The sequence below is a fragment of the Lissotriton helveticus genome, chromosome 8 (assembly GCF_964261635.1).
Source record: "Lissotriton helveticus chromosome 8, aLisHel1.1, whole genome shotgun sequence".
Classification (NCBI taxonomy): Eukaryota; Metazoa; Chordata; class Amphibia; order Caudata; family Salamandridae; genus Lissotriton; species Lissotriton helveticus.
Genome location: NC_136069.1, coordinates 1,686,705,719 through 1,686,777,807, shown reverse-complemented (window position 1 = coordinate 1,686,777,807; position 72,089 = coordinate 1,686,705,719).

Below are 72,089 nucleotides of genomic sequence, written 5' to 3'. Positions count from 1 at the left end.
TAGAGAACCCGGCCAACATAGCAGAAATCGGGGAGGCAATTAAAGAATACCTCGCTTTCAATGACAACGGAGAGATAGACAAAGGCACACTATGGGAAGCGCTGAAAGCGACAATAAGAGGCAAAATACTAAATATCAAATCCAGAATGAAAAAAACAGGAACGAAACAATAACAGTGCTAGAAAATCAGATCGGAGACCTGGAAAGGGGCCACTGCGCAAACCTTTCAGACAAAAATACTCTCACCGAGCTAACCAAAAAGAAGTACGAGCTCAATAGAATTCTGAGTGAACGAGCAGGCACATGGATCAACAAATTTAAATCCATAAACCTGTGCTCAGCAAACAAAGCAGGGAAGGCTCTAGCGGGATACCTAAAAGCAATGCAGAGACAACACCACATAGCAGCACTAACAGACAAGACAGGCAAGACACACACATCCAACAAACAGATCCTAGAGATATTCAAAGAGTTCTACAAGGAGCTATACACAGTAGACAAGGGCCTTGCAATAGACGGAGGCGTGAGTCTACTAGACAAACTCAAACTCCCCAGGCTCACGGACCAGCAAAGAGAGTCATTAGAAGGAGAGATAACGAGGGCAGAGGTAGAAATGGCAATAACCTCCCTCAAACCAAATAAGGCGCCCGGCCCAGACGGGTACACGGCCGCTTTCTATAAACAATTCCTACACCAACTGAAGGACACCATGGTCGAGGTGTTCAAGCTCTGTACGGAGAAAGGTAGCATGACTGCTTCAATGGCCAAGGCTAACATCATCCTCATTCCCAAGGAGGGGAAGGACCCACAGTTCCCACAAAACTCCCGCCCGATATCTCTCATAAATGTTGACTGCAAAATATACGCCAAAATAATGGCAGCACGGCTAAACGCAAGACAATACCAGACTCCTATGCCATCTCATACACCACACAGCCAACAGCCAAGAAAAGGCAGTCATGATCGCACTAGACGCGGAAAAAGCTTTTGACAGGATTTCATGGCCCTTCTTAGACCTGTGCATGGACAAATTTGGACTAGGAGCCAAATACCGAAATATGGTGATGTCACTCTACAACAGCCCCAAAGCCCTAGTAGTAGTTAACGGGGGAACATCAGAAATTTTCACCCTAGAGAGAGGAACGAGGCAGGGCTGCCCCCTATCCCCCGGCCTATTCCTACTAGCTCTGGAACCACTCCTATTCACGATCAGGAACAACCCGCAGATAACGGGCCGTTCAAGTCAGGGACAACACTGTTAAATTAGCAGCCTATGCGGATGACATTCTGATCACAACCAACAACCCAGACACCTCAATAGTGGCGCTAATGCAAACAATAGAAGAATACGCCCTAGTTTCAGGCTACAAGCTAAACAGGGACAAGTCTGAGTGCAAGCCCATGAACTGCCACACAACAAGTACAGTCCTGGGCACATCGGGGCTAACGTGGCAAAAGAAACCCCTTAAATACCTCAGCCTTCTCTTTGGCAGAGACCTAAGGTCCACTCTCGAGCACAATGAGGAAGCGACCCTCAAAAAAACTAAAACTAAACTGGAGTCCTTGAGTCCAAAATTCATCAGCTGGTGGGGAAGAGTAGAGGCCATCAAGATGATGATCACTCCCATGCGGAATTACATGCTTAGCATGCTCCCACTAACACTGACCGATGATTTCCACAAAAAACTCGATAAAACGATCAACAAATTCTTGTGGAGCGGGAAAAAAGCCAGAATAAGCCTGCAAAAACTTAGACTACGGAAAGAACTGGGGGGGCTGAATATGACGAACTACAGGGCCTTACAAACAGCATGTCTGGCAAAACAAGGTTTACACTGGATTGTCCCCACTCCAGAATATACACCAGTCTGGCTCGATCTAGAGAGAGACATCCTGGGGGGGGCCAACCCAGTAGCGCTACTCACAGCAAACAAGCACCCAGAGGCTAATACCGCCGTGCTCAAAAACACTAGAATAGCACTCTTGAGAGTAGACAAAGAGAGAGGGATCACAACTCCTGCCCAATTGGAAAAGGAGGACACTCTGCTCACATTTGAGACGCTGAAACAGTCCCTCAACCTACCCAACATTGAATTCTACGAATTTCTTAAGATCAAAGCTGCCATCACTAAAGCAAACCTCTCCAAAGGGATTCCCTCCATCATAGAATATGAGCGAAACCTAAATAGGTTAGGTCACCAAACCGCCCATATATACAACCTCATATGCCCATGCACGTCAACGGTGGGAGAGGTGTGGCGCCGCGGCCAGGGCGACTGACGTTGGAATCTGGGGACCACGGTTCGATCCCCGGCTCCGGCGGCAGGTTAGCCCAGCACCATGTGACTCTGGGCAATAGCTCGCTTAATCTTCCCGACGGCCCCCAGCGCCTAGAGACCCTTACGGGTGATTGTGCGCTTTACAAATGTGGACTTTTAACACTAAACACCAAAACCATGGCGTTCTGGGAAACTAAACACAACAGAACATTTAGCGAGGAAGAGAAATGCAAGCTCTGGGTCTCAGCCTCCAAGAACAAAGTATCCCCACAACTAGCGCAAACAAAGTTCTGACTACTGCACAGAATGTTCTGGACGCCAGCCCGACTAGCAGCAGGTGGCGCCACATTATCCGACATTTGTTGGAACTGCCATAAAGAGAAAGGAGACCTGACCCACATCATCTACGAATGCCCTAAAGTCAAGAACTTTTGGAGCAAAGTGTATAACTTCATCAACACGAAAGTAGGGAGAAACATTCAACAAGGTCTAGAAGGAATCGCCACAGCTTTTTTAGCCTCCGACCTAGACTGCAGGGGCGACAGGGAACTAGTGGACCTTCTACTCACAGCGGCCGTTAAGACAATACTAGCGAACTGGAAGAACACTAGCAAAGAGGTGGTTTAACTGGGTAACCTTCCTGAAAGGCGCGGACAACATCACCCAGAAACACTCAGCGAACCATACGGCTAGAGGGGAAATGTGGGCAGCCCTAGACTCTTACCTAGGAGCATACAAACCCCCCTAGACCCACAAAGGGAAACCCCCTCAGACCAACAAATGCCAGTGCTCAACCCCCTCCTCCCCCTCCCCTCCTGCCTCTTTTCTTTCTTTTTTCTCTCTCAGCCAAGGGAATTTAGGGACATACGCAACGCCGGCCACAAAGTTCAACAACCATGACCAAATGTGACTACATAAAACAAGGCCCTGAGATCATATGTATATGCTCCCGCAACACTACTGTACTGTATTGTGTTATACTTGTAAAATCTTCTTTTTCAATAAAAACTTTTGAAATAAAAAAAAAAAAAATCCAGGCTGGGTGGTCCTGCCGTGGAGGTGCCACAACGGTGCGTATCTAAAGCACATAGATTTTCCTTAGACATGTGCCGCCAGTTGTGCATCTCTATCTGTGCAGGACATGGGGTGCAAATATACAGGGGGGCACAACATGTGCCCCCCTGCATGCACCCCCAACCACAGAGGCAAGTGGGAGCCCTGTTAGGGCCCCCTGAGTTTCCACACTATTCATGGCAGGCTGACTGCCATCCATCAAAGGGGGCAGTGAGGAAACTTGTAATATGCTTTGCGGTGCCGCTGCGGCACTGCCTGCATATTGCAGCCTCAGCAGGGGCGGCTCCTCCACTTGGGCGGAGGAGCGCCACCCCACTGCTTTCGCGCAGCACGAGAAAGCCAAAACATAAAATGCTAACAACTTTTTGTTATTACCATTTTATGTTTGCTTTGCGCACTGCGGGTGGGCGGGGCTGCTCTGCTCTTTGGGCAGGGCAAGTGAGGAGTGGTTTGTCTACTCCTGAGTGAAAAAAGACTATTTGGTTGGCCCTCTCAGGCTGCCCAAACCGGTCATGCGCACTCTGCCCATTGAGAGCATGCCCACTCCACTAGCCCCTGACTGGGTGCTGCCCCGACCAATCACAACACTGCCATTGTAGCATTGTGATTGGCTTATGGGAGGGAGCCTGGCTGCCTGCTTCCTGTTCCTTTCGGAGGCAGGAGAGCAGGCAGAGAAGATGCGCGACCCGGCGGAAAGTTAAGTTTAATTTTATTTATTTTACTTTTCGATTAGCCCACTATCCCCCCCGCAACCCCTCCCCTCGCAGCCGCCCAACTCCACCCGCGAGGAATGCCGGGCACTACTGAGCCTCAGACTGCTGCACCACAGCGGTGGGATGTAGGATCCTGGCGGTTGCAGCGGTCAAGTGCGGTCCAACCGTTACACTTGTAATACAGTGGATGGACTAGTCTGGTGGTCCACAGACTACAAAGATGACTACAGTGGTCCAATGGACCGCCGTAGTCGCAATTAGGCCCTTAGTTTGGCCTTAGTTTGGCCAGATGGTGTCATGGAACCTGGGCACCACTGTCCTTCTGTATGTACTTCCTTGCCTCACCTGCACTCTACCATGGCCCTCTCTCTTTCACACATTCACACTCTCTCCTCACCTGCATATTCATCTCCTTTGGTGCTCTCATGTCAACATCTGTGAATAACTCCTTCACACACTTTCACTTAAAATGATCATTAAAGCTGCTACATATGTGGCCAGCACCCTGTGTGCTCTGCTGAGAGTCCAAAGATTGGACGAGAATGTAGTCTGAACACATTTATAACCAACTGACAGGCTCTGCGAGAAACTTGCACTGCCTTCAACATCAACTTGGCAACTCTCCATGGCACCAACCAGGGACAACCACACACATCATGAACTCACTCAGACAACAGGAAGCGACTCAGTTTATAGTTTGCGTTACACAAGAGTCATGTGACGTCCGAGGAAACACCACAGAAGCACATCTGGAAAAAGCACTTCCCCTTAAGGAATGCAAGATGAAGTACAACGTCACACACAAACAGGTGGGGGGGGGGGTGACACTGACCACCTTAAAAGTAAGTAAGTAAAAAGCTTGTAAAGCGCACACATGTCGGCGTCTTGGTGCTAGCGTCCATACAGAGCCCTTCAAAAAGGCGGAAATTAATTTAACGGAAGAAGAAAAAAGCCACATTCTCAGCTGCTTCCTGAATTTTGACAGATCTGGCTCTCAGATGGCCAGGCAGTGAGTTCCACCATTTACAAGTGAAAGTAAGAAAAGCGTCTACCTCCACAACGAGCCCTTTTCATTCTGAGGATCACCACCATTTTTGCTGAACTAGAATGAAGATTGCGATTAGGTAAGGGCCACTGAACACGTTTCCAAAAGTAGCCGGGGCCAACCTTATGAAGAGGTTTATGGACACAGGATAGCGCCTTAAACTTGATCCGCTCGCCCACTGGCGGCCAGTGGGCTTTGCTGGCCAACCACATACAGAGCATTACAATTGTCTAACCTTGAGGTGACTAGTGCCATAATAACTGTTTTCTGGAGCTAGGCGGGGATAAAAGGAAAGATCTTTTTCCAAATTCTCATTATGAAAAAACTGGAGAAAGTAACTGATTGATATATTCAGCAAAGCACAGCTTTCCGTCAAATAGGACTCCTTAATGTTTGCCTTTTGGCTCTGGTAGAGGAAGAGCGCCAAGATTTGGGGGTCACCAGGCTTTATTCCAAAAGGATATGACCTTACCAAACAGGGGTGCCTCTGTCTTATTGGAATTTCATTTAAGCCCATTATTCTTCATCCAACTGACAGTATTAATCATGCTGTTGTTAAACTGTTTGGCCTCCTTTTCGATGGTAGATGAAACACACTATTATCTGGAATTCATCGGCATAAGAAATGACAGAGAAACCGCAGGTGCGGATCAAGTTGACCAAAAGGGTGACAGATGTTAAAAAGAGTGGGGCTTAACAATGGTCCTTGAGGGACCCCACAAGGAAGAGAGAAAGGGTCTGAGATAAAATCTCCAAGTGCAACTACTTGCTCTCTATCCGACAGAAGGGAATGTATCAGGGAGGGTGCCAGGCCCTTAATGCCGATGCTTTCGAGCCAGTTGATGAGTAATGAATGGTCAACCGTATCAAACGCGGCCGAAAGGTCGAGCAAAATTAAAGCAGCCTATCCACCGTTGTCAACAATAGATCTAATTACCTGACCGCCACAAGGGCTTTCTTGGTTCAGTGCCTGGGCCTGAACCCATGTTGAGAAGGATCTAAGAGAAAGATTTCATCAGGGAAGGCTGTGATATCCGGATTCAATGCCTTCTCTAATACTTTATCCTGCAGAGGAAGGCGAGAGATGGGCCAATAGTTCTTCAGGATGTGGGGGTCTGGGGTGGGCTTTTCAAGTAAAGGGGTATCGGGCCATTTTACACACTATTGGAAAATGTCCCAAAATCAGAAATTTGTTCAAAAGATAGACTGATACAGTGTCTGAGACTCTGTGAAGAATGTGGAGGGAGGGGGCAAGGATATTTGGGGGCCCCAGATTTGGTAGATTCTGTGAGCTTGTCAACCTTCTCCTCAGTGAGGGGGTAAATGCGATGAGAGCGTTTGGGACAGAATCAGGCTTAGGAGTAGTTGTGTTTCCAACCATCTCCATGTATATAGAGTCTTCCAAAGGTATAGTGTTTGGATTAGAGGTGAATTCATTACAAATAGCATTTACCTTTGATTGAAAAAAAATTGCTAGATTGTTACTGAGAGATTGGCCAGGACGGCCAGTGTTTAATTATTACAGTTAGATAGTGTTTTGACTCTAAAGAATTTAACAGGCTTTAAATCGATCAAAGTTGACATCTGTAAGGCTAAGGATATGGGCTCAATAACCAGTTTGTCTCGGATTGAGTGATCATTATAAGTTATCACGGGTCTCTGCCCCAAGTCGCCCATATGCGTTATTAATGTAACCTTACCTAGCTGAGTATAAACTCGCACTTGTTTAATGACGTCTTGTTCACTGGTTCGCTTGGCATCCTAATGTCTACATGTCAACCTATGAGGACTCTGAGCTCCACATCAATACACTAACCACACTTTTTACAAAATATATTTAAAAGATAACAATAAATGACTAAAGGGCCCAGGAAGCACCCATTTCACAGTTGTTCATGAGTGCGGGGTCTGAGCCCTGGCCGGCCCGGCCACGTGTCTGTCCACGAGATACAGAAGGTGGACAAAGGGTGGACATTGTAGGCTTTCAAAAGAGTTACTGACGCAGTCCAACAACTTGGGGATCATGAAGTCATATAAACCTTGCTGCATTTTTGGCCAGAGAGATGACTTCACAATTTGCCATGACCAAGAGAAGCCACTCTGGCGTTTTTATTTTAGAATATTGTACATAAGGCTGTTGGAATCTGGATCTTGCTGTCTAAGATGGGGAGAGATTCCAAGCCTTGAACCCCCATCATTGCTTCGAGACGGATGTCAGAACTTGATCGACTTCATTTGTGAACATTTAATGTCTGTGGTGTTCAGAGTCTTGCCAGAGCCTTGGGTCGGACCGGCTTCACCAGTGACTGACATGCACAACAAATAAGCATTGGCAAAACCGATAGGTCTGATAATGACGCCAGTCGTTTGGCAATGCTTGTGTTTAGTTGATCATGGGTTCTGAAAAATCTTCTTGCTGGAAAGCTTCTCAGCCCTCTTTATCTTAAAAAAAACCTTGGCTAAAAGAACAAATATTTTATTAATCTGAAAAAGCACACATTGTCCCTGTAGTCTCTGACACTTCAAGGAACTACTTTGTGAGTGGATGTTCTCCTCGTGAAACGGTAGAGTGTCATCAGTTACAGTGACGTTGGCCAATGGCTGAAGAGCACTGAACCATGACCTCAAGCGGTAGGCTGTAGGGGCAGAAGAACAATGTGACTGCCACAAAACATACCAATCTATGAAGAGGGCTGGCTTTAGGCCCATATATGTAAGTATATTGTACATATAATTTTAGTAAAAGCAAAAGGTCTCGGCTAACACCAGATCTAGGGGGTGGGATCAAACCTATGGTGTAAAAGAACAAAATATTCTCAAATTTTTTTTTCACCTTCAGTGAACAGCATATAAAATAGTACACACATTTTGAAGCAAAAACATGCAAGTTAAACTAATCAGTTGGAAAATTCATGAATTTATGTTATAAACCTCCATTGGTCAACAGGATCACTTGTCTCTGTGGATGAGCAGAGCATCAAAGAACTGAATCCTGGTCGCCGTAGTTAAGAATAGTGACGTGTGTATTTATAGTCCTACAAGGTCCTGGCCTGTGGCAGAAAGCACTATGAATATGTAAATCTAAATTTTAGAATTCCATTATACTGTATAAGATAAGTGTAAGCACTGGGACCACCAGTTCTCCGGGGGGTAGCTTGGCTCAAGCAGGAAGGCAGCTAGGGGCTTACGTGTAAAGCAGCTACTCAACACACGCATCCACTGAGACATAAAGTGGGTGCAATATTGGAGACCACACCAGTAGTTGTGGTTGAAAATCAAGATCTTTTATGTAGACTTTAGATCAAGGCAAATAATGCATTAGCAAATCATTAGCATTTCATTAAAGTACCTCATCAAAACATTTCATGAACACCTTTCAAAATGCATTTCCTGTAAAATGGTGAAACATTTCATTAAGTACTTTCAGTACAGCAGAAAACTCCAAATAACAGAGCCTGTCGCGTTATACTATTCAGCAGGCTAGAAGGTAGTTTCATAAACCATGGATTAACCTGTAGGAAGCAATCATAAGCATTTCCTCTTGTAAATATCAACAGTCTTGCAACCAAAATCAGACCATCAAAATAATACTGGAATGAATCAATAAGGGTCAGAGTTCGGCCCCATCAGGAACTGTAGAAGCCCGCCCCTGCAAGAAATTCAGTACGGTGAAAAAGATCACCATTCCATTAGCAGGCATGAACAATGCAGGCATGAACAATGCAGGCCTACTAAGACGGCCACTAAACACCAACCGCCACTGCAGTGGATTATCTGATTACCAAGTATACCCACAGGTCAATTAACAGGCTTCAGGCCTAAAACTGGCAGTACGGCAGTGCGATGAAGTATGGACAAAGTCTGTCCCCAGGCCTCCCAGACACTCGAGGCACATTAGGGGGGGGGGGAAACGGGGCCCAGTCTCAGTTCTCCCCAGGGAAAGGGGCGACCTCGGGGCCTCACCCGGCCTTCCGCCCTCCTCCCCGGGGGTTACCTTGTGTCTTTGGCCCGATCAGGTCCCTTGCGGAGATACCGGTGAAGGAGAGGGGTTCCAACCCTCCCGGGGCCTCACTCGACCCGGCGCGGTGCAGGCACCACTACAGAGCACCAGAGCCGGGGTAAGGCAGGGCCAGCCTTCGGGACACGTCGGAGGGGGCTTCCTGGTTCCCCGGCCCCCTCCGCGACGAGTCTGGACGGTCACCGGGCCTCCGGTCACAGATTCGGCCTGCGGACCAATCGGAGCAGGGGCCGGGGCTGTCTCTGCCAATCGCGTGGTTCACCTCGAGGGCGCGCCGGCCAGAACCAATGGCAGCGCGGCGCTTGGGGGCGAGGAGGAGGAGCTCCGCTGTCACTTGGGATGCGTGCTGACTTCGGGCCTACCGCGTCCGGGCTCACTTGATGCGGCGGCCCTCTCCTAGCATACGGGGGCCGCCGAGGGGGGGTGAACACGGCGCTTCACATAGCACGGAGGCAGGCGGCCACAGGACAGGCCGGGGGCGCCTCAGAGGTGTCGCGTGGGCGGCGCCGATGCCGCGAGGGTGACGAGGTCTCCTCAGGCGCCTCGAGGGCTGGGCACATCGCTTGACGCCGAGGTAGGTGAGCGGGTTGAGGGACAATGTGGCACTCTCCTGAGGGGTCTAGCGCCAGGGGGAGCGCTTCACAGCGCTAGGCGCCAGCAGGGCAGGGAGGCAGTTTCGAGGCTCCCTGACAGGACAGACAGTCGCAGTACAGCACTGGGCAGGGGGAACAGGATACAGCGCTATACACACAGCTCAGCAGGGACTGCAGGCAGTTCAGTCAAGGGGGGAGACAGGTGGGGCAAGATGGGCCCACTGCAGGCAGGGGGTGCGCAGGGCAGCACAGTCCAGTACCTGGTCGATCCCCCAGCAGTCTCTGGTCAAAGGAAAGTAGACTTCTTGATGCTTGGCTGGTTCTGCGCCCTTAGATGTTGGTTTCTTGAAGTTGAAGAGGGGGGGGGTTGAGTTGGAGGCTGAATGAGTTTTCCTCAGTCACTGCAGATGGACCCTGGGGTTCCCTACCACTGGGCCAGATCAGGGGGCTAGTCTAGGACACCTCACCCAGCTTAAGAGGCAGCACCTAAATCCTGTCACTCCCAGTAGCATAGGTTCCTAACTAGGCCCTCCCGCCTAAAATTCCTGCGTGGGTTCCCCAGGTCAGTGATGCCCCAACTGACTATAAAAAGTTCCCTCCCTTGCTTAAGTATGCCCAGGTCAGGTGACCACTCTCTAAGGCGGCATAAATCAGCTCCGCCTTTCTTCTGGAAGGTTCCAGGAGCTTCCCCACTCTACCTATGGACAGGGGATGGGAGGCTGGTATTGTAACATTGTATGGGGATCCAGCCTGCTCCTGGCAGCTAGGGTGCTACACTAAAAAGACCACGCTGCAGTAGCAGGGGCCAGTGGCAGTCATGTTTGAAGTAGAAAGCACCTGCACCCTAACATGGATTAGCCATGAAAAGGTGCCCGAAGACCTAAGGGCCAACAAAAAGATGGTGGGAAAAATAAGGCAAGGGCAAAAAAACACAGGGAAAGACCACCCTAGGGCTGACAGGTCTAACAATAAGCCTATCCAAAAATGTGAAAAAGATTTAATTTCAGATGAAACAAATGCTTTGAAGATATATGTTTCAGTGACAGACAGTACCTGGCGCAAACATATTTATAGGAGTCCATTAAAAGGACCTCTCCAGAACTCAGCTGGTAATAATCTCACAGGAGGCACCCCAGCTCCCCTTGGCTACAGCCAGGGAGGAGGGGACACCTCAAGGTCAGCATTGACCAATCAGAACCATCGTTTTTTTTTTTAATTAGTTTTTGTACATGTTCAGGGTACACACATAATGTGCAGATATCATGAGATGGAATGTGCAACAATTGTTTGAAGAACAGTTTAAAGTTATAGCAATTGCTTACAGGATAACATATTTAAAGTCGGCTAGATTGCAAGTTACACAATCTCCTTTAGAACTGTAAAGATGCCTAGATGCTCAATGTTTATGAAATTTGATATATAATCCTATCATCCAGATGAATATTTGACTAAATCCAACCATCTAGTATACTTAAAAAATACTTTAAAGAACATACAAAGACTTGCATATATGTAGCTCAATATTTACAACGCAAAAACGTTTCCCAGATTACATTATTGTACTCTTGTATGGGGCAATTATTCTTTTTCATACCTGAATCTACCGGTCTGTCCAAACCTGACCAATAAATTATATTACTTAAAAGATGACCGTAAAGGTATAATTTGCATATATATATTTTTTTTTATAAAGAATTTTTATTGTTGCTGTCACATAGTATAAAATAACGGTGCATCTTACTTCAGAGCAGCGTCAACATTCAGCCGCCTACAATCAATAGAGCAACTTTTTTTTTCATTTTACCCCCCCCAACTTAAAACAAGCTACGTCGAGGGTCAGAGTCCACAATCCGTACCAGAAATCTATCTTAACAATTGGTGTGTCCAATGGCATCTAGCAGCATTTTATGCAATCATTTGTTAAAGATCTTGCCTGTGTTTACAGTTCCCAGGGCCTCACGACCTGCGCTGCTACTGATCCCCACTCCCCGCTCCCTCCCACTACTCCATGTCCTCATCCTCACCTGAGCTGTCCCCCTCTTCCTCTTCAGGCAGAGGTTCACAAATGTCCCCTCTATAGGTGTTCCAGGGTGTCCAAATTTTGTTCCATTTGCGTGGGTTGAGTCTCTGTTGGTATACTGCCCTTTCTGTCACCATAAGCATGTCCATGTTTTTACACCATTGCCCCAGTGTCAGCGTCTCCAGTGCCCCCCAATTTTTGGCGATATCCCGTTTTGCCAGCATCACACCAATGATCACCCAACTTTTCGCATACAGGGACATGTCTGTTGGGCCCCATTCATTCAATAGGCAAACCCTAGGGTCAGGCGTGAACGGGTTCCGGAGGGTCTGGCTTATCGTGCGCGTTACACGCCTCCAGTATTCTTGTATATTAGGACAGGTCCATACAGTGTGGAACAATGTACCCTCCTCCCCACAGTTCCTCAGGCAATATGGGTGTGCTGCCCTGTGTATTTTATATAGTGTCGTGCGGGTGTAGTAAACCCTATGTAGTATTTTGAATTGGACCAATCTGAATCGGGTGGAGATACCTGCCTCCCTGGGCGATGCCAGAGCTGCATTCCAGTCCGCCTCGTCCAGGTCCCCAATCTCACCCTCCCAGTATTCCTTCAGCTTCCCCAGTGGATCCGGTAGGTTGTTTAGTAGTTTGCGGTAGGTGAGGGAGGTTGCACTAGACTCCATATAGTCCGTAAGCAGTCGGTCCTCTAACGGAGCCGACTCCGGAACTGTTACACCCGGCTCCAACACAGACATGAGTGCATGCCTAATTTGTATGTATCTGTATGTTTCAGTCACCCCAAGGTCATACTGCTCCCTCAGGGTCGCGAAGGAGAGCACGCCCTCTCTTGTCCATAGGTCGCCCACCGTGGAGATTCCGATGTTATCCCATTGATCAAACCCTTTAGAACTGCGCAGGTTACCGAGGGCTTTGGCATCCCATAGCGGTGTGAGTTTAGTAATCACTCCCTCCCATGCCAGCCGCCTCTGAGCTTTGTGCCATATAGATACAGTGTGTTTGGTAGGTCCTCCCAGCTTCCTCACCAGACCTTTGTTGTAGAGTGGGGCCAGGAGGGTGGTCGTACCCAGTTGGTGTCTATCTGCCATGTAAGCCGGGTCGTCTTGTGCCGTATGGACCCACTGGTTGATCACCTTAAGGTGGGCTGCCCAATAGTACAATTCAAGGTTGGGGAGGGCTATCCCCCCACTGTACCAGTCTCTAGTTAATTTCAACTGTGCCACCCTGGCCGGTTTGCCTCCCCACAGGAGGTCTGACAGTTGCGCTGACACGTGGCGGAAGAACGACACGGGGACCATCGCCGGCGTATTTTCCAGGACATACAGGAAGCGAGGTAGCGCCATCATCTTAAAGAGCGCTGCCCTACCTAGAAGTGTCAAGGGGAGAGAACCATCGTTTTTAACAAAAAGTACAGGGACTGTTTTTGTAGAATTAACAAAGCCTGGGCTTGTGTTTCCCATGGATCCCACCGACTCTAAGCTCTGACCGCCTGCGGCCATCTCATGATGGGATCTGCTGGTGGGGCTCAGAGCCCAGCGCCCTTGCAGTATGTGCTGGGAATTTATTTTACCCAATATCTCCCTGAGTTAGCGCTTTACTGTCAGACAGCACAGCTCGGAATCAGGAAGAGGAAAGCTCTGCTCACTGTTTCCCAGCTGTACTATCAGATAATAAAGCACTAACTCAGAGAAACATTGAGATAAATGGATTCACTGTGTGCGCTGGGAACGCATAAAACATGCGCTCGGCTCCTGCGCTGTGCCAGAGAAGCCCATGATCATTTGGCCCCAAATAATCTATGAGCTACTTTGGAGTCCTTAGTCAAGGGGCAGGTGTTCACTCCACACCTGTCTATCAAACACTTAGAGAAATTGTAAAGTGTGTTAAGCAGGAGAGATCCTAGTAAGAGAAGACACCAGATCTTTGTTAAGCAGGAGCAAGCCTAGTGAAAGAAGACACCAGATCTTTGTTAAGCATGAAAGATCCTAGAGAGAAAAGACACTATATCTTTTAAGACACCTGATCATTGTTAAGCAGGAGAGAGCCTTGTGAGAGAAAACACCAGATCTTTGTTAAACAGGAGAGATCCTAGTAAGAGAAGAAACCAGATCTTTGTTAAGCAGAAGAGAGCCTAGTGGGAGAAGACACCAGATCTTTCTTAAACAGGAGAGAGCCTAGTGGGAGAAGGCACCAGATCTTTGTCAAGCAGGAGAGAGCCTAGTGGGAGAATACACCAGATCTGTGTTAAGCAGGAGAGAGCCTAGTGGGAGAAGACACCAGATCTTTGTTAAGCAGGAGAGAGCCTAGTGAGAAAAGACACCAAATCTTTGTTAAGCACAAGAGATCCTAGTGTGAGAAGACACTGAATCTTTGTTAAGCATGAGCGATCCTTGTGAGAGGGGTCATCAGCAATTGTCAGACGTGATGGAGGTGTTGATTATGTAGGTCATGTTGGTGCTGATTGGTGATGTTCCCAGGTTGTAGATGTAGTGGGTGCATGAGTCTGTTGGGCCTCTGAGTGGATGGTCCACATGATTGCAGCTGTGTTGCTTCTAGTGAGGGCTGTCCAATCAGTCAGGTGGCCCCCTTGGTTGCTAGAGGGGAGGTTAGTAATACGTTTCATGGGGGTTGTTTGGTGTAGAAAGTTGCTGTAGATGTTTGTAAATTAGCTGTGGGAGAAGTTGGATCGGTTGTTGCATTGTTGGGAGGCAGCAATGTTGTTGACAGTGGTTGAGGGCGAGGTGAAATCCTTAGTGATCAAGAGAATCTCCTTGCAGTTGTTGAAGCTTCCTTCGATGCGGTCCACTAGTGATTTGTTCTTGGTGTCTCATATTTGCTGATGATAGCGTCTGAGTGAAGCCTTGTAGGTAGTTCTGTTGGTGACGGCATTGCTAGCACTCCATTTCTTTTATAGCTGTGTGTGGTGTTGTTCGGTATTTCAGAGCTCTTCTGTGTACCAGCTGGCCTGATAGTTTGATCTACTATGCTTGATCGGTGCAAGGAAGTTAGCGTAGTTCTTGATCCTGTTTTTGAAGTTATTGATGTCCTTGTCGAGGTGGTCTGTAGGGCTAGGTTGATCTGTGTTGTGAGTGCTGCGCAAGTCTGCTACTGTGATTTTTTCCCAGCTGTAGCTTGGAATGCTGAACCTGGATCGTGTGTTGACTTGAGGTGTGTTGATTTGGAAGTTGATGATGGAGTTGTATTTGATGCTGTTGCTTGTGGTGAAGATGGGGTCCAGTTTGTGTCCTGCGGTGTGTGTTAGTTCTGGGATGAGCTGGGTGAGTCCGATGTTGCTCAAGCTTTGAGGAGTGCGGTGGTGCAGGGGTTGTTTCGGTCTTCCAGGTGAAAGTTGAGGTCAGCAAGGTGAATGTAGGCTCTGGAGCCAATAGTGAGCAGCACAGAAATGTTGGAGATGAGGTTGGTAAAGATGCCTAGTGTTCCGGGTGGTCGGTAGGTTAGGGTTCTGTTCAAGATGAAGTTTTCAGAGATACGCAGCTTGAAGTGGAGGTGTTCCATAATGAGGTGGCGTTCTCTGTGGATGTTGTATGATCTTGTAGTCAGCGGGGATTTCTGTGGCAATGTTGGGAGCTGATAAGGGGTTGCGTCAGGCCTCTATGATGAAAAGAATGTTGGGGCATCATTACTCAGCAGACCCCATATTTCGGTTGTGTGTTTGCTGAGTGATTGTGTGTTGAGAAGCATGCATGTGAGTAGGTGCTGACATGCAGGTTTGCTGTGGCGTGTATAGTAGAGTGAGGGTGTATGCATTGTTGGCGCTTGTGTGTTGGAAAGAGGTGTTGAGGGTGTTGTTAGTATTTGCATGTGGGTGTAGGTGGGTGGCAGTTGGAGAACTGGCAGTGGGTGCACTTGAAAGCTCTCCAGTGTTGTGGGTCCCAAAATGTTTTCTGAGGTCTAGCATCCTAAGGAGTGGTTCTGAGTATTGCTGGGTGGGGATCGGACCAGGGTTCCTGGACCTGGGTGCAATTTAAATGAGCTCACCTCTGGCGTGTGCCCGTGACACATCCACGCTGCAGCTGCCATTAAGTAGGTCCTGGCAGGGGGAGGAGTGCAAGGTGCCATGGTGTCTTTCCTGTTTTGATTGGTGATGAGAAATGAAGTCCTTTTACTTGGCTTCTTCTTGTAAAGACAGTTTTACTGGGAAAATCAGTAATGCCAATGCCTGTGCAGGTGGATAATGGAAAATTCCGTGATTTCACTTCCTGTGTAAATGGATGATGGGAGATCCAGTGATGTCATGTCCTCTGCTGATTGGTGATGGGAAAAATCAAAAAGTCATACCTTTTTTGTAAAAGAAGAGCTCCACACTTGTATAGGTGAATCCGGCAATAATGTTCCAAAATTGTTCCCTTTAAATCTTTTTTCTTGTCACAAGAGGATCCTGCAGCTTTTCTAAAATTACCTACCCATGGAAGACCCCAAACTATGTTTGACTGAAGGTGAAACCCTGACCCACGTTTCTTTGATCTTTGCAACCATTGGAAACTTTCTCACTATACAAAGTGTCCCTACGTTCTGCCTGTGCTGAGACAGGTTGCATTACCTCATTCACACAGCATCCTGCACAGTCAGGAAACTCAGGGGGATATGTACAACAGAATGCCGTTTTTGAGACTGATTTCCTTGTGTTGCCGATCCTGATTGAGAGGACACGAGAGGACATCTGAGGGGCTTAGCTGCTACTGTTCACGGCCCCCGCTTCGCGGGAGCGTTCACAGGACTTTAGCGCTGTTGTGCACTGACACGGAGGGACTGCGAGGCCCAGCAGGCAATTCACCATCCCACACCTGCAGCCTCTTCCCTCCGTGTACACGCCCCCGCCTGGCTGGTCTTTATATTAGAATCAGTGTCCCGCGACGCGGGACGCGCACGGGTCGAAGCTCGGGGCTAAGCCCGGGCAAAGGGCGGGCCCTCTGAGGCACTCCGAGGCCAGAGAAGGCTGGGCTGGGGCCGCCCCCCTTAGCGCTATCTAAATATATCAATTATTTGGTGTTTGTAATAATCTTGTGTTGTGGTCCCTATGCTGTAAAGACTGCTTTGGAGTAAGTTGTGTTTGTAATCCCCTTTACGGTTTATTTAAGTCAGGGAATAACCAATAGGAGTAAAGCCGTTTGCTATTTAATTGTTTCTTAACGTTACTGATTTTTGTATCTCCTATTGGTGGTTCGTCTTTTGAAATGACTGCAAAAAAATTAAGGTCTGGGCGATTATTAGTGGGCAGGAATTGTTCTAAGACTAAATCAAATCCCCTACGAAATAAGGATACTTCTGTTATACAGTTAAAGGGAAAATGTCAATTATATAGCCTATGGGAAAGGGGAAAGGACAAGGCTCAGACTGGGGGTTCAAAGCCAGAAGACATCAATGGTAAAGGTCAAGTGGAAGGCAGATATACTATGAGAGGGTACAGCATTCAAGATGATTCTATTGTTTTGGTAAATACAGAAAAGGCTGTTGATCTTCCTACTGCTGGGGTGGGTGGCCCCCCAGACTCCCTGAAAATGCAGATGCCTTTAAAGCATGATCTCGGGGAATCAAGCTTAAATAGCATTGTGCCTCTTCATGGCGTCACCACTAATACAGTCGAGGTGTTAGTGCATAACTCCTCTTCTTCACCTGGGGAAGGTTTAAACGACTCCCCTGGACCGTCCCATCCTGCGGTTGCTTCTGGTAATGACTTTACTCTCCCTGATATAGACATTGAGCTCTACAAGAGATATACTACTTATGATCCTAGCAAGGTTTTAGATCAAGCAAGCATTCCAGTAGTATCAGCACCCACAGGTCTTCAACTATATAGTAGTACTCCCTCTAATAAATCTCAATTTTCTATATCACAGGCAAACATCTCCACGAGCCCTGTTTTTAACATTACTGACACCCATCCTAACCATCCTATTAGGCTTGATAAACCAATCTCCGATTCTTTGACATCCTTAGAGCACCTGCTCTTCTCTATTTTACTATTACTGGGAACATTTGTTGGAGGCTCTGATTGTGTGCTAGAAACTGTAACCCAAATACTTAAGGTATTATTAAATAGTAAACAGGGGGTTGAATCTAGCTTACATCATGAGTCATCCCCAGTAGACGTGCAAGTAATGAAAGATAAGAAGGCAGAGAATAAGTCTGAGAGTGCTTCACAAGTTCTAGACTTAGTCTGAATATGACAAGATGAGAATCATCATCCTACTGATGGAAAGAAACTAGTTGTTACACTGGGGAATACCCCGGTAGGTACATCAAAAGCAGCTGCAGCTAATTGTATTTTCGACCTTGATCAAGAAATAGAAATCTTGACGGACCCTGAAAAAAGGATGGATAAGGAATTATTCCCTATATTTAAACCCCAGATAAATGAAGAGAAAGAGGATGTTTCGGACTCACCGTATGAGGGAAAAAAGGGAAAAATAGGAAAATATTAAAAGCTCAGAGGGAAAAAGAAGAAACCAACTCGTAGATTTGAAAAAAAAGACAGAGAAAAATTAATTTTGATGAAAACATAGATACTTCCATAGAAAAAAACCTCCCCCAAGACTCTTTGCTTAATTTATCCCAAGATATAATTGGGCAAATCAAATCAGACCAAGAACTTATGATTTCTGTACCAGGGTGGTCTTCTAATAGTATTCGATCTGTCGAACAGATAAAACCCTCTAATACTTTACTACCAGCCCTCAATCCCTTAGCCAAGCCATTTCCCAATATGATTGGAAGTGAAAAGGCTTCTAAGTGGCTAAATGCTGCTCCCGAAAAGGAAAGTATAGATAGCCTCCAGCCAAATACTCCTACTGAAAAGGAAAGTATAGACACCCTCCATCTAGATTTTATTCCGTTATTTCATACGGATCTCACACTAAATAGATCTTCGATCCTCAATTGCTTTTGGGAGATCGAAAGTCTGAAACTTATTCAAACTAACGATATAGATGTAGTCTCCATTATGAAATTAGAGGTTGGGAATCTAGCAAGGGTTAGATTTTATTCTAAACTTGTCGTAAATCATATTTTATAATGGTCTGAAGGATTACAAAGTAGGGGGATTGATGTCATTCCATTTTTTGTGGAATCTCGTAATGGAAGACCTGCTAACATCCTGCTACTCCCATGTGCAGTCTTAGGCAGTACAGATAGGCCTGCCAAAATTGATGAACTAAACATTTGAATCTTGAAAAATGTACGGCATGTGACATACATAAACTCCCTCCCTTGCCAACCGAATCCGGCAGAAGAGAGTCTCAAATGGAATTGGTTGCCTGGTGTCTTGTCAAGCAAATCTATGATTAATCCCAAACCATATTCCTATCTTTAGCACTGATTTAAAAATAATATTGTGGAATACGGCTGGAATAAAGAATAGTCCAGAAAAATTACAATACCTGCATACATTAGAAGCTGATGTGATCTGTCTCCAGGAGACTTGGTGTGATGAGAAATTCTTTGCGGGTAAGGACTACTACTTGTTGGATGGCAGAGCCATCTCCTCCAGGAGAGGCCATGGTAAGGGTAGAGTGGCCTGTTTGCTCTCCAATAAGATAAAATGGAACTTTGCCCATTATTTAGATTCCAGTAATCTTTTCCATGCAATAACACTGCCCAACCTTGTTAACGGCAACTCACGAAAATCAATTGTATTGATAAATGTTTATATTCCTCCAGATGCATGTTTTAATGTATGTTTAAAGAAGGTTTTCTCCTACATAAAGAAACTCCTTGATTCTGAATCCCCGCCACATATTATTTTATTAGGGGATTTTAATTGTAAAATCTCTAACTGTAGTTTAGAGTTGTTTAGAAATAAACATAGGGAGGAATCCTTATAGATACCTCAAGCTCTTTTTCCAGGCAATATTAAGATCAATAAGAGAGGGAAATTATTTCTGGAGGAATTGCTAGAGGTTGATGGGATTATAGTAAATGGAAGGCTTTCCTCAGATACTCCGGCAAATTTCACTCATAAGTCCAACAACAGTGAGTCTATTCTTGATTATGTGGCAGTGGCAAGTTCCTCTTTTTTCTCCTGAAAGATTTGTCGGTCTCCAACACAGTACTCAGTGACCATAAGGTACTCACTATTACCGTAAATTTAAATCCGCCCTTGACGGACTCGTGGCTTATAAATAGCGAATTGGTGAGTTTTGGAGACAATTCTGGGAGATGCTTTTGGAATTTTAGGGCTATCAAGGGCTTGGCGAGTATCCTAGAGGCCGCTGTGGAGAATTTGGTTTATTGGAATGGTTTTGAATTAATATGTTTTGCTGATTTCATGAATGTGGTAACTTCCATCGCAAAAAAAACCTTATCCTATAGGAAATTCTAAAATAATTCCTAGTTGTCTTCGGTATCTTAATATTGAAATAAACAAATTAGTAAGGGAACAGTACCTGACTTATATTCCCGAAAGATACCACAGAATAGTCCTACTAAGAAGAAGGAGGAGCAGGGTGAAGGTTAAATTGAAAAGAGAGAATGAAGACACCTTATGGATTAAACCACGGGAAGCGGCATACAAGGGTCAAGCTAGAATATTTTGGTCGCTTATTGGGGAGGGCTGTGGAGTAAGATCTAGACCACTGCCAATACCCATTGAAGAGCAAACTTGGGTTGGGTATATTGAGAATTTATATGCCAGCAATGGATTGGTGTTTGAATATGGTAGAACATATGTGGATAGCTCTCCATATGGACCGCCGTCCGAAAAGGACATTGAACTGGCCATTAAGGGCTTGCGCTCTTCCGGAGCAATGGGTCCGGATGAGCTTCCCATTTCAGTCATAAAACAAAACAGTGAGTTGTGGAGCAAAATTCTCTTCCCGATTTTTAGTTTTTGTTTTTCCCGTAAATCCGTTCTCCCCTCCTGGAGGGGGAGCATATTGGTCCCCCTACACAAGAAGGGAGACTGTGATGCTCCACACAACTACCGCCAAATCACCCTTTTGGACGTCATAGGCAAAGTCTTTACAAAATGCCTCCATAAGTTGATCAATGATTGGGTGTCCAAGGGTGAAATATTGCCCCTCAAGCAGACTGGGTTTAGGCAAAGGCATGGTACTATGGACAATTTGACGGCATTGCAAGTTATAACAGAAAAATATATCCAGGTCCGAGGAGGGAGAGTCTATGGAGCTTTCATAGACTTCTCCACAGCATTTGACAAAGTAGATCGCTTTTTGCTGTGGAGGAAATTATCGGACCTTGGCATGCCGTCTACTCTCCTGGAGCTAGTCCAAGCTCTCCACTCTGACACCTGGTGTAGAGTCTTGTTAGGCGGGGAAAGGGGACTTTCTCGAGTAATTACTACAGCCAATGGGTTAAAACAAGGCTGTCTATTGGCCCCTTTATTATTTTCCCTTTATATAGCGGATGTATGACGTTACAACGCATACTTTTACTCCGCATACCATTACAACGCGGTATTTACAACGAATACCGTTACAACGCATAGCGCTTAGAGGTGCTGGATAGTGGTAAGTATAATTTTCTATTCCAACTCCAGTCCCCGTGGACACTAGGGAAGGTGTTGGATAGAAAATTAAACTTATTCCCTATCCTAGAGCGCCCCCCAGCGCAATGCGTTGTAATAGTATGCGGAGTAATGGTCGCGTTGTAGTGGTAGTGCGGAGTAAAAAATGCGTTGTAACAGGTGTATACCTTATATAGCTGATCTCCCTCATGTTTTGTTCTTAAGTGAAGGAATTGCACCTGTTCTGGGGGGTATACTGATTGTCTGTTTGCTGTATGCAGACGATATATTAATTCTGGATTTAACACCAAAAGGATTAAACAATCGCTTACAGGTACTTTATGAATATGCGGAGGCACACCATTTGAAGATAAATGTGTCGAAAAGTAAAGTAATGTGCATGACGGGAAGGAAAAAAATTAAATATGTGAGCTTTCCTTGGTCTGTAGGTGGACAAAGATCGGAAGTAGTAAAATCTTGGAAAAACTATTGTTGGTAATCTAAGTGAAAAGGCTCACATAGCAAACAACACCCGGAAAGCAGTTGCCCAAGGTAAAAGTCTATTCTCCCTTTATAATGCTACAGGTAGAAGACACTTCGCAATTCTGCTAGAGGTTTATCGTGCTAAAATCCCAGCATCATTAATTTATGGTATTGAATTACTTGATATAAGAAACTGGGGCTTCTTAAATACTACGGAAGGCAAAATTTTGCGCTATCTAACCACGGTTAACACAGCGTGCGCTATAGCCGCTTTTAGGCTGAAATTTGGCCTCCGTAGTAGTTGGGTTCAGGGCCTAGCTGGGATAGTGCGCTGGGTCTCTAGCCTTGCAAGGGGAGGACCGGGTACTCTAAGACACCTCATTCAAACTGAGTTGCTAGGAACTTTTAAAGAACATTCTTTAATTGTAAAAAACTTTAGAACTGCAGTTGATCTTTTGCAACTTGATGAATCGGTTCTTTTTACTTTATCTGCATATCAGCTGAAATCCATCTTGAAGTTGGCTTCTTGGAAATTAAGCTTTAAGATGGATAGGGAAGCACGTATCCTGAAGAAAGGTGTCTCTCTGGCCATCGATGCCTGCCTAATGAGAAAAGCGCAATCATATGTCACCTGGAATCTTCCACATGGTGTACGTCGGTTTTTGTTTCTATTAAGGCAGGATCTACTTCCTTTGAATAATCTATTGTCCAGCTGGTACGGCTCCTCAGCTATGTGTAATTTTTGTAATAATTCAACTCAGGATATCACCCATGTGCTCTTTGTGTGCCCGGCCAAACTTTTGCATAGGCGTAAGTGGCTGAGACCAATTTGTCTTCAATTAAGTATTCTCTCTGCCACTGCTTTTCTAGACTCTATCTATAATCCCCCCAATGAAATGTTTTGTTATAAAATTTGTAACTTTTTCAAAAGTTTCTTAGATATGTATTAGAAGGTTTTAAATGTTTATTCTCTTTTGTATTTTATCTGTGATTGTATGCAAATGTATTTGTTTTTGTTAATCTCTTATGTGGATCTTATTTGAGTTCCGAAATCATAAATAAATAAACTTGGAAACTACACCAGAATTGGCTAAGTGAGGAATTAGCCGTCATGACTTAACGCCTGACTTCAGAAACACAAGGCTGCACCATATTTACAACAATATGGTGCAGCCTTGCGTATCCCCCTGCCCTGGCGCTACACTTAGCGGTGTAGTGCCAACGCAGGCACCCTTGCACTGACCCACTCGATTAGGACTTGTAATGGGCGCATAAAGTCTGATAACCCACCTGCCTTTACTTTCTATCAGTCAGGGAGGAGGGCACGCCTCGACTATATTTTTGTGGAGTGCAGGGGCTGGAATAGAATAGTGGACTTTAGGATCACACAGAGGGGGGAGAGTGATCATAACCCGCTAATTTTAGATTTAAAAATCCCGGGTCCTGATAAGGGCACTGTACCACCTCAACCTGACATTCCTAACATGTCTACCCTATCAAGTAACAGACGCAGGGTAAGATGGGATAAGCTGGCTAAAAATCCCAACGGGTTAGCCAAACTGTACACCCAGGTAATCCCAGTACTGGAGGATGTAGCTGCTCTTATAGAACAGCATCCTGTGAATTATTTTCATGAAAAGTTGGGAAAACTACATACTGTATTAATAAGCACCCTCACAGAAATTTTAAATCCCTTAGGACCAAGTACTGGTGGGGTCCCTATGAAACCATCCTGGTACAATAAGGCATGTAGACAGGCGAAAGGTGACCTGCTAGTGGCACTAAAGCAGAACAACAATAGGGACCTTATAAAAGCCAGGAGGCAAGTATACCGGAACCTCATACGCCATTCTAAGACCGAATGGGAGAATGAGAAATGGGTAAATTTAACATCAGCTCTTGTGGTTAAAGACGCACGTAAGTTCTGTCAAATTGTGAGCACTGGCTCTCTCGAGCCAGAGCAGGCAGCAACACCTAATATTGCTGCTGAGGTATGGGAAGAACACTTCGCTGAACTGTATAAGGAGGATATTCATGCTACGAATGTCCCCTTGTCTGATGTAGCAAGCACTCTAGTCTCTGTCTCGTTGGAGCTTAGGTTCACCTTAGCTGAGGTCCGGGCCGCTATAGCTAAGCTCCCTACGGGAAAAGCCCCAGGGCTGGATAAGGTCCCGGGGGACCTCTATAAACAGGAACCCGAGATATGGGCCCCCTATCTCCTAAACATTTTTAATGCAGTTCTCGGGGGAATGGCACCTCCAAATACTTGGCTGGGAGCCGAGCTGGTACCTATCTTTAAGAAGGGGTCACCTCTCCTCCCAGCCAACTATAGGCCAATCAGCCTAATAGATGTAGCCCAGAAACTTTTTACAAGGCTGATTTTGGATCGCCTTTTAGACTGGGTTGAGGGCTCAGAAATCCTGAGTGATTATCAAGCAGGCTTCAGAAGGAATGTATCCACCACTGACCAGATTTTCAGATTAAACATGCTCCTCTGGAAAACGGTCAAAGTCCAGGGCGGCTCGCTTTACACCGTTTTCGTTGACCTCGGTGCGGCCTTTGATTTGGTCCCACGAGGGAAACTCTGGAGTGTATTGAGGGATTTAGGTATTCCAACCCCCCTCTTAAATATTTTAATACGCCTTCACTCACAGAATTTCGCGAGGGTCAGGTGTGGGAGACAAGGCAATCTGTCATCTAGTTTCTCCGTTGGCAGGGGGGTAAGGCAGGGTTACGTTCTGGCGCCAACCCTGTTTTGCCTCTATGTCAACGGAGTAATCACCCACCTGAATATCTCCAACAGAGACGCCCCAAGGCTCGCTGGGGAAGGGATCTCTGCGATTATGTTCGCAGATGATACCCTGTTGCTGGCAAAGACCCCAATGGACATACAGCGAGTCTTGGATGCCTTTGTCTCATTTTGTTATGCTCGGGGATTAGAAATAAATACATCCAAAACGAAATTCATGATCTTTAACCCACCGAAAGCATCCCGCCCTAATCCTGTTATAGGTGGTGTTCGTTTAGAAAGAGTGCAAACGTTCGAATATTTGGGATTAACTCTAAACGAGGATATGTCTTGGGCACAACATCAGACTAAAACCCAATTAAAACTCTCGCAAAAAGCAGTGGGGATCCTTAAACTCCTAAAGCAAACTATCTCAAAACCTATTTGTTCCCCCCTTGAAATCTATAAAATGCAGGCACGGGGAGCGGTGATCTACGGTGGTGAACTGTGGGGCTACAGTTGCCACCCTGAAATCACCACCACGGAAAATAGGTTTCTTAGGCAGTTGGTATCCCTGCCCGCTAGTAAGCCCCTACTTCTCCTTTTTTTTTTTTTTTTTTTTTAAAGTATTTATTGATAACAAAGTGTAGTCACACAGCGTCACGCCGACATCCCTGAGGCTGGCCGCTCAAACCATAGAACGACATTAGGGATGTGATATAGTCCACATCATTCAAAGGACGAACAGCAGCAGCATCCCAGGCGCATCAACAGTGAGCATATGCAACAGCAAAAAAAATCTATAGCGTTTACAATTTTCTGGCAAATAGACATGCAGCAATCAGATGGCAAGGAGAGGAAACAGATTGACTGTACAAATACGAATGCCCTAGGAGCAGAAAGCAGAACATTTCAAATCAAGCAATGTCTATCCACCCTTTTCTCCCTCTACCCCCCTCCCCAAACAAGAAAAACAGTAACAGAACCTAACTCTGGTGCAGAGAAGAAAAACCACGAACGGGCATAAGGTCAGTTGTAAGGAAGGAGCAATGTCTTTAGGCGGGGCGACAGAGAGCGAACTTATCGGCATAAGCAGAAGTCCCTGTAGCAAAGGGGACCATGTCAGCGCAAGGGAAGGAGAGGAGCTTACTCGTGCTGGGGGGATAAGGTACAGTTTTCGGGAGAGGCAGAACAGAACCCGGACATGCACAGGCGCAAAGCTACACGCAGGACCCCACCATATCTAGAGCGCTCGCTTAAAACGCAGCCATCCCCCAGGGTGCACTGTCGCAGCGGAGTACAGCCGCAGGGAAAGTGGGGTCATCCCATATCATCAGATATCGCGTCTGTTAACGATTGTGTAGAGTCAGGAGAGGATGCACGCTCATGCGTCCACAGCGTGAAGGGCTCCCAGATGTCTCTAGGCCTGGAAGCGGTGGGCATCATTTCCCAGTAGCGCTCAAGCTGTGTGTTGCCGTATGTCACATCCCGAACCCATGCAGCAAATGAAGGCAGCGCTCGCCTACCCCAGTGCACCGCCACCTGCCTCTTGGCATAAAGGAGCAGTAGCGCATGTAACTTTCTGTGTGTGGGCAATGTGTCATGCACCCAACCCAGTAGCCCCAGGAGCGGGGACGGTGTGTCTGACCTATGAAGTATCTGGTTAATAGCAGTGAAGATGTCCAGCCAGTACTCCTCTAATTTAGGGCAGCTCCATGCCACATGTACAAAAGAGACATTCTCGCGGCCGCATTTCCAACACCCAGAGTCCTCCCTAAGACCCATGCGGTGTAGTGAGATCGGCGTGCAGTAGTATCTGTGCAAAAACTTAAAATGTACTAATCTTAGCCTGTAATTGGGCGATAACATTGTAAGTTGCCCGCAGCAGAATTCCCACTGTTCCTCCGTCAGGGGCTCCTCCAGGTCCGCATTCCAAGCCTGCATTGAAGAAGGCACTATGACGGGGGATTGGTCCTGCATACAGTTGTACAGTCGGGACACAAGCTTTCTGGGGGAGGGTCTCGAAAGGAGATTCTGAAGAGCCACGAGCTGCGGCGGTTCGTCGGGGAACTGGGGCCACATCGCCTTACAGGACGCCTTCAGTGAGTGGTATAGCAATAAGTCAGAAAATGACTCTGGGTGTCCCTCCTCGCATGTTTCTTGGGCCCGAAAGGTGCCACCGGGGTAAAGGTCAGCAAATGTATGTAGTGTCTTCCCTCGAAGCTTAATGGTGCCACCACCTTCACATAAGCAGGGTAACATAGGGTTGCCTCGTAGCGGGATCGCTGGCGCATACAGTAGGGGTAGTCCGGCTATGTTTCGCAATTCGCGCCACGTCCAGCGAAGCATTGCCACCGTGTCTACGTCTGTCGAAGGGCGAGATACCTTGCCATATATCGCTACGTTCAGAGAGGATGGGGCCGCCGCTGCCATTTCCACCGCAACATGCGGCTGGTAGGGGGTGGGAAAAGCCCAGAAGTACAAGAACTGCGCCTGCGCACATAATGAGTATAGTTTCATGTCAGGAGCCCCCAGGCCGCCCTGTCGCAGTGGGAGCGTGAGCAGTGCCCAAGACGTTCTCGCCTGGCCACCAGCCCACACAAGTGTAAGTAGCAGTGATCGCACCCTTGCATGAAAATGCGCCGTCAGTGGTATTGGAATATTGACGAATAAGTAGAGAAATTTGGGGAGGACAACCATCTTTGTCAGAGCTATCCTCGCGACCAGCGACAAGGGCAGTTTGTTCCATATTTCCACCTTACCCTCCAGCCAGTCCACTGCTCTTCCAAAGTTGAGAGACCACAGCTCCTGCAAATCACGGCTTATCCAGACCCCCAGATATTTTACAGCATCAACTTCCCAGCGCAGAGGGTAATCAGAGGGCGTCTCTCGCGTGGCATCAGTGAGTGGAAAAACCACAGACTTCGACCAGTTAATGGCTATCCCAGCCAGGCCCTCAAAACGAACAAATTTTCGCAATAGGGGGTTTAGATTTACCGAGGGATTGAGGACGTACAGCGTGACATCGTCAGCGTACAATGATATCAGCAGGCTCCGTGAACTGAATCCTATCCCCCTTGCTGTGTGGTGCTGTCGTATCCTAGCGGCAAGGGGCTCCATCACTATCGCAAATAACAGCGGGGATAGAGGACAGCCCTGTCTGGTCCCGCGGGATATGGCAAACGACTCCGAGATAAGCCCATTTACGCTTACCCTAGCTCTAGGCGCGACGTATAACAACTCAATCAAATTTATGAAGAGGGGACTGAACCCCATTCTGCCCAAAATCCTAAAGAGGAAGGGCCACTCTAGTGAATCAAATGCTTTGGTAGCGTCCAAAAACACTACCGCAGCCTGTGTAGAAGGATGCAAGTAGTGAAGAACGGAAAAAATTGTCCTGAGGTTATGGGACGTCGCACGGCCAGGTATAAAGCCAGATTGGTCTGGGAGTGCTATCATCGGCAGCAAAGGCTGTAGCCTGTCTGCAATGATCTTAGCATATATCTTTGCATCAACATTGATTAAGGAGAGGGGTCGGTATGAGTCGAGGACCTGGCTGTCCTTATCTGGTTTGAGCAGCGTTATAATTAAAGCTTCGCGCATTGACTCGGGTAGGGAACCTAATTCTAGGGCTTCAACAAAGACTGAATGAAGTTTAGGGGCCAATTCCTCGGCGTATGCCTTATAAAAGGCCGTAGTCAGGCCGTCTGGGCCTGGGGCCTTGCTTGCAGGCATGCTTTTAATCACCTGAGCTATATCCTGGACAGTGATGGGGACATCCATATACTGGCGGTGGAAGTCATTAAACCAAACAATGGCAATGGAGTCTAAGAAGTCTTCCAGTGATTCAGGAATCGTGGACTGCCTGGAGGTGTATAAGGACTCGTAGAATGCAGCAAATGTTTTCATCACTTCTTCCTGGCCAACAACCATCCTCCCTTCACCATTTTTGATGGAGTGTATGTAGTGCGAGTGTGTGCGAGGAGCTATCATTCGCGCCAGCGTCCTGCTCGGCCTGTCCCCTTCACCGTATCTACGGGCCTCAGCTTGCTTCCCCAGGAAGGCAACCTCCCGTTGAGCTTCCTCCTTAAAGGCGAGCAATTTGGCTTTCATTTGACCTGCCGTTTCCGGAGATGGATCCCGGCAGAATGCCAGGTCCAGCTCACGTAGCTCCGATTCAAGTTGAGTCAGAGACAGACGTATAGCTCGTAACACCCCGGCTTGCCTAGCAATACATTGGCCGCGGATCACCGCCTTAAAAGCGTCCCACACTGTAGCTACTGTGGACGTCGACCCCTCATTTTCTTCAAAGTAGTGCACAATATCGGCTCGGATTTCCTCTGTGAAAACAGTGTCAGTGAGGGCATGGGGGGGTAGTCGCCAAGCAAACGCTCGTTTTGGGACCCCGGGTATCCTCAATTCCAGCAGGCAGGGGGCATGGTCAGAGAGAGATCTAGCTTGTATGGATGTGTCAAGCGTCCACGATGCCACGGCCGGTGATACCAGCCAGTAGTCTAGGCGGGACCAGGCTGCATGATGGCTGGTTATGCATGTACCTACAGCGTCAATTGGATGCCTAGCCCTCCACACGTCAGATAATAACCCCTCCTCCATCACATCAAGGATTGCCTGTCGAGCCCCAGCGTGTGTAGGCCTACCTGCACCCCTTCGGTCCAAAGTATCATTAAGTGGAACATTAAAATCACCCCCTAGGACAATTTGCGAGCAATCCATCATCATGATCCGGGCCCAGACATTTCTAAAAAACTCTGGGTCGTCCACATTTGGGCCATAAATGGCAGCAAGTATTAGTGGTCTGCCATGTAGAGAACCAAGTACAATTACATATCTGCCCTCCCCATCCAGTACAATGTCATGCTCCTGCCAGTCTAGGCCTCTGCGAATGAGTATCGCTACACCTCTAGCATAGTTGGAATAAATCGCAGAATACACCTGAGACCATCTAGAGTTCTTCAATCTAGACGAAGGAGTGGAATTTACATGTGTCTCCTGCAGAAAACATATGTCAACATTATGCCTAGTGAGCATGCCATGCATCAGTCTGGCTTTTTTATGATCCCCCAGACCTCTAATGTTCCAGGTCCACAACTTAACACTTCCCATGACGCTGTACATTCAGAACATCAATAGTTGGTCCGATACCCGCCCACGCCCCAACAGACGGCCCACCCCAATTCGAGTGTAGTAAGATTGCATGTGAATCATCAATCTGACCGTATCCACTGAAGCACCAACTTAGAACAATTAACAAACAATTCAACCCCCCCGCCACCCCACACCCTCACCAACCCCCCAATCAGGTCGTGACAAAGCCCAATGATCTAAACCCATATCGTGTCCTCAAACTAGACACTCGAACAGTGGGAGACACCCCTTGGGGCGTGGTGCTCCAGGTTTACACCCCCGTTTTCACAGGGTGGCTACATTCAAGTCAGCGTCTCCATGACCCAAATGGTCAGCATTACTTAGGGCCACAACAGGGTAGCACAGCAGAACACTAGAAAAAATGTATGCCCTAACAATCCCATCAATGCAACAGGGTAGTACTGCGGATCCCACCCTCCCCTCCCGGCAATGCACACATGGTAATAGAGTGAGCGATGGGGACTAGATCAGGTAAGCAAGACTTTAGAAATGGAGTAGAGAGCTCCACAGTACAACCAAAGCTAGCATATTAGTCATTATCACTTAGGCGGTCAGAGTCATTATCCAGTCTCGGCGACTTTCGCCTCGCCCCAGGCCCACTGATGTGTTTTGCAAACTTCAATGCTGATTTGGCGTCTGTAAAAAAGTGAGAGGTGTGTTCATGAATTACCCTCAGCTTAGCTGGATACAAGAGTGCGTATTTGACGTTAGCTTGCAGCAGTATTTTCTTAGCTGGCAGGAACTCCTTTCGGGCCGCTTGGACCAGGGGGGTAAAGTCAGGGTAAAAGGAGATGTTGTTACCTTTATGTGTGATCTTACCCCTCTCCCTAGCAAGGCGCAGTATGAGGTCTCTGTCCTGAAAGTTAAGCAGTTTAGCAAGAATGGGACGGGGCGGCGTGCCCGGCGCAGGTATCTTCCCAAGCAATCTATGCGCTCGTTCAACCGTGAATACCTGTGAGAGGTGTGGGTCGAAGAGTTCATGAAGGAGATCCGCCACAAATACCTCCATCTTGCCAGTGTTGTCCGTCTCAGGAATTCCCGTGATGCGGATATTCGACCTCCTGGAGCGCGCCTCCAAATCATCTGTCTTGGCTCGCAGGGATTCCAGTTCCTTTTCGATATTAGTGATGTGCTGTTTAGCTTGCTGTTGAAATTCGCAGCACTCGGTTTGCCTGTTCTCCAAGCAGTCCAGCCTTGTTTCATGGGCATCCACTTTGGATTTAACCGATTCCAGTTGGGAGGACATTGCATCCAGTTTAGTGTCTATGCTTTTTAGGCTTGCCCGTACTTCCATCATCAGTGCCCCAAAGTCCATGTCCGCACCAGAACCCTGCGACATCGATGCGTCCACATCTTGGTCCGCCGATTTTTGTTTGTCTGGGCGTTTGTGTTCAAAAGTAATCTTGGGCTGCCTTGCGTCATTTTCCCCCATCTTGCAGTGTAGGGAATGGCGCGTGAGTTGTCACACAGTGGAGAGGGCCACACGGCGGCACGCACCGCAAAAAGTATGGCAACTTTAGGCTTCAGGTGTTCACAGGGACGTAGTGCACCCAGCTCCGCCAAGTCGTCTAGCCTATTCACGTCCGTCCGCAGATCAGCGCAGGCAGGCTGGGGGTGACAGAGCTACAGCCCGGATTTAGGCGGGTGCTCCAAGCCTCCAAAATGGGGGTCCAGCAGAGCTCCCACGCGCAAAAGCAGACTCACGGCCTCCAGCAGTGTAACGTCACGTAGGGCCCTTCCCAAGGCAACTAGCAGTCACAGGATATCAGGCTCCACCTCATGGAGAAGGAGCTGGTGTGATAGGCCTGGGTCTAAGCTTCAGCAGGGGGAGTAGTGTGCAGGCTTAGAGGGTTATTTCCAGAGGGCCCCCCCTTCCACCAGGCAGGTCTCAACAAAGCAGCCACTGAGCAGCGGGATCAGGCTCAGTCCCCTGCCGCCGAGCGAAGCGTCACAGTCAAATCTCCATCAAAATGGCGGGCTCGCCTCAGATTCGACCTCTCCGTCCTCTCACGGAATCACAGCAGCAGGCCGCCCAGAGCACCGGGGACACGCCCGGGGCACGATCGCGCCGCAGCCAAGTAGCGACTCACCGGCAGTTTGCGTGTGTGTTGTGTCAGAAGCCCCGTGGTCTGCGCATCGACTTCGCCGGGGCTCCGGAGGGCCTTTCAATCACCAGCCTGTAGTCGGAAGTGCCGCCCAGCGGCGGTGTCACAGCAGCGGGTCTCTCGCGCAGTGTAGTACGTTCCAGGCACGGGAGGCTGCTACTGCGTCTGGCGGCGGTCAGCATACACCAAACTCGGGTCGGGGGAGGAGGTCAGCGTCCTCTACCAGTTTGCTGCAATGGTTAAGCACATCTGGGTCCAGGAGAAGGTTTATATAAGGATTTCACTGTGTAGCCGGCGGAGCTCACTCACAGAGCGGCCATTTCGCTGCCTGGTTGGCCACGCCCCCACGCCCCTACTTCTCCTTAGGCTGGACTTGGGACTCAGATCACTCAAGGAAGAATTAGGACTTAAACCACTTACTTTCTGGAGGCGTATCTGGGTAACCCCTGAACTCGCCAGCTATAGGCGCGAGCTTGCAGAACTGTTAAAAGCTCCAAATGTTTGGAATTTCCCCTGGCTGAAATATATCAGGCAGGAATTTGACAGGATAGGTTGCCCTTCATTAAGGACTAACCCTGAAGAAGCGTGTAGAGGTATATCCCGGAGGGAGTTAGTTGGTCTGTATTATGATCAAAATATGTCTGCCTGTCTAACCAATGCCCAAATTGGGACAATGACAAGATCATTCCTGGGTCTAAAGGATGATTACAAACTGTGTGGAAAAGTAAATTTTGCCATGTTCTGTGTCCCTACGTGTCCTCCATCTTATGTTATGTGTGCATGATTAAATATGCATATGTATCCCCCATGTTTGATTAAAGACGCAATTACAGTTGTGTCCATCACTAGTATGCCAGTTTCCAGTTCTCGTGAAAGCTACGAGTATTAGGCCTATGTAAAGTTACGTTGCCACGTTTCTCAGTGTGCACGTTATTTCATTGTAAAGTCCCCGTTTCTAGGCCTCAAAAGGGCCCGGACACCAGATTCGGCTCCTGTCTCCTGAGCCTCGCTGAGGAGCGATACAGCCCCCACCTGTATCCTCGACCCTTCACTTACTTCCTGCCTCACAGTGCCCGGCTCAGCCTGGCTCTGCCTACGAGTCTGCCAAGAGTATGTTATGATTCTAGTTATCAGTCCAGCCCTCCTTCTCTGCATTCCTAAGCTACTGAATCGCATCAATAGTTTCCGTCATTGTCTAGCCTTTACGTCTCCATGTAAGAGAAATACTGCATTTAATGGTCATTAATATTCTTCATCACGCACTACATGTAGAATAATGCATGCTCCAGTCTTAGAGTCCGTTAGCCTCTCCCCTCCTGACTCTTAGTTTATATCAACATGTTCTCTAAACATCAGATACTAGATACTGTTTAGGTACATGTCGCCCTGACTCTCCAGACTTCAGTCTCTGCTCCTAGCACAGAGTTCATAGCCCCCAGCTTCTCCTAGTAACACGTCATTGTCAGTTTACGCGCACCATTAGGTTAGAGGTCCCGGCTCCTTAGGTAGCCCCCTCCATGTTTCCGCCCCATTTATGACATATTCTGTTACGTTTACATCACATGTCTATGTATACGCCCCTGTTACACCCATTTTCACCCTTATCTTTCGCGACTGCTATTGACCACACCCACTGCTCCGCCTACTGTAATTCATTGTAATGTAACTGTTTTAGTATATATATTTGTGCACTGTTATTAAATGTTGTGCCGATTCTGATCCTGCCCCCGGCAGCGCTGCCATCCTGTTCCCGTGCAGGTTGTCCTGTTCCTGTCCTTTATGCTGTATTAAACCTGCAAACTCCTACTACCTCGAATCTTGACTCTTATTTATTGAGCTATCTGTTATTGCTATGCCCAGTAAAACATAGATCCGGTATTATTTATTTATATACCACATAATGGCGCCCGAATAGGGACTTGCCCTTTCCCCACGCGGCGGTGAAGCCACGCCGGCCCCCTGACCCTCTGCAGCCGTGACGGAACCATACCGTGCACGTGCAGATATTTCTGCTTCAAGTATCCCTCAGGCCCACGGAGGAGATGGAGGTGGCGGTCCAGCATCCAGACGAGGCGGTGGAGGAACGCGGCGAGTCCCGACCAGAGCCCAAGCCGAGAGTCCAAGGTCCGAGGTATCCGGAGGCCCACCCGTAACAGAAGTCCGAAGTTCGTCCGTCCGGCGCCGAAGCAGTCCAGTCCAGTCCGAGGCTTTCCGTTCTTGCTGCCCGGTGAGTACCATTGCTGGGGTAGTATCTAGACAGGGTCAATCTAATTGACTCTGGTCCGTGGGTTGGTGGTACACAGACCCACAAAACGAAGTGTCCACTTCGGTGGATGCGGGTCCTGACGTGTCTCTTTATGAGACCGGTAAGTTTCGTACTGTTTCAGCAGTGCATCTAGTTTCTGTTCTAGTCAGTTCTGTTCTCGAGAAAATTCATGTATTCTGTTTTCAGTATTCCAGGTAGTATTCTGTTCGAACTGTTATTTTAAATATTCTTCATGTATTTTAATGTCGTGGTATGAATGTGAAGTAATTATCGTGTTCATTGTGTATTGTATTGTGTCTAGATTACAGTTCAGTCATGCCCTTATTCTCGAAATTACGTCAGTTAAAAACTAGAAAAGGTCTGCTAGAAGCAGCAGTTCCTGTCCCGCCTAGGGACAGTCCAGGTCATTTTATGTATCAGAAGCATGGCATAAGTGCCATATTATATCTAGATTTATGGGTAGAGTATACCAAAGAGTTAGAGGAAAAGTATAGATGGCCCGTATCAGGTACGTGGGATGCCGAGTGCATCATGAGAGTAGAAGAAGCATTATGGAAAAAGAAAGCCAGACAGTCACAGAAAGATGCCATCGAGTTATGGCGCAAAGAATCTCATAAAAGAACCGAAAAAGAAATCAGAAAGTCAGAACTAAGTAGAGAATCCTTAGAACGAGCCCAAGAAAGGGAACTAATCGAGATAGGTGAACGAGTTAAAACAGAACAGTCAGACAGACAGAGGCATGCCCTCATCAAGGGTATGTATCCTCTTCTTGCCGAGGGCTTGCCAAAAGCGACCCCGGAGGCATCCAGTAATTTTCCCCCACCACTAGTTCCGACCAAGCTACGTCACAAACCGACCGCAGCTGATATTTTCATCTCGTCCTATTTGGACGACACAGTCCCGGAATATGCAAATCCTGTTCCGCCAGTCCCTGTAAATCAGGCAATTCCTGCTCCCCCAGACACCGGGGCACCTCTTGCAGTACCTGCTACGGTACCCCCGGTCCAGCCTACATTACAATTTCCCGCCGCGCTGGTACGAAGAGTATCAGTCGACGATTCCAGTTTAGGGGCCGCAGGAGGAGGTCCTCCTGGTACCCCGCCGCCACACCAACGTAGGACGTTGGCCGAGTTACATGAATGTGCGTTACAGCGTACGCCCAAATTTAAGTCCGTTGCAGAAATCCGACGAGCTCTCACTGAATGCCGCTATGATCCAGTTGCAGGTGATGATAGTACAGTAATATATTCCATCCGTGTAAGACGGGTGACCGGGTATTTAGACACCCTACCAGATATGAAAGGAGATCTAGACAGAATATATCGTTTCATCCGTACAGGGGATGATCCAGAAAGTATTGGCGAAGCCATGTCTCAAAGGAAAGCTGAGATCCAGCTCATGATATTAAAGTTTCTGATTAATTGTCTAATAAGAGAACAAGATTACCCGACTAAAGATCCGGCCGAAATGAAAATCCTGACAAGGTGGAGTGATAATATAGCCGAGGGTAAACACAAGACTATCAGTAGTATAGAGAGTATGTACAAGAAAATTCGTAAGGAAATACTAAAGTTACACGAACAACGTAAAGCAGCACAAGTAAGCGAGAAAGAAAATGACTCTACTGAAGAGGTAGAGAACGAGAATCCCACTAGAATAGCGTATGTAGGAAAATCTAGATTTCCAGATCGCCATTTGCGCCTAGAACACAAGTCAGTTTTACATCATCCAGCACCAGAACAAGGTTCTCTGGAACAAGTATTTCAAGCTACCGATCACATTCTGAAATCACGAATCGGTTACAGTGAGTTAAGTACTATGCATGAACAAGAACTAGCCCGATCAGCAGTCCGATGGATTACTGATTCTACCACTTTTCCAGACGAAATAGTGGCACAAATGTTCCTGAAATTGCCCCCAGCCGAGCAGCGACTGGTGGGTATGTATATGATCCAGCACCTCATTACATTGTATGAGGGTCAACATTCTGATCCAGGTCCGTTACACGATGTCCTGAACGAGTTACTCCAGTATAGATGGAAAGGTCTAGGTACCGATTTAATTAGTGTCATTCTAGAACAGCGCCACAAATATAGTATGTTTTTGAACCCGCATTTTGTTCATGTCTCACCTCCAGAAAATAAACCGTTTTACATAGACAGACAGAATCCGTTACGAGAAGTACACCCAGTTAGGACAACAGATGGTGAAATGCAACGAGTGTTTGTTTACACTCCGATTACAAAGATGGAACTCTTAGAGATGAAAAAGTTAATTCCCTGTCATGACAAAGATCCAGCAGGGTTCCACCGAGAATTAAAAGACATGCTCCGTATGGGAGAATACACGTACCCAGATATAATTAAAATGTTAAAGGTCCTGTTGCCCGCAGGGGTATACGAAAAACTCAAGGAAAAAGATTGGGAGGTGGGAGAGAAAAAGATCGATTGGGCAGTTCTAGAAGCTGAAGATAAGGCACGAGTACCAGGTACCGGTCTAGGAGAGAAATGTAAAGAATTACCAGAACTGTTAATACAAGTTTTGCCAAGGTTATTAGCCACTAAAAAGGAAGACTGGGATGCAATCTCAGCCTGTAAACAGAAACAAGATGAAGACACTAGTGATTTTTATTCTAGATTTGAGAAATGTTTTAGTATAAACAGTGGCCTCAAGACAAGTAGCGAGTCATACCCTCATCTTTTTGTTACTAAATTAGTCGAGAATTCAAGTCCACAAGTTAAGAATCGAGTTTTGAAAGTCGAAAGTACCTGGCAAGCTAATACCCCGTCCCAGATGTTACAGATGCTCCAATACCACCAGAATAGAATCAGAGAAGAGCAGGATCATGAGAGAAAACGTATGAAAGACACGAAAATGAAAGTACTAGTTGCACAATCTATTCCTCAAGACAGTCAGAAGAGGGGTCCGAATCAAGCCAGTCATCCTACAGCTCCCGTTAAAGGGACATGCAATTATTGTAAACAGCCAGGTCATTTCATAAACGAGTGTGCAGTTCTGAAACACAATATAGCTACTGGTAAAACTAAAGAAAGACCACGTCCGCCTAGACAAGAACAAGTTTCACAGACTTCTCAGCCACAGAATGCACAACAGACAGTTCCAGCACCGCAGCCTATTGCTGCAACACAGCATGTTACACAGCAGATGTACCAGTATGCGCAGTCTGAGTATCCAGAGTATCAGCCATATTCATGAAAAAGCCTAGAGAGGGAGGTAGGCTTGCCTCTCATCGAGATACCTGTAGATCAAGAGGGTCCCTATGTTCATAGTCAAGTATTAGGGAAAGACAGAAAGTTTCTGATTGATACAGGGGCAAGTAGGACCACCATCAGTCACGCCGAAGTTCCAGGGGCTCCGCTCTCAGGCTCAAGAAATGTTTCCCTTGGATTTTCAGGAAAGCCTATTGTAAATGAGATATCTCAGCCAGTTACTCTAGAAGTAGGTCCATTGTCCCGCACTACTGATCTGTTACTTACGAAGTCATGTCCAGAAAATCTGTTAGGCATTAAGACACTGAAAGAATTAGGTGCAGTCATATGCTGCTCCCCCGAGGGAATACGATTGTTCCTACGTGACTTCAAGGGTCACTATGTATTACGAGATTTTGATCCGAGATTGTCCAATGTTCCGCAGCATCTATGGGCACAAGGTCCAACTGATGTTGGTTATATGCAAATCACACCCCATCGTGTGACTCTCAAGCCAGGTGTAGTGTTACCACGAATCAGACAGTACAGACTGCCACCTGAGGCTGTAGCAGCCTTATCCAAAATTATTGACGAGCTCATCGCTCAAGGAGTAGTTGTAGAAACTGACTCCAATGTATGTAATTCTCCGATCATTCCAGTCATGAAACGTACTGATCCAAATGCACCCCCAGTATATCGATTAGTGATTGATCTCCGAGAGCTTAATAAATGTATTATTCCCCAGTACCCAGTTGTCCCAGATATCTCTTCCCTATTGACAGCCATTGATTCTGAAGCCTCATTTTTTACAGTCATAGACCTCAAGAACGCGTTCTTCAGTGTCCCCATTCATCCAGACAGCCAGTTTCTTTTCGGATTTTGTTTAAATGGAAGGAGCTATATGTTCACACGCGCTCCTCAAGGTTTCACAGAAAGTCCAAGTATTTACAGTCAAGCACTTAAGAGACAACTAGACAATATTCACATGCCAACTGACACTGCCCTGCTCCAGTATGTCGATGATCTACTGATCACAGCCCGTTCTGAACGTGCTTTTGAGCGAGCATCCCTTACAGTCTTGTATTTCCTTGCCGAGATGGGGCACAAGGTGTCCCCTTCTAAGCTTCAATTCTGTGTCCAGCAAGTGATCTATTTAGGCCACTTACTGTCCAAGAGGGGTAGGCAGTTGACACCCGACCGTATCCAGTTAATAGCGAGTCTTCCTCAGCCCAAGACCCAGAAGGAGGTACGTGCTTTTATTGGCCTTACTTCTTACTGCAGACAATGGATTCCTCAGTATGCATTTCTAGCTAAACCACTGATACAGTTAACGACACAGGAGGCAGCCGTATCGACTGTCCTCCCTTGGACATCTGAACATACATTTAGTTTTAATGAGTTAAAGAAGGCTCTATGCCAAGCTCCAGTTCTAGCAACACCGAACTACAGTAAGCCTTTTACACTTTTTGTCACTGAACGCGAAGGTACAGCATTATCTGTTCTCACACAAGATCAAGCAGGACAATACAAGCCCTGTGCTTATTTTTCGAGCACATTAGATCCTGTAGCCCAGGCTCTGCCTGCGTGCCTCAAGTCAGTTGCAGCCACAGCACTAGCTATCAGACAAAGTGATTCCATAGTATTAGGACATTCCTTGACAGTACAAGTCCCACACTCCGTGGAAGTTCTTTTAAACCGAACACAGACTCAGCACTTGACAATTGCACGTTTAACAGGTTATGAATTGACACTGTTCCAGCCACACATAGAAATCAGACGCTGCAACGTTCTAAATCCTGCCACACTGTTACCGTCAGTAAATTCAAATCCTGCCACACACGACTGTGTGGAAGTAGTTAATATTATGACTAAGCCAAGACAAGATCTGACAGATATTCCATTACTAGATCCAGACCTGACACTTTATGTGGATGGTTCATGTATGAGAACAAGTACAGGAGAACTAGTAGCCGCGTATGCAGTGACTACTGACACTGAAGTTATTGAAACACACCGTATTGACACCCTGTCTGCTCAAGCAGCAGAGCTAGTTGCTCTGACACAAGCCTGCATACACGCCAAGAACCTGAAAGTTAATGTTTACACAGATTCACGTTACGCATTTGGAGTCGTACACGACTTCGGAGTGCTCTGGCAGGAGAGAGGTTTCATGACTTCTCATGGAACCAAGATTCAGCATGGTCTCCTTATTCAAGCTCTGTTAGATGCCATACACTTACCGACCTCCATTGCTATCATGAAATGCAAAGCACATACGAAAGTTACTGACACTATTTCTCAAGGTAATGATCTAGCAGATCGCACAGCCAAGCTTACAGCACAGACACCAGACATTCCAGTTAATAAGACACCGACATACACTCCAGATCCGACTACCTGTATGACAGTTAAGGACCCCACTCAAGATGTCATAGATATCCAGTTACATGCTACTCCCGATGAAATCAAGAAATGGTCCGAACAAGGAGGGGTCCAGACAGATCAGGGATGGGTAACGAAGGGTAAAGCCACATGGTTTCTCCCCGACTCCATGGTTCAAGTCATTATCAATACCGCACATAGTCCAGCACATTTAGGAGAAAAAGCTATGTTAGACAGTATCCAGAACATTTGGTTCAACAAGCATTTACGAGCTGCAGCCAAGCAGAAAGTCCGTACCTGTATGATATGTTGTCAGTTTAATCCAGGTAAAAGTGTTCCGGTGGAACAAGGTGGATTCCAGCCCCCTGACCACCCTTTTGAAGTCCTCCAGATGGATTATATTCAGATGGAGCGATGTCGAGGTTTCAAGTATGTCCTTGTAGTGGTATGCGCTTTGTCCAGGTGGACAGAGGCATATCCAGTCCCAGATTACACAGCCGCGACCACTGCCAAGCAGTTGGTTCGTGAATTCTTCCCCCGCTACGGACTCCCTAGAGTCGTATATTCTGACAACGGCCAGCCATTCTCATCCGAGTTGATGAAACATATTTCCCTTTTGTTAGGGTACCAGTGGAAGTTCCATTGTGTACGCCATCCAGAAGCAGCCGGTCTCGTAGAGAGACATAATCAGACCCTGAAAATCCGAATTGCGAAAGTATGTAAAGAGAAAGGTGTGGACTGGCTAGTAGCTCTGCCAGTTGCCTTATTTTATATGCGCATGGTCGCACATTCCAGATCAGGTCTGTCCCCTTATGAGGTCGTATTCGGCCGCCCCCCTAACATGTGGGGTACACCTAGACCTCGAAGTATTACCGATGTTTCAAGTAATATGCTGACAGATTACCTAGCTTCCTTGATGTCTGCCCTCAACTCTTGTCGTTCACTGGTTGCTGCCGCATTTCCAGACAATACCGAGGTGGCACCGCATGAAATCGTTCCCGGATCCATGGTTTTGGTCAGGAACTTTGATCGTTCAAGTCCGCTGGAGCCTCGCTGGAAGGAACCCCGACAGGTCCTCCTGGCCACCCGTACTGCCGTCAAGCTGGAAGGCAGGAAGGGCTGGGTCCATTTGTCACATGTGAAAAGATTTTTTGGATTGAAACCTGTTTCAAAGAACATTTCCGAGGATCTTAAAGACTGCCAAAGTACTATTCTTAAGGACTGCCCCGCAAAAGACATTGCTACGAACCCTTCCCTGTTAGAGAAAACTCCGCAACAGGAGTATAAGCTTAAACTAAGGTCTAGTAAAATAAGTCAGCCAGTTTGATTGTCTAAGTCCTCCCCTAGGTGAAACGGTTAGACCGGTTTCTGACATGTATATAATAGACCCCCACAGAGAGAGAGTTAGTGAGAACTCTAGAAGTTGCACTATTATTTTATGTTTTCTGCTATATTTCAGCATTATGATTTCCTGCACCAGTTATGCATTTTATTTGTGTTTTTCAGTTTCTCATGTAAATAAGTCTGCTAATGTTACAGTAGAGCACACGTTTAGTGATCTGCCTCCTCATGAACTTTCTTATCGTCTTGCTATGCGTAATAACTCTTTTATCCGCATGTTACATTATTCACACCAGACCAACAATGCCACAAATTGTTGGGTGTGTGGTCGACTCCCCCCTTTCCAGACACCGAAGGGAGTTCTGCCACTCTTTCCTTATCCATTTTCACATAATGGTTCGTGTGGAGCATGGTCCACGTTAACGTCATCCTCAACAGATATGTCTTTACTTAACAGTACATGTTTCCCAGACAAGCAAGGTCTTCCCCACAGAACAGGGTTAGATCTAGAGAATGAAGTTTATAATCTAGGTAATTATTCTTCGAATTTCATGGTCCTGAATGTTCAGTCTGATTCTACTCCAGACTTACCTGCTATTTCAGTACTACCAGTCAAAGGTGAATTATGTGTCCGAAATAATGTTTCCGTACATGTAGGCCATAGTGATTGTACTACTATTGTCAAGTATAGTGACAGTAGGAAATCTATTTTCAAAGCTTCACGTCATTCTTATTTTGTTTGTGGTCAGACCGCATATGTTCGTCTGCCCCTTGATTGGGAGGGTACATGTTACATTGCCTTCCTACTGCCACCAGTTTTCCTAGCCCCACCTGACTATCATAGGAATTCCCACCTAGTACATACTAGACACAAGAGAAATCTCCCGATTGTCGATTATACTGAAACTGCTCTAGAACAATACATAGATATCAATAAAGGTGTCTTCCCCTACTTAGGTACTGTCGTGAATAGTAAACTGATACGTAGATTAACCAGAACACTTGAAGCAGTAGTGATTGAGACTACTTCTGCTCTAGGTAACTTAACCGAAGAACAATCCTTTATGAGAATTGTCGTGCTCCAGAATCGTCTCGTCCTTGACGTCATACTGGCCGATAGGGGCGGGGCATGTAGAGTCATCGGATCTAGTTGCTGCATTTTCATTCCTAATAACGCACCGTCTGTTTATTCAGCTATTACCAGACTCCATAAAATTGCCCATATGTTACACCAAGATCCAGGCACCTGGACATGGTCCGGTTGGTTCTGGAATATAATTTCCGCCTGGGGATGGAAAGTATTGTCATTTCTGGGTATTGCAGTAGCGATCATATTCAGTTGCTGCCTCTGTTTACAATGTGGCCCTGCGATTTGCGGCATTTGTGCTACATCATGTGTTCCTAGTCCCAAGTCCCGTCCTAAATCCAGTTCCAAGAAAACTCGAGACGAGCAAATGATACTGTATGAAATGATAGATGGTATCATGAATATTGATGTTTCCTGATGGAAACGTAGTGACAAGGAGGGAATGTGGAAAAGTAAATTTTGCCATGTTCTGTGTCCCTACGTGTCCTCCATCTTATGTTATGTGTGCATGATTAAATATGCATATGTATCCCCCATGTTTGATTAAAGACGCAATTACAGTTGTGTCCATCACTAGTATGCCAGTTTCCAGTTCTCGTGAAAGCTACGAGTATTAGGCCTATGTAAAGTTACGTTGCCACGTTTCTCAGTGTGCACGTTATTTCATTGTAAAGTCCCCGTTTCTAGGCCTCAAAAGGGCCCGGACACCAGATTCGGCTCCTGTCTCCTGAGCCTCGCTGAGGAGCGATACAGCCCCCACCTGTATCCTCGACCCTTCACTTACTTCCTGCCTCACAGTGCCCGGCTCAGCCTGGCTCTGCCTACGAGTCTGCCAAGAGTATGTTATGATTCTAGTTATCAGTCCAGCCCTCCTTCTCTGCATTCCTAAGCTACTGAATCGCATCAATAGTTTCCGTCATTGTCTAGCCTTTACGTCTCCATGTAAGAGAAATACTGCGTTTAATGGTCATTAATATTCTTCATCACGCACTACATGTAGAATAATGCATGCTCCAGTCTTAGAGTCCGTTAGCCTCTCCCCTCCTGACTCTTAGTTTATATCAACATGTTCTCTAAACATCAGATACTAGATACTGTTTAGGTACATGTCGCCCTGACTCTCCAGACTTCAGTCTCTGCTCCTAGCACAGAGTTCATAGCCCCCAGCTTCTCCTAGTAACACGTCATTGTCAGTTTACGCGCACCATTAGGTTAGAGGTCCCGGCTCCTTAGGTAGCCCCCTCCATGTTTCCGCCCCATTTATGACATATTCTGTTACGTTTACATCACATGTCTATGTATACGCCCCTGTTACACCCATTTTCACCCTTATCTTTCGCGACTGCTATTGACCACACCCACTGCTCCGCCTACTGTAATTCATTGTAATGTAACTGTTTTAGTATATATATTTGTGCACTGTTATTAAATGTTGTGCCGATTCTGATCCTGCCCCCGGCAGCGCTGCCATCCTGTTCCCGTGCAGGTTGTCCTGTTCCTGTCCTTTATGCTGTATTAAACCTGCAAACTCCTACTACCTCGAATCTTGACTCTTATTTATTGAGCTATCTGTTATTGCTATGCCCAGTAAAACATAGATCCGGTATTATTTATTTATATACCACAACTGGAGTCTGCTTTTGATAACATCAGCCCTAATGGTCATAGGAAGCTGTACCTCCAATGGAGATATGACTCCCTACCGATAAGAGCTTTGACCTCACGTTGGCACCCCAACGCCCCAGAAATTGCCCTGCGTGTAGTACTGAATTAGAGACTGAGCTACACATGGTTTTCTTCTGCCCTTCCTATAAGATTTCCAGAAAGAAGTGGATTATCCCCACCTGCAAAAACTTGGGCATTAGGCAGTGTTATCACTCCTACCGAATATTAAAAACAGATTTATCGCCAATAATTGTTTTGGCGGTTACGAAATTCCTGGCCGCCATGTGGAATACCAGAAGAAAATATCTGGAAAAATGAGATGAAAAGCAACTATGAAATCTGCTCAGGTGTTCCGGGGGTTGTGGTGACCAGAGGCTCTCTTGGTTGATTGGCCTTTGATTTTTAGACAATGTTTTTATCTAGAATGACTTTTAAGGTATTGGTACTTCTGTACTCTTTTAACAATTGTAATGATTTATGATTAATTTTACTGTGTATACTTCTATGACATCTCTTTTGTCGAAATAAAGATGAAATGATGATGTAGTGCAAGGGTGTCTGCATGCAGGGGAAGATTGTTTATGTGCAGGAAGGTCCCCCTTCCTGCAAATAAACAATCTTGAAATGCCATTTAATGCGACACACCTGGAAGTCACAAAATGTCATTTAAAAAAAGATTGTTAGCTCACCTTCCTGTACAAACAACAGTCCAAGGCTTTTTGCTTTTTTCATGTTTGCTGCACAAGGCAGTACACGTGGAAAAAGCAAAAACAAGGAGAAATAAAGCATTTCTCCTCATTTTGCCAAGTTAAGACCAGGTTTTCCCTGGTCTTAATTTTAGCGCTGCCTCCTATTTACGCTGCCATTGTAAATAGGGGCAGGGTCAAACTCATTGGGTGTTGCAGTGGAACGCCCACCACAACGGATCACTGACAAAATATCAAAGGTAAAAAAATCGACCTACACAAATATCGCAGCAAAAATATCGATGTCAAGAATATTGACATCCAATCTACATCATGGTAAGTACAAAAATATCGAGAAAAAAAATATCGAGGTAAAATATATTGTTATAAAAAAAAGCGTTTTTTTGTTAAAAAATATATAAAATAAACTAAATAATATTTATAAATAAAATAAACATAGTTAAAATATTTTATAAAGTTTAAAATTAATTAGTATAGTTTAATAAAACATTAAGTAAACAAAAACATGTAACATAATATATATACTTACTTAATAATCAGTTTAAATAATTATTTTAATAACTTAATTATTATTAAAAAATATTCTACACATAAATCAATAACATAAATATAAATTAAATAATTATGTATAAAAAATTTAAAAACATTATTTTATTTTTAATATTTTTAAAATTAATTATATACTACATTAGCTAAAATAATACACAAAATATTAAATAGCGGAGGGAATAAAACTACCATTCCAACCCCAGAAAAAACAACAGTAAATAAAATGTTGGATAGCGTAGGGCTTAAAATTACTATCCACACTCCAGGTAATGCAACAGTAGGGAAAGTGTTGGATAGCGTAGGGGTAAAAATGACTATTCCCATTCCAAAGAGTGCAACAGAAGGGAAAGTGTTGGATAGCGTAGGGGTAAGTATTACTATTCCAACTCCAGAGAGTGCAAAGGTAGGGAAAGTGTTGGATAGTGTATGGGTAAAAATTACTATTCCAACTCCAAAGAGTGCAACAGTAGGGAAAGTGTTGGATAGCTAAGGGGTAAAAATTATTATTCCCACTCCAGACAGTGCAACAGTAGGGAGAGTGTTGGATAGCGTAGGGGTAAAAATTACTATTCCAACTCCAGAAAGTGGAGCAGTAGAGAAAGTGTTGGATAGCGTAGGGGTAAAAATTACTATTCCCACTCCCGAGAGTGCAACAGTAGAGAAAGTGTTGGATAGCGTCAGGGTAAAAATCACTATTCCCACTCCAAAGAGTGCAACAGTAGGGAAAGTGTTGGATGGCGTTGGGTTAAAAATTACTATTCCAACTCCAGAGAGTGGAACAGTAGAGAAAGTGTTGGATATTTACATACTTGTAAATAAAATATATTTTTTAAATAATTTATAATTTTATTATTAAATAACTAAATTACTTATAAATACCAATAAATAATTATTAAAAAAATAATTACCAATGAATAATTAATTAACAACGAATTAATAATAAATACCAATAATTAATAAGTAATACATATGAATTACCAAATAATAAATAAATATTGAACCATAACATATTTTCCATAACAAAAAACATATGAATTATTAAAAAGTAATTACCAATTAAACAATATTGAACAATTAAATATTTTTTTAGACCAAAAAATAATAATAAATAAACATGAATTACCAATTACTTACTTATTAATATATTAATTAAAATATCAATAAATAATATTTTATAATATTCAATTACCAATTAATAATTAATGTCCAATAAATTAATCATCAATACTCAACAATAAATTTAATAATTACTTAATTAGATTTCAATGACTTCCAACACTATTCCCTATAAATGCACAACACACTCCAATAATAAAATAATACACTTAACATAATTATCAATTAATCAATGAATAAAAATGAATTACCAATTAATACAAATATTTACCAATTAATAATTAATTAACAATAATATAATTATCACTACCAAAAAATGAAAATACATTATTACTTAATTACAATTAAATTACTTCCCATCCTATTCCCCTCTAAACCCACAACCCGCTACAGAACTAAAACAAAATTTAAAAAAAAAATAATAATTCCTGAAAATTATTAATTAATTTACTATAATTAAATTACTTCCCACCCTATTCCCCTATAAACCCACAACCCGCTATGGTACTAAAACACAAAATTGATTTTAAAAAAAATGATTAACATAAAAATTGTATACATGTATTTTAAAACCAGTAGAACACTTAACAAAAAAATATAACACATACATATTAAATACATAATAAAATACATTACAATAATATAAATATCAATATTAGTAACATCGAAATAAGTAACATCGATATATTTGATATCGATATTGATAACTATGATGTTACTTACATCGATAAAAAACAAATCGATATTACTTACCTTAGGGTCGATATTCTGTCCATCGATATTCTAAACATCGATATTCTGTCCCTTCGATATTGTCAACTCGATATTAGTGTAGGTCGATATTTCATTTTCGATATTTTGCCTGCTCACCCACCACAACACCCACTGCCCACCCCTTTCACGCTATTTACAAGTCAGCGTTAAGCCACGTTAAGTGGCTTAACGCTGCCTTGTAAATAAGGCAAAGCCCCTATCGCCACGAAAACGTCCCAAAAAGTGGATAGGGGCTTCTACTCCTCCATTTATGTATTATTGTTCCAAGCATCAGACTGGTCCAGAAAACCTTTTCAATAGCTGTATTTTTCCAGCGCCACCAAGTGGTGCAGTACGGAATAAGCTGAAACTCTACTTTGGACATTAAGACTCCAGAGTATATTAGGCGCCAACCCATGTACTGGCGTCAGTTCATGGAACATTTTCAACACTCCATGAAGGTGCGCGAAGAGGGACTGAGTGCAACAAAAGCAACAATTACAGCACATAACACGTTTGCGCACCTTGGGATCTTATTAGTCAATACACTAACTCAAAGGGGAAGAGGGTGGGCAGTGAGGAATTTAGAGGAAGATTATGTATCCACCAGCAATGTCATTACCAACGGTAAGCAAATCTTTTTTCTGATGGATGCATCTTTCCACTGATCCCTCCCCTATGAATGAGTCCCAAAACAATACCTCCATGGCAAGAAGGATTGAATAGAGCCAGTTAGCCAAGGATTACATGCAACACATCTCAGGTAAAACAGCAGTCACTGCATGCCTAATATTTGAGGCCGTGGTGCTAGGAAAAAGTATGGCGATATGTCAATGTAGCCGCCCAGCAGATATCTGCACCAGAGACACCTTTGAAGAGATCCGCTAGGCAGCCATGGCCCTGGTGGCATGGGTACAAATGCCATCTGGAAGATCTTTCTCAGCCAGGTGTAACATATCTTGATAAGGAAGATAACCTTGTGAAAAGGCAAGTTTGGCTACGGCCTTACCCTTCTTCGCTTCCTCGAGGCTTTCAAAGATCTGATAATCCACTCTCTCCTGATGAGTGCAGACGATGTAGTAAGAGACTACACATCTGGGGTCCAGGCTTTGCCTCTATTTCTCCTCCTTGGCTGAATGTGGAAGGAAGAAAGATTGAAGGGTGATAGACTGGCCTTCATGAAATCAACTTTGCTGAAAAAAAGAAGGTGAAAATAACCAACATATATGGGTAGAGAACTGTGAAAGGTGTACCTACTGGTTTCGAATTTCCTTGGGTGTATAGAGTGCTAGCAAATTTTTTCCCATGGCTCCCGATGACGCTATTATTCTCAGCTTATGTCCTGAAATGTTATTGATATACATCCAAAGACTCATATGATTTTGACAGGCAGGCTTTGTGTAGGTCCACTCATTCTCACTATTTTTATAATTGTTAGACATGACATCCTTGCTGTGGTCTTCCCCCCAACTTCTTGCCTTTTCCTCTCCTGTTTTATGAATTTCGTTTTTATTTTTTTAGCATTACCACTGTTAACCAGTTCTAAAGTGCTTGTGCTCTCTCCTTGAAACAGAGTAAAATTGGTTTACAGCCAAATTGCCACCTTAATTTACTCATAAGTACCTAGTAGAGTGATACTACATGCACCCAAGGCCATTAAATAAATTCTACTAGTGGGCCTGCAGCACTTATTGTACTGCCTGATAAAGTAACACTTTGAAACCTGTCTCAAGTCTGCCATTTCAGCCTGTAGTACAGTTTAACACTGCCAATTCAACCTGGCAAAATAAACCTTTTGCCAGACCTAAACCTTCCTTTTTAATACCTATAAGTGACCCCTAGGGGAGGGTCTGCACAACCAACAGGGTATGGTTCCTGGTACTTAAAAAGTTGGATGTGTATGTTTAAGTTTTATATGTCCTGGTAGTGAAACACTTCTAAATTCGTTTCCACTATTGAAAGACCTACCTCTCTCATTGTATAACAGTGGGTTAACTTATTACATTTAATAAGTGCTAACCAGTGCTTCATTTGAGCTGGGAGTTTTCAGTGCTCGGCACCGGCACTTAATCGTCAACACTGGCGCTCAGAGAGCGAACTCGATCCAAAGGTATTGGAGGGCTTTTCTTAAGCACCAGCTAAGGATACATAGATTTTTTGTAGGCACATGGAGCCAGATGTACGACCATTTTATTTTGCACTTTGCAATTTGCGACTAATTGCGAGTCGCAAATTGCGAGGCGCAAAATAAAATGTACAACAGTGTCTTTAACACTGTTTTTATGTTTAAATCTGTTTTTATTATTTTAAAAGTTACATCTTCGTGAAAGACAACATACATCATATAAAGTCGACCATACATCGAACCATCCATCAATATCAAAGAGATATTACGGTTGAGTAGAGATATATCAAATATGCATAGTGATGGCATTGTTGATTCATCTACAAGCTGAACCTCGACAGACAGTTCATGTCAACAAAGATGACAGGCATCGTACATTATTGATGCAGTTCCATTGGTGCTTTGTACAGAGTCCTTGCGAATTATTCAGTTTGGGCAAGTGCTCAGATGTTATAGATTAAAACAAACAAACAAAGCTCAAAACTGGCAACAGCAGCATAGACCGACTTCCAGATGTGTGCTCTTCACCAAGCCCCCAAGGCAGCCTCCCCACCCATCGCCACAGCCCAGAGCTCCCCACAGGTCGTCATCTTCACCCACCGCCCATATCGTAGCTCACCCTAGGTGTTGTTTAGTGAGCGTGCACTTACATGGCATTGCAAATGTTTGCTGATGGGCTACCTGTCACCCACTATCGGGGAGCCTCCCCTGTTCCCTGGTCGACCCTCAGGGTCGTCTCCCTCAATGTGCGTCAGAGCCTGGAGTAGTCCCTCCCATTGCGTTGCTATAGGTGTCTTCCATAGCCCCAATGTTTCCTGTCGCTGGATGGTGATTCCCTCAGCTTTGGCCCATGCTTGGAGCGAGTACCCTTATGCCCGCATGTGTGGCGGGTCTTGCGCCTTCCATTTTTTAGTTAGAAGCCGCTTAACTACCACCATACCTAGGTCAAGGAAGCGAGAGGAGACGTTCATGGCCGGGATACTGCTGAAGTGGTGTAACAAGTAAACAGGCCATTCAAAGGGTATGTTGCGGCCCATACATGTATGTAGCGCCTCGCCGACAGCCTGCCAATAGGTGTGTAGCTTGTAACAGCTCCATAGCATGTATACCAGTCGAACCCCCAACTCCGCGCAACAAGGGCACACTACATCTGTGTGATGAAAATATCTGTTTATCTTTTCAGGTGTGAGGTACGCTCTGTGGACTATAAACAGTTGTATTTGTCGGAACCTCATGTTTCTGGGAATACTTGTTGGACTCTTTAGTATCTTTTCCCATTCCCTGTCCTCCAGCTGGTGCTCCAGGTCAGCTTCCCATTTGCGGCGAAGTGAGTCTAGACTTATCGCTGCGTATGTTCGAAGGGATGCCGCAAACCAGCGAATCAAGTGTCTACCACGCCCCATAACATGAAGGAACTGTATGGTAAGGTGTTGGCTCGGTTCCTCTTGCATGTCTCCCCATCTAGAAGTTAGTGTCGTAATCTGTGAGCGGTGTCTTAGGATTTGCCCCGGTGGCAGCCCCACTTCCTCGACCAGGGACTCATATGATATGAGCGTGCCATCCTGGTACAAGTCTCCCAGTGTCTGTATGCCAGCTTCGTGCCATTCCGTGAGTTCAAGAGATGTAAGTACCCCAGGTCCGCTGGGGGAGCCCTCTAGTGGTATGGCCGGTGCAAAGGGGACTAGCACTTTAGTGAGGTACAGACAGCGACAATAGCACCTATACGCCACCGCTAGGGGGAGTGGAGTCGGCATTGGGGCCTTAGAGGCTGGGTGGAAAAGTTTGGTAATATAATCCAGAGAGAGGGGAGGGGCTAAGGTCGCAGTATCTTCACGGCCTCTGTCCGCGAGCCTGCAGGCTATCCACCGCAATTGTGCAGCCAAATAGTAGTGTTCGAAACAAGGTGCAGCTAGGCCCTCTTGATCGGATGGGCAAGTATAACTTTGCTAACGCTATCCTGTGATGTGCATTGCCCCAGAGGAAGTCCCTAAGCAGTTTAGTGAGTGTGGTGAAGAAGGCTGCTGGGACATATAGAGGCAGGTTAGCAAAGTAGTACAGGAGTCAAGGAAGGATCACCATCTTAGATAGTGCCACTCTGCCAGTGACTGTTAGCGGGAGCATTTTCCAGAAGGTCACTTGTGACTTGATGGCTGTCACTGCTCGTCCCAGATTACCACCGAAGAGTTCTTTCGGCTGACGATATATCTGAATTCCGAGATAGCGGAAAGTAGCGGCTTTCCACTGCACCCTTGTGCCCTCTAAAATATAGCTCGGGTCCTGAGTGTCTCCCCCAAATGCGTAGAGGCAGGACTTGTTGGCATTTACCCGAAGTCCTGAGACACCTGGTGTGTCGCATCCCCTAGAGGAGTCGCTCGCAGAGCCACTGCCAGGGGTTCGATTGCGAGCACGAACAGGAGGGGCGATAGTGGGCATCCCTGCCTGGTGCCCCTGCATATTGGTATGGCGTCAGAGATGTATTTAACAGGGACACCAGGTAGGCCTCGCGCATCGAAGGGGACAATGTGTGTTCTTCTAGGGCTGTAGAGTATAGGGCATGTAGTCGCTGCACCAGAGACTCCCGGTAGGCCTTGTAGTATTCAGCTGGCAGGCCATCCGGCCCCGGAGTTTTCCCTGACCCCATTGACCCCATCTCCTCTCCTATTTCTTCTACAGTGAGGGGACCATTACGTGCCTCTTGGTGTGCTTCTGAGGCTGTGGGCCGCTGAACAGGTTCTAGAAACCTCTCCAGGTCGGGGCTTGAGCAGCATCCCTTTGATTGATACAACTGTGAGTAATGATCTGACATTACTTTGTGTATCTCACGCTGTGCGTATACTGGGGCCCCTCTGGTGTGCGTATGACCCCGATTGGTGTATGACTACTTTCTTGCTTCACCAGCCAGGCTAGCGGGCGACCTGCTCTGTCTGCTTTAGCATGAGTGTGAGTTGTGTGGGCTGTATGGTTGTGGCATCTCAGTCTTTCCATGAGTTCCGCATGTTGCGACCTAAGGATCTCCAGTATGCCGATTGTCTTCCTCCGCCCTCCCCCTCTTGCTCATACTGGAGTGGTTGTGATTCTAGGCGAGTGAGCGATAAAGACAGCTGTTTGCGTATGTTCCATGTGGCACCGAGACAGTAGCCTCTGACAGCGATTTTGTGGGCATCCCATTCCACCAGTGTGGTACTCGCCATCCCCCTTGTTGAGTTCAAAACACTCAAGAACTGCCATCTCCAAGGATGCACGGAATTATGGGTCTTCCAGTGCAGATGGCTGGAGACGCCAAGTGGGTATGGGAGGACGATCAGGTTCCCAGTTCAGCCGCAGTTTCATGGGATTGTGGTCAGAATGTGCCCGCCCCAGATATTCCGCCACCTCAACTAGGGGGATTAGTGACTGGGAGCCCACCACCCTATCCAGCCGCACATGTAAGCCATGTACTACTGAGTAATAGGAGTAGATACAGTCAGTACGATGGAGGACATGCCACAGGTCCAGTAATGCCCAATGTGATAGCCAGTCCGAGAGCACCCACGCATTTGACCCAGCTGTTGTCCTCCGGAGGGGTGGGAAGAATCTATCTGTGTGTACATCAAGTACCGAGTTGAAATCCCCACCTAGCAACCAGGGGAGTCCAATGGAAGGGGTCAGTATTGCGGACAGTTGTGCTAGGAACGAGGGTTGGCGTATATTGAGCCTAGCAATATCGTTTGGCCATTAAGTGTCCCCCTCACTAAGGTATACCTGCCTGCAGGGTCTGTCACCGTATCCATACAATTGAACGGGGTGCCCGCTCTCACCCAGATTAATGTGCCCCTCCCATGCGCCGAGTATGTCGTGCCATATACTTGTCCCCTCCAGCGCTTGCACAGTCTCTCCAGTTCCGGCTGGGTCATGTTTGTTTCCTGCAGTAGGGCAATCGCAGCTGAGTGCCTCTGGAGGTAAACGAATATGGAGTAGCGACTCGCATGTGTGTACCTGCCACGTGTGTTCCATGTGATTAGGTCAGCTCGTGCCATTTCTGATGGAGTTAAGCAACAGGGGTGCCAAGGACGGGGCACACCACAGGGTACGGAGGTCAGGGGCATGTGTGAGTGTTTCGGGATGCTGCACACAAAATCAACAACAATAAGTGAACTAAAAACAACATAACATCTGGGGCAGACATTGTGGAATGTCTGTCCAAACCTCTGTAACAGTTGAGTAGTACAAACTAGGTCAGTGTGCTGTCTGTAGGGGTGCGCGCACTAGTGGTGTTGTGTTATAGCCATCCCCCTAGTTCCAGTATGTGTAGTGCACCATCTATATAGGTATAGAGTCAAAATATCGAGTTTTTAATATCGACTAGACACAATATCGAGTAAAAAATATAGAATGGACATAATATCGACTAGACATAATATAGAAGACAAAAATATCGAATTAAAGGTAAGTTAATATTCTTTTTTATTTTTTGTGTGATATAATTCTGTAGCGGGTTGTGGGTTTATAGGGGAATAGGGTGGGAAGTAATTTAATTATAATTAATTAAATATGTTAATTTATTTATTGATATTTATTTAGAATTCATTGTTAATTAATTATTAATTTGTAATTAATTAAAATATAATTGGTAATTAATTATAATTGATTAATTGATAAATATTTTAATATTAGTAATTTATTTTCTGTAGCGTGCTGTGGGTTTATAGGGAAATAGGGTGGGAAGTAATTTAATTATAATTAATTAAATATGTTAATTTATTTATTGTGAATTATTTTGAATTAATTGTTAATTACATAATAATTGGTAATTATTTAAAATATAATTGGCAAATAATTTTAATTGATTAATTGATAAATATGTTAATTTCATTAATTTATTTTCTGTAGCGGGTTGTGGGTTTATAGGAGAATTGGGAGGGAAGTAATTTAATTATAATTAAATAAATATGTCATTTATTTATTGGTATTTATTTAGAATTAATTGTTAATTAATTATTAATAGGCAATTAATTAAAATATATTTGGTAATTAAAATTAATTGATTAATTTTTAAATTGTAAATTAATTTATTGTTAATAGGTAATTAATTAGTATTAGTAGGTAATTTTTTTAATTAAATAATTTTAATTTGTATTTATAAATAATTATTTACTATACTTTATATAATTGTAAAATATTTTAATTAATTTGTAATTGGTATTACTATTTATGTTATTTTTATTTATATATGAAGTATTTACTTTCCCTACTATTGCACTCACTGGAGTTGGAATAGTAATTTTTACCCCTACACTATCCAACACTTTCCCTACTGTTGCACTCTCTGGAGTTGGAATAGTAATTTTAACCCCTACGCTATCCAACTCTTTCCCTACTGTGGCACTCTCTGAAGTTGGAATAGTAATTTTAACCCCTACGCTATCCAACTCTTTCCCTACTGTTGCACTCTCTGGAGTTGGAATAGTAATTTTAACCCCTACGCTATCCAACGCTTTCCCTACTGTTGCACTCTCTGGAGTGGGAATAGTAAGTTTTACGCCTACGCTATCCAACGCTTTCCCCACTGTTGCACTCTCTGGAGTTGGAATAGTAATTTTTACCCCTACGCTATCCAACGCTTTCCCTACTGTTGCATTACCTGGAGTGTGGATAGTAATTTTAAGCCCTACGCTATCCAACATTTTATTTACTGTTGTTTTTTCTGGGGTTGGAATGGTAGTTTTATTCCCTCCGCTATTTAATATTTTGTGTATTATTTTAGCTAATGTAGTATATAATTAATTTTAAAAATATTAAAAATAAAATAATGTTTTTAAATTTTTTATACATAATTAATCCAACGCTTTCCCTACTGTTGCACTCTCTGGAGTGGGAATAGTAATTTTTATCCCTACGCTATCCAACGCTTTCCCTACTGTTGCACTCTCTGGAGTGGGAATAGTAACTTTAACCCCTACGCTATCCAACGCTTTCCCTACTGTTGCACTCTCTGGAGTGGGAATAGTAATTTTTACCCCTACGCTATCCAACTCTTTCCCTACTGTTGCACTCTCTGGAATTGGAATAGTAATTTTAACCCCTACGCTATCCAACGCTTTCCCTACTGTTGCACTCTCTGGAGTGGGAATAGTAACTTTAACCCCTACGCTATCCATCGTTTTCCCTACTGTTGCACTCTCTGGAGTGGGAATAGTAATTTTTACCCTTACGCTATCCAACGCTTTCCATACTGTTGAACTCTCTGGAGTGGGAATAGTAATTTTTACCCCTACGCTATCCAACGCTTTCCCTACTGTTGCACTCGCTGGAGTGGGAATAGTAATTTTTACCCCTACGCTATCCAACTCTTTCCCTACTGTTGCACTCTCTGGAGTGGGAGTAGTAATTTTTACCCCTACGCTATCCAACTTTTTCCCTACTGTTGCATTCTCTGGAGTGGGAATAGTAATTTTTACCCCTACGCTATCCAACGCTTTCCCTACTGTTGCACTCCCTGGAGTGGGAATAGTAATTTTTACCCCTACGCTATCCAACGCTTTCCCTTCTTTTGCACTCACTGGAGTCGTTACAGTAAATGTAAACCTCTTGCTATCCTACGGTAAAAATATTGTATATGTTTTGTTAATAATATGTGTATATATATATATATATATGTATTAAAAATGAATCAATTTTTTTAAAGTTATATTAATAATTTTTTAATGTTACGTTTATTTAAGTATTTTAAATCAGTTAAAAATAATGTTATTTATTTTTATATTACTTTTAAATTACTTTTAAGACATTTAAAAAATTAGATATTTTGACAGTCTATATTTTTTACACTCGATATTTTGGAGTCGATATTTTTGTACTTACCTGTTTGAAGATAGGAAGTCGATATTTTGGTAGTCGATATTTTTACCTCGATATTTTGTCATCTTGATATTGTGACTGTCGATATTCTGTCAGTGATCCATCTATATAATCACCCGAGTCATCTCACGGGACCGGTAGTGCGCTGGCCCAGTTTTTGTCTCGAGTGTGAGTGTGCCCTCTAATAATATGTGTATTGTAGCATATTGCTATCATATCAACTCAAGGTGAGGTGCGTGTGGTATTTAACCCAACTGGCCCATCTCCCCACATATCAGCTAGCGATATCTTAGACGTCATCAAACAGTGTTCTACTTGCATGAGCTGCCTATGCCATAGTCTGTCTCGTCGGTACTTCTTCATATAGTGCCATCAGCAGTTTGTGGGGTTATTACTGGTAAGTTGAGCTCTTTGGACATTTCTGTTGATGGCGACGAGGAGCCGCTTGCCACCAACGTATCTCGTGTGTAGAAGTCCGATCGTTCTTTGGGATGTGGGGATCCAAGAGTTATAACTGCTGCCAGGGTGCCTTGTCTTTCCTTCCTTATTTTCTCCGGACTCAGTGCTGCAGTCCCCGGTTTTGCATTCCTCAAGGGTCTCCGCCTTCGTAGTCGCCTGGTTCATCTGCCCGCTGAGTTGTCGCCATCTGAGCCCGAGGGCCTCATGCCTGTCTACAACTCCGACTCCTCCAGCCAGTCCCACGCCGCTTCGGGAGAGTCAAAGAAGCGAGTCCCTTCTTTTGTGACCACTTGCTGTTGGGTTAGGAATAGCAACGAATATGGTAGCTCTAGAGTTCTGAGCTGGCGCTTCACCGCTGTATAGTTACTCCTGCGTCTCTACACTAGAGTGGTGTAGTCTGGGACGAGTATAACTTGGCTGCCGCTCACCTTGAGGCCGTCCACCTTGCGTGTTTCACGGAGCACCGCATCTCTGTCCCTGTAGTTTAGCAATTTGAAAATGAACTGGTGTGGTCTGGCTCTTGGCTAGGGTCTCTGCGCTGGCATGCGGTAGGCCCTCTCAACTGCAAACTGTATTGACATTGTTCTTTGAGGTAGGAGATCGGGCAGCCAATGCTCCATGAATTGTTTTGGGTTTCTTCCCTCCTTGCCTTCCAACAGGCTCACCACGCAGATGTTGTTGCAGCGGGACAGTTCCTCCGCATCTTCTGCTCTGTCTTCCAGGTTGTGAAGGCGGTCTCTCAAGTCTTGTAATGCAGCTGCCTGATTTTGCGTACAGTGTTTGGCCTTGTGTAGTGACTTTTTCAGCCAACTTGCGGTGGTCCACATGGAGTAAGGTAAAGTCTGAGGTGACTTTATCTGTCCGAGTCTCCAGGGATGTCCTGGTGTGGTCCAGCGCAGTCCCGATCCTTCCCACTGCTGCGAGTACTAAGTCCATTTTGGCCTCCAGGGCTGTGGTTGTTGGGTCCGTCCCCCCTCCAGCGCTCATGCTGACGGGGTCCAAGCAGCCTGTGTGCAGTGGCCCCTGCTGCAGTTTGGCTCTCATCTGGCCCATTACAATCTGCTGTGCCGTGGGCATTCGTGGTTAGTTGTCAGGAGGGTCGACACGCCGGTGGTGGTATTCCTTTTTAGAGGGTTCTGCTTCCGTATGGGTTGCTCAGGAGACGTGATCAAGCAGGGGCCACTTGTAGTAGCTACGCCGTCCTTCACGATTTGCGTGCGAGGTTATGCATGCCGTCCCGTGGGGCCGTGTGTCGCCCACGTCCGGGCCATAAGCCGGTAGGATTGTACACCTCGTCTTCCAGTGAAGGCAGCGCACTTGACCACAGCTGTGCATGTATGGCAGAGTGCGGGGCTGTCGGTCATCACAGTTGCACAGTGGCGCAGTCAAGGTTATGCTCTTCGGAGGTGGTTACCCACGTGGATGCTGTCTCCGCAGGCAACAGTGACCTACGTGCGCGGGAGTCAGAGATTGCAGCATTCACGTACATTCAGTGTTTCCACCCTGTACCTGTTCGGCTGTCCAACGTTGGTTTGTCTTTCAAGGTCAAGCTGAGGGTTTTGTGGGGATCCCTTTAATTATCGTGGCTGTCCGCCAGTGCCAGCTTGGGTCCGTTCAATTAGCCCTCCACAGGCGTTGCTACTGTGTTTACCGCGGCCTCCTCATTAGTGCACAGTATGGCGGCTCCTTCTGTGCTGTTTAGTCGTATTGCTGGTGCACGGTGGATCACTCCAATACGGGCTGCTCCAACCACCACTACGGATCATCGATGCCTCCACAGTGGCCCAGGCCCAGTCCCGCCTCACATGGGCCTCGCAGATCCATCACCCCGCAGCTACACACATTCCGCCACAGCAGGACCGCTCTAGGGGCCACTACTCACCGGGGCCTGCATAACGGAAGCTCAGTGGGGTGTACGGCGCGTGCTCTGCGTCTCTTGTGTTCTAGGGGTCCTGCAAGATCTCCGACCTCACTTCTGCTGCTCCCGGCTGCCACAGGCAGCCTCCCCCCGGCTGACTGCGTCTCCACATGGCCCCAGCTTATGGGCTCCTAGGTAGCATCTCCATTACAATCGGTATCCCGGTAGTCAGGGGTTGCAGTCTGGGGAGTTTAGTGGACACCGTAATGCCTCAGGTGTCAGGCCTTGATCAGCGCCGGGGTCTACCTCTCTCCTCCCCCACTATTACCGCTGCCCAGCATGGGCAAACATACCTCATGACGGGCGGGCTGCTATCCACTTTATCACAGCAGTTGGGACTCCGGGGGGTGGCGCGGCTCGATTCTGGGCACCCCGCTTGTAACGACGCTCCCGCTTCGCCCGCGTCAGGTCCAGGCGAAGGCTCCCCACAGCCCCGGGAGCAGGCACTTAGTTGCAGGCAGCCATCTTCCAGCGCAGGGTGCCCATGCGCGGTCTCACAGAAGACAGGGCTGCACACTCGTCGCCTATGCCGTTGCGATCTCGATGTGCCAAACAGCTCAGCATTAGGTTTGTCAGGTGCCACAGAGTTTCAAGCGCCTGGTCCCAGTCAGCATTTATGCGGATGGCGCTCTTGCAGGCTAAGGTTAACAGATTTTTTACACACTTTGCGCGCAGGCACAATACCTACATTTTTGGGTCTACCCCACGCCTTTCCAACCGCACGTGGCAGTGGAGATCGACATGGTCTCTCCGCTTCCGCTCAATGTGGCCCTATATCACAAAGCGCCGCGACCTTCGCAGAATGTAAACACAGCAGATATGCTCCGCTGGTCCTGGAGAGAGCTATTGAAGAGATCTTCAGTTCCCCTGTTGTATGCGCCCGCGATGCCCCTCAAACAGAATCCCATGTTCCCATGCTTGGAGACTAACAGCGGAGATGTATCCATAGTTGGCATTACCTTGCGCACATTCGCAGACATATACCCGGAGGGCACATTCCTGGAGCTACCCACAGAGACACCAGAAAACCCGGTGTCTTTTACTGACAAATTCACATACCACAAGCTCAAAGCTGCATACAGGGCGCTGGGGGATCGTTTTCCTGAGGAGCCACCGCAGTTGCTTGCACTACAAAACATACTAGCCAGGGCATCCTGCAAAAAACTTGTGTCCAGGATATACAATTCCATGCAGGAACAGGCCCCCCTGGTGGTGCCCAAATCGCAGCAATTGTGGGGTGATGAGCTGGAGGTACCACTAACGGATGAACAGTGGGCCTTCTGCTGCGGGCAGCTGCTGGCACTATCCCCAAACTACAAACTCAGGCTTGTACACTTCAAATTCCTACATAGGTTCTACCGCACCCCGATCTCTCTTCACCGCATGGGTCTTAGAGAGGATGACAGATGCTGGAAATGTGGGGCGGAGGGGGCTACCTTTTTGCATGTGGCTTGGCACTGTCCAGCGCTCTCTGAGTACTGGATCGCAATATTTGAAGCCATTAATCAAATTCTTGGTAGGGAGGATGCCCCGTCGCCGCTGCTGGGGATACTTGGCTGGGTCTCGGACACTGCGCCTGCGAGCCGGAAGGTCCACTCGCTGCTGCTGCTATATGCCAAGAGGCGAGTGGCCATCGCCTGGGGGCGGAAGACTAAGCCGAGATTCAGTGACTGGCTGGCTGATGTGACATATGGGCATGCGCGGCTGGGTTCCTATTGGGAGTTAATGCGGACAGCGGCGCGCTCGAGAGACATCTGGGAACCTTTCCTGCATTGGTCCCGTAGCAGACTATCTCCACCGGAGACGGCTCCTGGGAGCCCGGCTGCGCAAAACTAGCCTGTTGCTCTGCTTTCATGGTTGTTTGGATGGGTCCGTCAGGCATGGCCGTGGGCGGTGGAGCAGCAGTTGGCCGTTGGTTGCCCTGGGGTACAACGCCTGGACACCAGTGGTTGATATGCACATTGAGTCACAGCCTACACGCCGATTGTTATCATTGTTGTACGGCGGTGTCTTCTTGCCATTCCAGACCCGGAATAGCGCATTACTGCATCTATGTTTTTCTATATAACTGCTACAAGAATAACCTTCATTACTGGTCACATTGACGAACACCTTAGTTACTGTTAGTACTGTTAAAAGAAAAAAAGACATTGCATCCTTTTTATGACATCAGAAAGCATTGTAGACTCCTACTGTGTTTATTGTACATCTCACCAGACTTCATGATGTAAATGTAGCTTTCAAGATTTGCAAATGCTCAATAAAAAAAAATTAAAAAAAAATAAAAAGGTTAACGGATTTTAGGGGAATGGTGATCGGAGCGTTAGAGATTTGCGTTTGCCATTTTGGCTGGCTAGCCACGCCCCGTGTGTTTAATACTGTTTGTGATTCCCAATGAGGTCGCAAATTACGAGGCTCATTAATATTAATGAGCCTCTCGCAATTTGCAAGCCCATTGGAAATGACAGGCCCTCCCAGGGATGATGGCCTGCGGGGCTCAGCAGATCACCATGTCTGGGAATGCCTTTAAATAAAGCAGGTTTTTAAAAAATGCAGCCCATTTTCCTTAAAGGAAAACAGGATGCATTTAAAAGGAAAACAAATGAAACGTTTTCGGTTCAGTTTTTTAAGTCCAGGCAGTGGTCCCTGGGACCACTACCTTCCTGTAAAAAATATTCTCGCATGCATCTGCAAAGGGGAAGGGGTCCCCTGGGGACCCCTTTCCATTTGGTAATGCATTACTACCTACTTGAAGTAGGTGGTAATTGCAAGTGTTTTGCGACCCCAATTGCCGTTGCAAAACATTATTACGGGGTTTTGAGACTTGCTATTTGGAAGGGAACACCCCTTCCAAATAGCGAGTTGCAAAACCTATTTAGCAAGTCACAAATAAATTGCAACTCGCTACATAGGCTTGGTACATGGCCCATGATATTTTTGCATGCACAAACAGGTTTGCAAAAACCGGTCGTACATCTGGCCCATGAAGATTATATGATTTGGCCAGAATACGCAGAGGCTCAGACCTTGTTCACAGCTCCTATGTCGGCAGATCTGGCTGTTATGCCAAATTTTCTCCCCACTTATAAAATGTCATGGTAAGTTGTTAGTTCTGTTATAAGTGGCGGTCATAGGAGCAAAGGGCTGCTGTTAGCTGCCTCCTGACGAGAGCCCCGGTGCTTATTCTTTCACAAATTATCCACTGGTACTAACCTTTGATTTGGGAACAGGTAGAAATATCATCATGTTCTGTCTCAAATAAATTATAATTTTAAATCCTGTTTAATGGTAGAGTCATATTTTTAGTCACAAATCTGAGAATGTAACTTTTAGAAAGTCTTCTTCATTTGATGCCTGCTACCAGTGTCTTGGCTTACATAACCCTGTTCCTTGGCTGTCCTCCCAGACAGTTTAGGTTTAGGTGTGGGCAAGATGGTTCATGATGACAAGATGGGTGGAGGTTGAACTGTTCCCTGCCCTAATAGAACTTCAATAGGGCTAACTACAACACACACATATAAACCTAACACTAGTCTCCTGTAACCTTAGACGTTTTGGAACCTTGGCAGGGAAAGAAAGGATGTTCTACAACCAGATGTGAGGGTTGCCTAGTCGTTTTTCCCACTTCAAAGGTTGGCGCTAGGTATAAATAATGCTCCCTCAGACCAACCCTTCAACTCACTCCATGTGGAGGGCAAGAGAAGGACTGCCTTGCACCACCAGAGGACTGCCCTGCTGCCTGAGGCTTGCCTTGTACCTTGAAGGGCCATCCTACGTCTACCAGAGGACTGCCCTGCTACCTGAGCCTTACCTTGTACCCCCTAGAGGACTGCCCTACTGCTTGACGCCTGCCTTGCAGCTTGATCCCAGGACTGCTAGAGTGACACCAAGGGCTGGTTGACTGGCCTCCTTTGCCAACTACAGGGGCATTACAAGCTCCAGAGACCTTGAAACCTGCACCTGGCGTCAGCTGGGGCGAGTCCGGATCCTCCAAGTGGTGTCCAGTCCAAGACCATTGGTGGTTGTGCTGAAGGTGCTGCTCCTGAATAACCCTAAAAGTTGAGACACTGACATTTTTTCACCAAAAAGTGCCCTTAGAACCGACAGAAGACCCAGATCTCAATGCTTGCTGATCTACGCAAGATGCAACGTTGTTCTGATGGAGCGAGATAGAAAACAAAATTTTGTTTAAACTCGCGAAGTCACATTTCCATAACATGAATAATAATATTAATGATTTGTGATATGTCGTGCTAATACAACTTAGATTAAACTTTACACGTGGGGGGACTAACATGTGTGCTCATAAACGTGCATAATTGTTGCATCTTTTTGTTCGTGCAAAATAATAAAATAATGTATTGTTTTCGTTTTTGTCATTACTAACTGCTGCAAACTTAAAAGAAGCATGTGCTTATTTTGCTTTTCCTTGTCTATGTGATGTCATTTCTACTATTCTAGGTGCACACAAGTCTCATGGATTAATGAAGACTGGTAGATATAAACGCTGCTTTATTTGTTTGCATTTGCCAGGTAACATTTGACTAATCGGGTGGGTTAATTAATTAGTAAATCCTGGGGTGGATACAGAATCTACATTATTTCTTACATTAATACTTTTCTTGTGTTTGTTTTATACTAGAAAGCTTAAATTGCCTGCTTTTGGGCCTAGTTTGCTCGAGTTGCAAAAAGCTGAAATTTACTTCTGCAAAAGTCACGAGACGCCCATTCTGAAGTAAAGTGTTCGTCAAAAGCTGCATTCACAAAGCAAAAACTGACGTGCTATCATCATTCTGTCGGACGTGGCCAAGGTCGAAAAAGAACATTTTGTCAGCCTTAACTTGGCATCCGCGGAAGTCGAATGGACGCAGCGAGAACATTATTGTACATTTGTTGCAAACCTAGGAAGCTCCTGGTTGCACTCGGAAAAGACAATGGTCCTTAAGAAAAGTGACCTAATGGAAGATTTGAAATGTGGGTGACATGTCACTTGTCACTCTCAGCCAATGGGACGTCGAAGATTTCTGAAAACTTTCCTTTGCGTAGTTTAGTTAGCGTAGAAAGGTATAAAAAGTCATGCCCCTAGAGATGGGCTGGCTGCTGCTTTCTGACTTTCCGATGAGGGTGAAGTGCTGTCGGACATTGCGTGGAGCACGTAAGAATCCTCAAAGAACTTTACTTTAATTTCTATCTATTTAGCTTAGCTAGGGACTTAGGATTTAGAAATGCTAAACTTTTAAATACTTACTTAAACTTTGATTCAATTGCTTAAATTGTATTTTTCTTATGACTCTTTACAATCATGCTTGCTTCAATGCTAATAAATTACATTTATAAAACTATCAATTTATATACCATAATTTAGTAATAAAATCTTACTTTTGACAAACAAGCTGGTCTTGATTATTCAGAAGTGTAGGTTACTATTAGCTAGATCACGTCGCCAATGGTGGTCGTTTAAATAGTGAGGATGTGTTATAATGACAATATTCTTTCCGCTAATGTATAATATTGTATATAGTTTGTAGATTAGGTGTATATAGATTTATTCCGACCACCTGATTCAGTAGGCCCAAAATATGTCTGGTTTATAAATGGGTCCATAATTTAGTGTAGAATTTTGTTTATAGGTTATGAAGTTGGGTAGCGTTGTTTATGATATATTTTCTATAGGCCGCTGGATCAATTCTCTGGTAGCAGAAATTGATGGTTGCTAAGGGTAACCAAGGTAATATGTTGGTTGCTAAGGGTTACTAAGGTGTTATGGTATGGAAATAGGATCGATGTTTTAACACATGTTGAGTTTGTTATTCGTGCTATCTGTAAGCTATACCGGTATAGATTGTGTGGCGAGAAATTAGTCACGCAAGTCATCTGTTCTGTTTGTAGTGATATCGCCGAGTATCACAAGAGGTATCGCCGTGTACCATAGTGTTGTCGCCGAGCAGCACAGTTATAGGGCTAGGTGTGAATCTTGTATAGTGAGGGTTTTCTAAGAAATTAGAGCAGCATGAGAATAGGGACAAAGCGCCTTCCATAAAACTCACTGTGATAAGAGTATTAGTTATATCCGAGCTTGAGTGAAGGGTAAAGTAGCGTCGGTGCATGATTATCTATAAACAGGTTAGAGTCCTGTACGGGTACATGTTTCATATCTATAAACAGGTGAGAGCCCTGTACGGATAACGTCGTTATTTTGCTAACGGTGCATGATTTCTATAAACAGGTGAGAGTCCTGTACGGATTTCATGTGTGCTCGAAATTAGGGAATTTTCCGTGTGAAAGTGCGAGTTTGAATTGTATTTTATGTCCAAGTGGAACTCTTAGAACTGTCACTTCGCGGTGCGTTCAGAGCAAAGCGAGTTCATAATTATACGTGTTAGAAGGGTGGGGTAAGGGTTACTCTACTGACAATTGAAAATTATCCTTAGTGTGAATAGCGCCGTCTATTCCGAAGTGTGGATACTTGAATGTATGTAAACTATCCTAAATAGTGAAACGAACAGATGAGTCCTTATTGTCATTGTTAAGAATTAATTTACACTGAAAAGTGTTCTTAAAATGGCGCTGTGAAAAGATTTTGTGAAGGAGGGGTAAGCGCCAGGAGTGAGAAACGAGAAACCGCAGCTGCTGCGTACGTCACAGAGCCGCGCTGGGATTGGGTGACCTACGTCACCAACTGTACTCTGATTGGCTCTTGAGTCTCTGACGGTCCGTAAGCTAATTAGTTCTTTAGGAAAACTCCATTTTTATTGGTTGAGCTGAAAAGTGACGTAGCTCAACTGTCATTGGCTTGTTGGTGTGTTTCGCGCACGGATTGGTTGTTTTGCGGAACATCCCGGAAATATTTTACGAACGATTTTGTGAATTAGATTTAACTCTTAAAAATGAGTTATCATTTTAAACATGTTGAGAAAAAGCCAACATTATTTCAGAAGTTTAAGAATTTATTTTCGCCTGACAAGAAAATCGAAACGCGAGGTGGTAAATTACTTCATAAGTATAAAACACCTGCAGCGTACATGGAAGGTGAATATGGATATCATACTGTCTTATGGTTTGATAGTTGGAAACGCTATACTAAGAACGACGGTGTTTTAACTTGGCCTGATGATGGTTCATTTAATGTAAAAGTTTTGAGAAATTTACGAGAGAAAATGAATGCTCTTATTCCAAAACCGAGACCAACTCAATTTGAAGCATTAGTTGAGTGGGAAGATGAAATGTATCAGTTACAAAGAGAAGCTAGTGGAATTAAAAGACCTTCTAAAAATCCACCTTGGAGAAGAGAAACTCATGAAGATAGATTGCGAATGTGGAGACAGGGAAACATGAGTGAAGGATTGTATTTAATTCAGGAAATGGTAATGGGTACTCCTACAGGGAAATCTATGGAAAGTGAATCTGAGGATGCAGTTATGGAAGAAATATATACTACAGCTAGAAAGAATCAGCCTTTGAGACCTCCTAGATCATGGTCTACTCCGGTGGTTTCTACTGAAACTTCACCGAGTGCACCTCCAATTAATGAAGCTCCTAAACTTTATCCAAATAATTGTGAAATCATTGAAACTCCTAGAAGACCAGAATTTGATAATGCTCGAAATGAAGGTAGACATTTTACAATGGCTCCAAGGGCAAGAGAAGCTCCAAAAGATTATAACAGAGAGGCAAGAAATGTTGAAGATGTCGATTCTACTGAATATTTAAGATCTAAAGAAGAATTAATTAGAAGAATGACAAAAGGCATGGAAGCTGTGACAGTTCCAGTAACGATTGGTCCTGTTCAGCCTGTATTTGACCAAAAAGAATCAAGCAAAACAGGTTTAACTATTCCATTAAATACAGAAATTCAAAGGGTTGCTGAAAAATTTTATTCAGACTTATCTGAAATAAACTCTTCTAGATCGAGAATGCCTGATTTAACCTTTAATGAGGATTTATCTCCAAAAACACCAATGGGTGCTATTTCAGATGTAGGGAGTCCTGAAGTCAGGGTAACCACACCAAAACTTGATGTGGCTAAATTAAAAGCAAATATCGAAGAATTAATAATCGGAACGATCGGTCCAGATAGTTTAAATTACTATCGAGATGATGAACTACTGTTCATTTGCAAAAGCATTCAGTGGAAAACAAAAAACAAATATGATCAACTAGAGGATCTAGCAGCGGAACTTGAAATCGATGTGAGCAAACAAAAGAATTTTGCAAAACATTACAGATTAGACTTTTCAGAAAGTGACATTGAGAGTTTGAACTCAATGGGAAGAATACTACATATAAAAGATTTGATCGTTTACATCAAAAAGCTAGGAGAACTCAATAAGTGGAGAGTAAAATGGACGAAAAAGAAGGAAGATGAAAGATTGGAAAAATTGTCAAAACAATTTCCAATGAGAGAGATTGCAGGTGGAGGATATGTTCATGTCCCTTGGTCGAGACAGGACATTTTGTTGTTTACAAATGACTTTCCAAAATTGAGGGAAAAACCAGTTGAGTGGTACAGACAAGTGGATAGATTTATCAAAGTGTCAAAAGTTCTGTGGATTGATTTAGATGGATTCTTTGACATTGTCGTTCCATCAGATCTTTGGACAGAATGCAAAATATCAATTAGTTGGCCAAAAACAGAACCTGAGCGAGTCAAAGAAACAGGTGCTCCAAATCCACTTGTAATGGATTTTTACGAAAAAGTAATTGTTTGGATGAAAAACAAAATTCCACCCAAAGAAGTTGATTGGGTTAAAATAGAAAGGACAGAACAGGAAACAAAAGAATCAGTCCATTCTTTTTATGAAAGACTACTGTTAATCTTTAAACAATACAGTGGTTATGAAAAACTAGATGAAAAAGATATGAGTCATTTTGTCTATAGATTTGTTTATGGACTAAAACCTGAAATTGGAGACATGATCAGAAATAGCATTGTAGGATGGCAATCACTTTCTGTGGATGATATTCTGAGAAAAGCTAAGTATTGCAGCGATGAATTAGAAGTGAGACAGAAGAAGCTCAAGGAAAAAGCGATGTGGGCTCAGGTGAAAGTGGCTGAGCAACAGATTGCCAGCATGGGTAATAAGAACACTAATTTTGTTCAAACTGGAAATACAAACCAGATACAAGGAAAGTTTAAAGGTAATAATTTCCCAAAGAAATTTAGCCCAAAGGTTGAGGAGTTGAAACAAAAATTACCTTGTTTTAATTGCGGCGAAATTGGACATTGGAGAGACGAGTGTCCTCATCCTCCTAAAAACTTAAAGAATCCCTTATTAAATCCACAGATGCAGAATGGTGTTGACCTGCAGCGACAGCTACAGATGCAACAGGGGTTAAACGAGTTAAACATTCAGCGACAGTTGCAGCAACAGCAACAGCAACAGGTGAATAATCGTCAGGATCAATTGCCACAACCACCTTTTCCGAATTGTGGGGGAGTTCAAAAATATAATCCAAACGTGGGATTTCAGGGAAATGAACAGGTAATAAAACCACAAAAACAGCAAAAGCAGCAAAGAATTCAAACGCAAAATGCTTCACAACAGTTTTTATTAGCAGAAAGTCAAGACAGTGATTCTGATGATTATTGCTGACGGTGCCCGAGAGAGGAGGAAGAGTGTGTTGTTGGAGCCACTCTTGAGGTTGACCAGTCTGGTCCTTTTGTAAACGGGAAAGTTAATGATGTAGACATCACTTTTCTAGTGGACACTGGTGCTACCCGTTCTACTGTTAGATCAGTGGAAATTGAAAACCTACCTCTCTCTGGGGATACCATCCAAGTTGTCGGAGTAAGTAATCAGCAAATTAAAACTGACTTAACTGATCCAGTTCCAGTTGAAATTGGAAATTACAGAGACAAACACAGATTTGTAGTTTGTAATAGTAGTCCAGTGAATCTATTGGGCAGAGACATCCTATGTAAAATGAATTGCCGAATATATTGTTCTCCTGATGGAGTTGAGTTACAAACAATGGAGGAAGATGGTTTGTACAGAATGACAATGATGATGATGGAAGCAGAAGAAACAAAATTGTTTCCTGCAATGGAAAAGAAAGATTTGCCTGAAGAGCTCAGAGAAACAGTGAAATCTGAAATATGGGATTTTACTGGGAAAGAAATGGGTCTAATGAGAAACATAGATCCAGTAAAAATTACTTTAAAACAGGGAATAGAATTTCCAAACATTCCACAGTATAAAATGAAAGCAGAAACAATTGAAGGGATTACACCTATTATTGAAAATTTCATTAAACAAGGCGTATTAAAGGAAATGGAGAGTAGTCCTTGTAATTCACCAATTATGGGAGTTAAAAAGGCAAATGGAACATTTAGAATCGTACAGGATTTGAGAAAGGTTAATCAAATTGTTGTTCCATGTTGTCCAGTGGTTCCAAATCCAGCAGTAATTCTGTACCAAATTCCGCATGATGCTGAATGGTATACAGTCATTGATCTTTGCAATGCTTTCTTTACGGTTCCTTTACATCCAGACAGTTATGAAATCTTTGCTTTCAGATTCCAAGGTAAGACCCTCGGATGGTGCAGAATCCCTCAGGGCTATACAGAGAGTCCTTCAATCTTTAATGAACTGTTAAAAAGATCATTAGAAAACCTAGACTTACCTGGTAGGTCTACGTTAGTGCAGTATATTGACGATTTGTTGATAGCTGCTAAGACAAGAGAAAATTGTGTGACAGACACAATAATTCTGTTAAATCGCCTTGCAGAAGAAGGACATAAAGTGTCCCCAGCAAAACTACAGTTTTGCAAACAAGAAGTAAAATATCTTGGTCACAGAATTGCAAAGGGAAAAAGACAAGTAACAATTGAGAGAATAAAAATGATTCAAGCAATGTTACCACCAAGAACACAGAGACAGGTTAGAATGTTCTTGGGAATGGTTGGTTACTGTCGACAATGGATAAGTGGATTCTCAGTAATTGCAAAACCACTACAAAGACTGACAAAGTCAGATGTAAAAGATCCAATTATTCTCAATGATGCTGAGATGGATTCTTTTGAGAACCTGAAAAAGAGCTTATGCCAAGCTCCTGCTTTAGGTATGCCAAATTATGAGAAAGATTTTGAACTGTATTGTAGTGAGAGAGAAGGATGTGCATTATCTGTGTTGATTCAGAGACACGGAAATCTAAAGAAACCTATTGCATACTTCTCTGCAGTTCTTGATCCAATTGCAAAAGCATTACCAGGTTGCTTAAAGGCAGTTGCAGCTACAAGTATTAGTCTCGAACAAAGTGAGGGGATCATTATGGGATTTCCTGTGAAAGTTTTTGTGCCTCATTCAGTAGAAATATTGCTGACAAGAGGTAAGACTCAGCATTTAACCAGTAGCAGATTGACAAAGTATGAGAAAATCATACTAGGAGCAGATAATGTTTCGATTTCAAGATGTTTGAATCTGAATCCTTCTACATTACTGCCTGATTCTGAAATTGTTGATGACATTGAAACAGAACATGAATGTTTAGATGTCATGGAATTCTGCACTAAACCAAGAAAAGACATCAAAGACAGACCTTTGTCTGAATCGGATTTTGTCTACTTTGTAGATGGCTCATGCTTAAGATCCGAAGGAGGTGTCTTGAAAGCTTCATATTCAGTTTGTACAGTTAAAGATGTCGAAGAAGCATCATGTCTTGAAGGAGTTCGTTCAGCACAAGTGGCTGAATTGATTGCTTTGATTCGTGCATGTGAAATATCAAAAGATATAAGAGTTACCATCATTACTGATAGTCAGTATGGGTATGGAGTTGTGCATGATTATGGACAACTCTGGTCACAGAGAGGATACATGACATCAGCAGGGTCACCAATTAAAAATGCAGTTTTCATTAGGAGATTAATTGAAGCAATACAATTACCGAAAGAAATTGCTATTGTCAAATGTGCAGCGCACACTAAAGGAGTTGATTATATCTCCAAGGGCAATGCCTTTGCAGATGAAACGGCTAAATTCTGTGCAAGGAAAAATTATTCATACAATCGAGAAAGGAGTAAAGAAACTGATTCAAATTCATTAATGCTAACAACAGTTGTAGAAACATGGCATGAGATTAGAGATTTACAAAATGAAGCGGATGATGAAGAAAAAGACTTGTGGTTAAGATCAGATTGTAGACCAAGTGAAGAGGATGGAGTGTGGGTTTACAAAGATGGCAGAGTGGTCTTACCAAATTGCTTGATTGCTGACATGGCCAGATTATATCATGGTCCAGCACATCTGGGAAGAGATTCTATGGTTAGACTTTTCAGAGAAACATGGTTCAACACTAAGTTCAGAACAATTGCAGAATCTTTTTGTCAAAGGTGTTTGTCATGCCAACAAATGAATCCAAACAGAAAATCAGTGGTGGGGACAGGAATAATTGGTCGAGAGGGTGGTCCCTTTACCAGGTTACAAATGGATTTCATTGAAATGCCCTTACACAATTGTTTGAAATATGTGCTTGTAATTGTTTGTTTATTTTCAAGATGGGTAGAGGCTTTCCCTACACGACATTGTGATTCAATTACAGTGGCAAAACTGATGCTCAGAGAAATTATCCCAAGGTACGGTTTTCCAGTCACTATTGAGAGTGATGGAGGAAGCCATTTTGATAACAAACTGATGAAATTAATTTGCGAAGCTTTGAGCATTGAGCAGCAAATACACTGTGCATACAGACCAGAGGCATCTGGGGTGGTTGAACAAATTAATGGAACAATTAAAAACAGAATTGGAAAAATGTGTATTGAAACAGGTGTAAAGTGGACTGATGCTCTTCCACTTGTTTTGATGTCATTAAGAAGTACACCAGATAAGAAGACAGGTTTGAGTCCTCATGAAATTTTAATGGGAAGAGTTATGAGGCAAGCTTTCGTACCTGTAGGTAAACTGTTGAGCATAAATGACAGTGCTATTTTGGATTACTGTAAAAGGTTATCTGATATGGTAACTTCTGTGTCTAATCAGGTGGGAACTGAAGCACAATCAAATGAAAAGGTTTTGACACATGATCTGAGACCTGGAGATTGGGTCAGAACGAAAGTACATCGGAGAAGAAATTGTCTAGCTCCTAGATGGCAGAAGCCTAGGCAAATAATTTTGGTCACTACTAATGCTGTAAAGTGCAGAGGATTGAAACGCTGGATTCATCCTAGTCATACTATTCCAGTACCAACTCCTGAGAGTTCTGATGTTGAAAGTGATACTACAGATGATTCTGATTCCGAAGCAGAAGGCGAAACAGAAGGTGAAATAAATCCAGATTCTGAAGATCGACAAGAAAGTCGACATCTGGAAACTGTACCAGTGACAAGAAAAGACTTGGAAATCATTGAAATAGATTCTGAAAGTGAAGAGAATCTGTTAAAAGGAAAGATAACTGAGGATTCGGTTGTCTCCATCGAAGACAAAGAAGCAGAACAAAAAGAAGTTTCAGACCAGGAGAGTATCGAAAGGCAGAGAAGAAGCTCTGGAGTAAGGAACAGAAATCCGAAATCTGGGAAGTTGGGGGTAATTGAAGAAGAGGAGGAAGACGAATTACCGAGTACCAGTGATGGAAAACAAAGTGAAGTTCCTGAAGGAGTGAAATTGCCGAATAGAGAAGTTCCTGAGTCAATTGAAATTTCAGACTACGAAACTGAAGAAAGTGACGTGGATGGTGAAAGTGGAAACAGAAAGAAAAGGACTTGGAAGTCAGAATCAAATAGTTCTGAACCAAGGAAGAAGTATGTGAGAAAAGCAGAATACTGGCCTGGTGGAAGATTGAGAGTCAGGTTGATCAAGAAACCAATAGAGCAAGTTGAAGAAATCAGTAGTCAAAAGAGTCCTGGAAAGGAAGTTGGAGTTGGGAGGAAAATTGAAGTAGTGTCGAGAAAAGGAAAAAGAATAATAAGACCAAACCAGAAATACAAGTCTCCTGAGTGGACTTATTTAGTAATTCCACCT